A 72,089-nucleotide genomic window follows, 5' to 3' on the forward strand; every position below is an offset into this window, starting at 1 on the left:
GTGACTTTTGGAGATTTATTTCCCTGGATGATTGAGAATGCATCAAGATGAAACACAAAAGGAAGTGCACAGCTTTTAGCAGCTCCCCCACGCCCTCAATCACACACCCCCACTCCCCTCCCTCCAGAATTCCCAGATAACGACCTAATATACATATGAATGACTAGCCAATTTAGCTTCCACTTGGCTGAAGCTAAAGCTTAGCTAAAAGCCATTTGGCTGCTCTCCCGGGTTTTAAAGGTAGAAAAAGCCAAATGGCAGTCCGTGGGGGTTTAAGTAAGTTAATGGTAGAGCAGTCTTTGGCACCAGTTTCTTCGTAGCTGGGCTCACAAAAGGGCAACCCAGTACACTCCACTATATCAGGCTCATGGGATGAAAAAGCACAGTCACTCACCTCCGTTATAAGAGGAGTCTGGGACAAAACTAGGACGGGTGCTGACTGGACAGCTGCTGCCCCCACCTGGGAATCAGATGCGGGTATAAGGTCGAGCAGTGCCACAGCCGCCTTGGAAGTGCACCCAGAGTCCTGAACATGCAATTCAAGGGGTGCTAGCAGAGGGGCAACAACAAAATTAGATCTTAACTCTTCAGAGACTTCAGCACAGTTCAAACAGTCTTTAGTTGCTCCTTGAGGAAAGCTAGACAGTCTCTCTTCAGACTTAGAAAATGGTTTAAGCAAAGTTTCAAACCTGGCATGAGGTGGCTTGGTAATTGTTAAATTGTCTGAGGTAACAGGATTTAATTCTTGATCACACATACAACTAGGACTGCTCGCTGATGATTTCAACACATTAAATCAAAAGTCATATGATACAGAATACTTTGAGTCTGAACCTTTACTCCCAGCATCTTTCATTATTTCAGAAAAACCCACCGACTGCAGGTTCACTGTGTGAGACTTAACGTCCTCATCACTAGTTAACTCAGAAAAACCCTTTGATTTGGTAGGAAGACACAGTACAGAAGTACAACGGTTGGTGGCTGCAAATAATGGTGGGTTAGTTATCACAGTGTTGCACGTTACAGACAATCCGTCCTGTACTGCGCTAAAAACCCCTGTAGAGCTGGGTGCTAGGTTAGTGTTGGCGGATACAGACACATTTTCATCAACGGCAACATTGGGACTGTTGATCGTAGTACCAGATTCAGACATTGTCTGCTCAAAGCTTGCTGTACCAGGGATAAACAACTCTAGAACAAGACAGTTATTGTTTGCATCAGTACAACATTCAGGTTCAGAAGTCATAGAATAGAATAGAATAGAATAGAATAGAATAGAATAGAATAGCCTTTATTGTCATTGTACAGAGTACAACGAAATTGGAGTGCCACTCCCTTGGTGCAAGTTTCAATAATAAATATAAATGTAAAATATAAAAAGTACAAAAAAAACAATCGTAAGTACTCAAACAATAGTATGTACAATATATACAGGATAGCAGCATTAATATAATGACAGTATGAATAGCAGCATAATATAATGACAGTGACGGTATGGAATAGGTTCAATTGTTTTTGTGCTTATTTACTACGGTGGTAGCTCTGGGAAAGAAGCTATCCCTGAATCTGTTTGTCCTGGTTTTATGTGACCTGTACCGTCGGCCTGACGGTAATAGTTCAAACAGTTGGTTGCTGGGGTGAGAGTGGTCCTTGATGATATTGCCAGCTCTGCTGAGGTACCGAGAGTTTGCAGTGACCTCCAGGCTGGGCAGAGAGCAGCCAGTGATCTTCTGGGCTGTGTTGATGACCCTCTGCAGTACTTTCCTGTCCGCAGCTGAGCACCCTGCATACCATGTTGTTATGCCGTACGTTAGGATGCTCTCTATGGTGGCTCTGTAAAATGTCACCAGCAGCCTCTCCTCCAGGTTGTTCCTCCTGAGCACTCTCAGAAAGTGGAGACGCTGCTGGGCCTTTTTAACCACCGCCGTGGTATTTGCAGTCCAGGAGAGGTCATCAGAGATGTGCACGCCCAGAAACCTCATGGAGTGTACCCTCTCCACACAATTCCCGTGGATGTAGAGTGGGGCCGGGTCTGCTCTGCCCTTCCTGAAGTCCAAGATAAGTTCTTTCGTTTCGTGGTGTTCAGTTGGAGGTTGTTAACTGAACACCACTCAGTCAGTCTGTTGACCTCATCTCTGTAGTCCGACTCATCCCCCTTGCGATGAATCCAACCACTGTGGTGTCATCCGCGAACTTTATGATGGTGTTTGAGAGATGGGTAGGGGAGCAGTCGGATGTGTAGAGCGTAAACAGGAGGGGACTCAAAACACATCCTTGTGGAGACCTGGTGCTGAGTGTGATGGTGCTGGACCGGTGGGGGCCGAGTCTGACAGACTGTGGTCTATTTGTCAGGAAGTCCTTGATCCAGAGGCAGATGGGGGTGGAGAGTCCCAGGTGAGACAGTTTCTGGACCAGGATCTCCAGGATGATATGATTGAATGCTGAGCTAAAGTCCAGGAAGAGCACATAGCTTCCTCGGTGCTCCAGGTGACTCAGCGCAGTGTGGAGCGCTATGGTGATAGCGTCCTCGGTGGATCGATTTGTCCTGTAGGCAAATTGGTGGGGGTCCAGAGTGGGAGACAGACCGGCCCTGATGTGCTGACAGACCAGTCTCTCAAAGCACTTCATCACCACAGGCGTAAGTGCAACAGGCCTGTAGTCATTTGAGCTGGCCACAGCTGTCTTCTTGGCGATGGGGATGATGGTGGAGGTTTTGAGGCAGTGCGGGATGGTGTTTGATGACAAGGAAAGGTTGAAGATTTGAAGTCATGACGCCGAGGGCACAGTCATCTTTATTGCTGTTATGATTGTTAACCGGTTCATGGATGCTGTAACCTGCCGAATCAGCCAGGTCACAGTCAGACAAGAAAATTTTATTCACAGCAGCCCCTGAAACACTCTCCTTTGACTTGAGATCTTTGGCTATGGGGCTAGATACAACGTCAGAAACTGAGTCAGTGGTACTCACGACTGGATGGCTGATGGAAGTTAAAGCCTCAGATGGCATTAACTGAGGGACCTCCTTAGGCTGAGGCTCAGAGCGCCGGCGGCGAGAGTGCCGCTTCTTTCTATCCGTGGAAGCGGGCGGGGTGAGGGGTGGAAGTCCCTGGCAGCTCCGGGGACCCCCGAGAGCCAGTCGAGTTCCCCGGAAAGAGCGCTCATCATAATCAGGAGCGAGCCACGGCTCCCTCCCGAACTCTTCCTCTAGCTGCGCACAGGCGGCGCGCTGCCGCTCCTCGAGATCGACATCCAGGAACCCCACAGCGTCCTCGTGATGCTCCGTGGAGGGCAAGACAGGACGTAGCGGTGCGCGACGGCGGCGTGAACGCCGCCTCTTCTTTGAAGCGGCTGTGGACAAAACTTGACTTTCCATGGCGACCGGCTCCTCGTCCTCCAACCACATCTGTGCTAGAAAGGCAGCAGGAGGCGAGTAGTCCGATCGAGGCGGCGAGGGTGGGCGGCAGGTGCGAGGCGGGGCGGTTGGCGAGAGCTCCTCCTTGGGGATGAGCCAGGGCTTCCAACGGAGCTCGTCCTCGCGATACGCCCATAATACCTGCTGCCGCTCCTCCTCACCGAAGTCAATAGCAGCTGGCATCTACTTGAGCCGCGTAGTGCAGTCAGGCGGTGGTGAGGATGCGGAAGCCGATGGAGCGTGAGCCGAGGGTGTGTCGGCGGTGAGCCTCACCGTACCGACTCTGACTGCTTCTGCCTCACGAGGCAGCGGGGAAACGGAGCTACAGCCTGGCTCTGGCAACGGCTCACGCACACAGGACAGCTGCTGTTGCGGGCGGAGTTGGAGAGTGGAGACGAGAAAGTCAATGATGAGGGGATGCAGCGCCTCCCATAACCAGGGGAATACGGACACGCATACCCCTACTTGGTGGACTAACTCTTCCCGTTCCTCCTCTCTGGAACACTGCAGCCACTTGCCGCATAGCGACTACACTGTCCCAATGATCTCCTGCTCTTGTGTCGCTGGGACCGGCATGGTCGCGTCGTACTGTCACGATCTGAGGGGACAGACCGTGCAGTGGGGTGTGTGGTGGACCCAGGTGCGAAGACAAGAGAGTAGACCGGAGTAAACTTAAACTGAAAGCGAGCCTTTATTGTGGCTGATGACAGGTCTCAACACAAAGCAGAAACACCGTGACTAAACCGAACCTAAACTAAACTGGGAAACAGATACTGATAAACTAAGGAGACTCAGAAAACCATGACGATGATTGTACAGACTGGCTGTGAGGACATGGAGGGTGGGAACACAGACGACGCGACACAGACTGTATGAAACACAGAGACTAAATACACATGAGGGATGATCAGGGGAAGTGGCCACACATGGGAGCACAGCTGACACACATGAATCTAACGACAGGACAGGAGAGGTGAAACTGAATACACTGACATTGAATACAGACTTTCAAAGTAAAACAGGAAACATGGAGATTAGACATGACATGAACTAAACATAACCACGCAGACATGACGCATGAACCAGGGAGACTTAGTACAGGGGGAGATGACATAAACAACTAAGGAACAAGGACTAAACAGCAATCTCAAAATAAACTAGATGAGCTAAACTAGGGCACAAATGAATACAAAAGATACATAAAACTCAAACACTGGGTCGCTTGACCCAGGACCATGATACCGGATGCCGCTATCTCAAATGGGCCTCTCCAGTCCTGTTCAGGAAACTCAAAAAGAGTCTTAACTGCCTCCTCAATGCGTTCATTAGGTTCAAGGTTCTTTATTTGTCACATGCATAGTTATACAAGTATAACACACAGTGAAATGTAGCCTGACACGCTGGGGGGGGGGAGGTGTAGAGGAAGAACATTATATATATATACATATAGTATATACACTGGGTGAATGTGCAGTAGTAGCAGCAAGCAGGTGAATTCTGTACATTAATATGAATAGACATCTGACTATTTTACAGGATAGACAATATAAACATATTTAAAATTAAAGGAATTGAAATGTACATTGTTCCTTGGTTTAGTGTCTGGAAGAGTCCTGTCTCAGTCAATTATAGATGATGTGAGAGGGCGGGTGTGTGTGTTTAGGGCACGGATGGCTTGGGGATAGAAGCTCCTCTTGAGTCTCTCTGTCCTTGCCCGGAAGATGCGGAACCTTCTACCAGATTGCAGAAGTTGGAACAGTTTGTTGCCAGGATGGGACGGGTCCTTCAGTATCTGCGCTGCTCTAGTCCGGCATCTCCTGGTGTAGGTGTCCTGAAGCGGGGGGAGAGCAATCCTGCAGCAGCGTTCTGCTGTACGGATCACTCTCTGGAGAGCTTTTTGGTCCTTCACACAGCTGTTCCCGAACCACGATGTCATGTTCTGTGTGAGGATGCTCTCCACAGCACCTGTATAGAAAATCCTGAGGATCTTTGGAGAGACCCTGAACTTCCTCAGTTGTCGTAGGTGATACAGGCGCTGCCTAGCCTTTTTGGTCTGGACCTGAATGTGGGCAGCCCATGTCAGGTCTGAGGAGATGTGGACACCAAGATACTTGAAGGACTGCACCCTCTCCACTGGAGCTCCATTGATGATAATGGGCTTGTAGTCTCTGTGCTGACCCCTTCTGAAGTCCACCACCAGCTCCTTGGTCTTGCTGACGTTCAGCTGGAGGTGGTTGTCCTGGCACCACGATGCCAGATTCTTCACTTCATCCATGTAGGCCGCCTCATCTTTGTTGGAGATGGCACCCAACACCACTGTGTCGTCAGCAAACTTCACAATGGTGTTGGAGCCATGGGTGGCCACACAGTCTGAAGTGTAGAGGGAGTAGAGCAGTGGCGAGAGGACACATCCCTGAGGTGCTCCTGTGTTGATGGTGATGCTGTTGGAGAAGCACCTGCCCACCCTCACCACCTGAGTTCTGCCAGTGAGGAAGTCCAACACCCATGCACACAGACGCCTGTTAAGTCCCAGATGCCTCAGCTTTGTGAACAGTCTGCAGGGCACTATTGTGTTAAACGCTGAACTGTAATCAACAAACAGCATTCGCACATAGTTACCCTGTTTCTTGTCCACGTGGCTGAGAGTGGTGTGTAGGACGTGGGCGATGGCATCCTCTGTGGATCTGTTGGATCTGTAGGCGAACTGCAGCGGATCTGTGGTGTCTGGGATGGAGGAGGAGATGATGTTCTTCAGCAGCCTCTCAAACACCTTCATTACTACCGAGGTCAGTGCAACTGGCCGGTAATCGTTCAGGGATGAGGGTTTGCTGTTCTTGGGCACAGGGATGATGGTGGATCTTTTGAAGCATGTGGGGACCACAGACTTCGCCAGGGACTCGTTGAAGATGTAAGTGAACATACCTGCTAGCTGGTCAGCACAGCAGCGCAGCAGACGGCCGGTGATGCCGTCTGGCCCCGCCGCTTTCCTTGTGTTCACTCTCCTCAGTGCCGCTCGGACGTCATGCTCCGCGATGCTGGTCACCGGTCTTTCGCTGATGACGTCACTGTCCTCGGTAGTCAGGCGGTAGATAGCATTAGCCGCCTGACTCACCGCACGCCGCACGCCGTATGAGGCCGCTTTGTAGGCGCTCATATCGCCAGTGGCGAGACCCGCGTTGTAGGAGGCGGTCCTGGCGTTTACTGCAGTGCGGATCGATCTGTCCATCCACGGTTTCTGGTTTGGGAATGTGGTGACTCTCGCAGTGGGGATAATCTCCTCCGCTAGCATATTGACGAAGCATACTGCTACTTCCGTAAACTCGTTGATGTTGACTGCGCATGCTCTGAACATGTCCCAGTCTACGTCGTTGAGTGCGTCCTGTAGCGTAGCTTCTGATTGGGCAGTCCACCGTTTTACTTCCCTCGTGGTCACGTCTTCCCTCCGTATGCTTTGTTTATACTGGGGAATGAGGAAGATGGCGTTGTGGTCAGACTTCCCAAAAGCCGGGTGTGAGACAGCTTTGTAGCCCTGCTTGTATGGCGTGTAGCAGTGATCCAAAATCCGATCCCCTCTCGTTGGACACGAGACATGCTGGTAAAAGTTTGGCATGACTTGTCTGAGGTTCGCTTTGTTAAAGTCTCCTGCTACAATGAGGGCTGCGCCCGGGTCCTTGTTTTGAAGCGAGCTCAGCACATCATGTAATTCGGACAAAGCCATACCTGTGTCCGCTTGGGGTGGGATGTAGACCGCCGTGGCGATGACTGAGGTGAACTCACGGGGCAGATAGAAAGGGCGGCACTTAATGCTCAGGAACTCCAGATGTGGCGAGCAGCTGCTGGAGAGAGTAGAAATGCTCCTGGCATCACACCACTTTCTGTTTACCATGAAACACACTCCTCCACCTTTGGTTTTGTTTGACTCTGCCGTTCTGTCCGCGCGGAGCACAAAGAATGAATCCGACGGAGTTACGGCCTGGTCCGGCACGGTGGGGGTCAGCCATGTCTCCGTGAAGCACAGAATGTTGCAGTCCCTCATGTCACGTTGGAAGGTGACCCTTGCTCTTAGGTCATCGAGCTTGTTCTCCATGGATTGTACATTGGCCAGTAGGATACTGGGCAGTGGTGCGCGATGCGCCTGCTGTCTCAGTCTGTTCCTAATACCAGCGCGTTTTCCCCGGCGCTTCTTTGTTCTGCGCCTCGGATGAGCAGCCCGTCCTTTGTTGTTCTCCGCGCCGCGTAGAATCTCTGGCGGCCAGGAAGGGTCAGGTTTAAAAGTGTCCAAGATTAGATGTTGCAACCTTGGCACCGATGTTTACAAGTGATCCGCTGTCGTATACTATAAGACTAGAGGATTTTGGGATGTAAACCAGAGCAAAAAATAAGTAAAAAACAAGAAAAGTGGATAGTTATAATTATAATGATCCCGAAGGATTATGATGGTTGTATGAGCCCAGTTCTTAGCATTGCCCTCTATTAGAGTCTGCCCTGGTTCCTGTAGATGCACAGGAGGAGTGGCAGGTCTCAGATCGCCGTCTCTTCCCTCCACCGTCTTACTGGAGAGTGACAGTTCACCTCCAATCGGGTCAGACGTCGTAGCAGTCGTAGTTTTGGGTGCGGCGTTAGCTGTGGGTGGAGCATGAACTTGTGCTGTGACAGAAACAATCCGGCCAGTAGTGGCCTGCAGTGCTGCGGGTTGTGTGTGCAGAGAAGCTGATTGTGATGCTTCAATCAGGGGTGCAATCATGTCCAAATGTCTCACCTCTCCATTTACTTGTGGCTGATGATCTGGTTCATTGATGGTGTTGCTCCACTCCGTCGATCCAATAGTTGCCTGCAAGTCTGCCAGCTTCGCCACAATGACAGCCTCAGTTTGCTCCAAAGATTCAGGCTGAAGACGGCGGCCCAGATTCCTTTTGGCCCAGGATGCCACTATCTCAAACGGGCCTCTCCAGTCCTGTTCAGGAAACTCAAAAAGAGTCTTAACTGCCTCTTCCATGCATTCATTATAATGATCCCGAAGGATTATGATGGTTGTATGAGCCCAGTTCTTAGCATTGCCCTCAATTAGAGTCTGCACTTCTCTATTGGGGATAGCTGGCTTAATCACAGTCATTAGATTTTGAGCTATCTTGTTCAGAGAGGGAGGAGGAACGTCCCCCGAAACATTTTTTAAATGGTGCACTGTCTTAATGAGTTTATGAATGATGCGAACCTTTGCTGAGAAGTCAGGATCATCTGACTGTATTTTCTTCTGTGGAGGTTCGGCCTGGTCCGTTCGCAGTGGCGTGTCCAGTGGGGTGGCCTGGGGGGGCACAGGCCACCCCCCCAACCAGACTGGCCACCCCAGGTGCCACCCCAAAGGCAAAACAATAAAATTCAATCAAATATCAAATGTACGATTATGTTTTCACGGTGAAGCTCAGATATCCGAGTGTAAGTGAATGCAGCATCGGCTTCTGCACTATGTGCATCACGTTAGCAAAGGTAGGAGAGCCAAGCACGAAAGACAGCACCGCAGGAAACAATTTTTCGGTGAAAGAAAATGAGGAGAGAATAAATGTCCCGGTAAGTAATATTAAGTTTGAGTTTAGTAAACTTCGGTGAAATTAGAATACCAAGAAAAAATAACACTTAAAGAATTATTGCAGCCGTCGAATATTTCAGACAGTAGGCTACTGAGGGGAGCTAACATAAGAGTTATGAGTTATAAGATATAATCTAAGTCGTAACATTGCTGTATGGAGCTGCAGATTTGGTTGCAGGTTAACATAGCTGGACTGGCCATCGGGCATACCAGGCATATGCCCGGTGACTTTTTTTTATTTTTTTTTTGTAACGGCATGAACAATGAGAGGTGGTGGATTGGCCAGATGCAGGTCGATGTGTAAAAATAACTCAGTTGTTTGGTGGTGGCTATAGCGGGGCTTCCACAGAGGCCAGCAGGTGGATGAGGGAAGGGGAGGCAGGAGGAGAGCCCCGAGGCAGCCGCCACGCTTGTGGTGATGAAGTGCTTTGAGAGACTGGTCTGTCAGCACATCAGGGCCGGTCTGCCTCCCACTCTGGACCCCCACCAATTTGCCTACAGGACAAATCGATCCACCGAGGACGCTATCACCATAGCGCTCCACACTGCGCTGAGTCACCTGGAGCACCGAGGAAGCTATGTGAGAATGCTCTTTCTGGACTTCAGCTCAGCATTCAATCATATCATCCCGGAGATCCTGGTCCAGAAACTGTCTCACCTGGGACTCTCCACCCCCATCTGCCTCTGGATCAAGGACTTCCTGACAAATAGACCACAGTCTGTCAGACTCGGCCCCCACCGGTCCAGCACCATCACACTCAGCACCAGGTCTCCACAAGGATGTGTTTTGAGTCCTCTCCTGTTTACGCTCTACACATCCGACTGCTCCCCTACCCATCTCTCAAACACCATCATAAAGTTCGCGGATGACACCACAGTGGTTGGATTCATCGCAAGGGGGATGAGTCGGACTACAGAGATGAGGTCAACAGACTGACTGAGTGGTGTTCAGTTAACAACCTCCAACTGAACACCACGAAAACGAAAGAACTTATCTTGGACTTCAGGAAGGGCAGAGCAGACCCGGCCCCACTCTACATCCACGGGAACTGTGTGGAGAGGGTACACTCCATGAGGTTTCTGGGCGTGCACATCTCTGATGACCTCTCCTGGACTGCAAATACCACGGCGGTGGTTAAAAAGGCCCAGCAGCGTCTCCACTTTCTGAGAGTGCTCAGGAGGAACAACCTGGAGGAGAGGCTGCTGGTGACATTTTACAGAGCCACCATAGAGAGCATCCTAACGTACGGCATAACAACATGGTATGCAGGGTGCTCAGCTGCGGACAGGAAAGTACTGCAGAGGGTCATCAACACAGCCCAGAAGATCACTGGCTGCTCTCTGCCCAGCCTGGAGGTCACTGCAAACTCTTGGTACCTCAGCAGAGCTGGCAATATCATCAAGGACCACTCTCACCCCTGCAACCAACTGTTTGAACTATTACCGTCAGGCCGACGGTACAGGTCACATAAAACCAGGACAAACAGATTCAGGGATAGCTTCTTTCCCAGAGCTACCACCGTAGTAAATAAGCACAAAACAATTGAACCTATTCCATACCGTCACTGTCATTATATTATGCTGCTATTCATACTGTCATTATATTAATGCTGCTATCCTGCATATATTGTACATACTATTGTTTGAGTAATACGATTGTTTTTTTTTTGTACTTTTATATTTTACATTTATATTTATTATTGAAACTTGCACCAAGGGAGTGGCACTCCAATTTCGTTGTACTCTGTACAATGACAATAAAGGCTATTCTATTCTATTCTATTCTATTCTATTCTAGTTTATTTTCATTGTGCTGACTTTTTACAGTCAGTTACAATAACTCGTACTGCTACTAGCTAGCATGACGGAGTTTCTATACAGCTGGGTGGGTGCTATGATGTTACTGATAGTAAGCTTTATTTTATTCATAAGGTTAGTTAGTAGAGTTGCCAACAGCTCCTTAAAAAAATGGAATGGTCCCTCATTCAGAGAAAATATTACGCGTTTCGTATTGAGCTGAGAAGAGACGCAGTTTGTCCTGGTCTTTCGCTATAATGAAAAAAAGACACAAAGCTGGAGTTATTCTGTCGTTACGCTGCACAGCTGCCTCTTCTTTTCTCATTCTCTCCCCTCTCTCTCCTGTTGCTACTTCAATCATGAAACTGATCAATGATCAGCTGATCGGCTTTTCTCTCTTGTTTACTTTTCGCCAGAAAGAGGAAACCAGGAGATGTCCTTACTGAATCATCAGAGCTGAACAGGTGATAGAGAAACAGGTTTACCTTTTAGGTGACATGAATGAGTTGAAGGGAAGTTATGAACTGTTTCTGAGAGACAAATAACACCAGGATCCTTTTCTAAGCAACTGACAGCTGGTAACTGTGCAGGGGCGGGTCTAGGAAAGTTTTGCCAGGGGGCCAGGTAGGCATTAACAGGGAGAGGGGGGCACAAAGAAATACTTTTCTTTCTTATTCTCATTTAAAATGTCTAGCTTTTATTAAATAATTATCTGAATCTTACAACCAAAGTTTTTATCTGACGTAAAATGTATAGAAATCATACATATACCAACAAGACTGTACATCACTGTCACAACAGCGTTTGTTTTCATTCAAAGTTTTTATGGCTTTAATACCTGGTGGGCCGGTCTGTAGTCAAAATACTACAATACCGTCTACATATGTCTGTGCTTTCCATCTGACATGTTCATTGTTTTTTTCAGAGGCGAGCGGGACAAAGTATCTGCTGTCCAGAGTGATTTTCCTGGGGCGTACGGCACACTGTACGAGTCTCATGAGTCTCGTACAGTGTCTCGTACAGCATGAGTCTCATTCTGAATTGCTTGATCCTGGGTGGCAAGAGATCCAGAGCTTGTCCTCCCAGTAAGGAAACGTGAGGTTTGTGGTCAGTTTTGAGACAGAAATGTTTTCCAATCAGAAAATCACGAAATTGCTCACACGCCCATGTAGACGCCAGTGCCTCTTTTTCCACTTGTGCTTTTTGTTGTTCAGTAGGAGAAAGTGACCTTGGGTCGCCATCTTTCTTCTCACAGTTACAAAAGAACACCAACGAGACCATAGGATGAAGCATCTGCTGATACTTTAATGTCTCCGTTGGGGTCATACATTGCAAGTAGGGCTGGGTTTTGATTATCGATTTATCGATTAAAATCGATTCTAGCTTGGATAACGTGATATCGATTCATTAAAATCCTGAATCGATTTTAAAAATTTTAAATTTATTTTGTCCTCAGGTTAAACCTCACAAAATTTCAACAACCACCAAACAGCTAAAACAGTAAATGAGAGCAGGAACACGGATTCTGCACTAAGACGAAAACACAAAGCGCGGCCCGCCGATGCATCAGAATCAGTGAGCTGAGCTTTCTCACCCGACGGCACGGACAGCTCGCTGATTCTGATCCGTCGGCGGCTCCGCGCTTTGTGTTTACGTCCTCTTTGCGCTGATTCTGAAACTGCAGGTTTTATCTCTCTCCAATATTGACTGAACCAGCAGCAAAAGAAGATCCAAACTACGCTTCACATTTCGCTTCAGATAAACATCGTCATGAATTCGCTCTGACTTTTCCTGTTTTGCTTCCACCAGGATAAAATCACACTTCATACAGAGCTCTCTCTCTCTCTCTCTCTCTCTCTCTCTCTCTCTCTCTCTCTCTGTACTTCAAGAACAGTTTCCCGTCTAAAAATCTGTTTTCTGCATTATTCGCTTGCTTGTTACGCACAAGTCTACCGTTGTTTACAGCGCTGTGGGCCGCTGTGTTTTCCTTTTACTTACTTCCAACAAGAAAGCCTCATTTCTGCTGCTCAATAGGCTTCTGAACAAATTTAAACTTTTTAAAATTATGCAAAATTGCAAAACGCTTGGTTGTGTCTCTAATAAAACCTCTGTAACTTTGCTCTGCTTCACTTCAGCAGCATCAGGAAATGTTCATATGGTGATTCTTCATTTTTGATCTACTGCAGAATATTTTTAAGGTTATCTGCTATAAAATCCCAGGCCAGGAAAATCTCCTTCATGTTTTTCTGTGTTTTATCTTCAGTTACTTTGACACAAAGGCCTCTGCTGTGATGCTTACACCTTGGATAAAGTCTCGCAGGTGTCAGCTTTCTTTTTATAGACAAAAAAATATAGAAATGTACTGATGCGTGATCAGAATTATAATTTCCCCGATTCAAATTTCCCCGATTCAATTCGAATCGGAATAGAATCGAATAGAATCGAATCAAATCGTGGATCGACTCGATTCGGGACCTTGTGAATCGGAATCAAATCGATTCTAGAGATCAGTGACGATACCCAGCCCTAAGCACTGGAGGTGAGGTCAGGGCATCTGTTAATGTTTTGAAAGCTCTCGCTTGGTCCGTTCCCCAGTACCATGGATCATATTTGGAAAGAATATCTTGCAGGGCTTTGTCTTTTTCAGCTAAATGGGGGAAGAACTTGCCCACTTGATTCACCATGCCCAGAAAAATGCGCAACGTCCCCACACCAACACATCATCAATGTGACACACCACTCTTTTGAGACCCTCAATGACCCTCAAAAGTGTTCGGGCGCTGAGTTGATCCCGAATGGTAGGCGAGTAAAATGGAACCGCCCAAAGGGTGTGATGAAGGTGGTGAGTTTGGCAGACTCATCGGACAGGGGAATCTGCCAGGAGCCCATGTCAGCGTCCAGTTTGCTAAACACTTTGGCTCCTGCGAGCATTCCAAGATTTGTTCAACCGATGGCAGCACATATTTCTCCCTGCACACATACTCATTTAGTCCAGTAAAGTCTACACAAAGTCTCAGCCTAGGGCTGTTTTTCTTTGGAACAACAACCATGCTGGCACACCAATCCGTTGGTTCCTCAACTCGGTTAATGACACCAAGTTCTTCCATTCGTTGGAGTTCCTCCTTTACCCTTCACATTAGAGGCAGAGGAAGCCTTCTCGGAGTTTTGAGCGAGTACGGCACAGCGTTTGGTTTGAGTTTAATATGACAGACCCGCTGCACTTTCCCTAGACCATTGCAAAGTTTAGGGTAAGTAGTCTTCAGAGTATCCACTGATACCACATCAACTCGCACCAGCAGGCCAAGAGCTGTAACACAGGCAGGCCTAGCAGTGGAGTGCTCAGGTTTCTTACAACATAGACCTTCTCTGTTGTTTGTTTTGCTCCGTAGTTGAGCTGTAGCTTTGTAAAACCTGCAACGTCCAGTGGTGTTTTTCCAGGGCCTAACAAAGGTCTTTCTGGCTGCTGGAGAACTGGTCTTTGTTCGTTAGCAAAGATCTTTGACAGAGAAAGTCAGAGTCAGCTATTACGGTCACATCTGCTCCAGTATGTTGGCTGTCCACGCCTGGCTGTCACTGGAAACTGAGCCTAGGAAGAAACCTTGCTCCTCTTCCTCCTCAATACTTTGTACTGTCTTGCTTTGTCTGCAGACGTGCTGGTAGTGACCTTTTTTTATAAACGACATTTTACATCATTTGCTGGGCACTCAAGTTTCAGATGTGGAGAGTCTCCGCACTTGTAGCATTTGTTACTTTGTCTCTCGCTATATTGCTGTTGTGTTTTGACAGTTTTATTTTTGAACATGTTGAACTTTGTTTTGTCGTGCTTTTTTATCACTCTGTCAATTGCATTCACATTTACTTGCATCACGTTTGTTTCAAAGCTGACTGTTGCTTTTAGATGTCTTCTGACGGCCTGGCCATATTTATAGCTTTATCCAAGTTCAAGTCTTTTTCCATCTGCATGCGCTCAGACAGCCTTGTGTCAACCAAGCCCACCACTATTCTGTCTTTTATCAGCTCATCGTGGAGCGGTCCGTAGTTACAGTGCTCTGCTAATGCATGAAAGGCAGTCATGAATGCATGAATGACGAAATCTCTCGAAGCGACGGACCCATCTTGTCCATTCATGTGGTTTGGAAAAATCAAAGGGCTCCGGTGTTCTGGCAAACCATCCTACCCGTTGTTTCTGCGCATGTGCACAACACAAAATTAAGTGGCGAACCATCCTACCTTTGTGAATATTAGCTAGAAAAATATTGTGATGGCTAAAATTAAGTGGCAAATCATCCTACCATTGTGAATGTTACCTATAAGCATATTTTAACGGGTAAAATGAAGTGGCAAACCATCCTGTCTTTAAGAATATGAGCTATAAGCATACTCTGATGGGCAACGTTAAGTTGCAAACCATCATACCTAGTTAAATTTGTGCTGGAATTATTCTGTGACAGCAGAAATGTGCATAAACTACTTACGGTAGGATGTTTTGCCAAAGTAGGATGGTTTGCCAAAGTAGGATGGTTCGTCAGAACACCAGTGGTTGGATGCTAAACATAGTGCTGGGAGTGCTAGCCGCAATGCTAACTCCTGCCCTCGGACGATCGTCTGCATCATCATTTGGCATTTCCTTTTTACCTTCCATTTCTCCTCACACTTGGCAGATGTATGTCTTAGTCACACAGCACTTCTGACACCATGTGTGATTCTTTCTCTGAATTGGAATAAGTACGCGGGACAACTGTGTGCGATAAGGCCAACTCTTTACTCACTTTATTGCCAGTGCGTAACACGTAATTACACAATTACACAATTATTACACAATTGAACAATAAACACATACAACAAACAAATGTACAACATATGTACCAGGGACAATTATTCAATTTTGAATACATAACAGTTGCTTGGATTCTGATAAAAGGTGGTCTTTGGAACATTTTGTCCTGAAAGTTAATTTAAGCTAAAAATAAATAAATAAATAAATCTCAAAATCAAAGTCAAATTAATCAGACACACTGACATTTAATATTTCATGTGGGACATTAATCCTATGTTTCACCCATCAAATTCTTCACCACCTGCTCACTACACGGACTGTTTTACTCACTTGGAGTATTACATGTAAATAAACACAAAGTTTAAAAACTGAGATAACTGTATGCAAATGTACTGTTCTCTTCCCTATAAAGCAGCCATGTGAGCTGTATGATTTAACACACTGTGTGGACCTCTTACTGCGTTCTGTCTATAGAAATTAAAAAGAAACAAAAAAAAACTTTAAAGCCTAAATGCATAGTTTCATATTAGCTTTTACATTTATGCAAATAAATTTCTGGTTGTTTGTCTTGCCAAGATGGGAGCCTATGCATGGCTTAAACTGTCAGTTTTAAAATGTATGGAGATTATATGTCCTGTAAATGTCTTGTTCTCTGATTTTATAAGCTGTTGGCTCTCTTAGCTTCCTGGAGGTTGGAAAAGTAATAAAGGGCTTCCACGGTGTTGCGGCTCTCCTTTGATTTCACAATACAATGATGTTTTGTACCACTAGAGGGCAGTAGACACACACAATGACCTAATGGATTTCATCTGATCCTCCGATCATATATGAATATAGTTTGAATGAAATGACGCTGAATATTTACAATGAAAACATTTATCTGCTAAAAATAAAATCAAGAATGGATTCATTTCGTAGGAACCACTAGTGTTAGTACTGGTACCTAAATTTTGTGCTTTTACTTTATATAAATAAATATTCTTTCGTCATGAATTATGCACTTCTGCATTGTGTGCTACAGCTATATATAAATTCAGCACCTTGTACATTCAACACATGCACAAACAACCTATCAGCATAATGCTAAAGACTGTTACAGGTTATTGAATAAATTGGTTTTTAAATGTTATCTGATCATAGATTCTTTTTCTTTTTTTTCTCTCATGGACTAGATAAGATAAGAGCCAGTCCATTACAGTTTTCCAACATTCGGAAGAATTGCGGCCATTTCAAACAGAAGGAGCAGGTGAAGAGTCACAACATGGACATGAAAGGAACGAACTTCAGTGTAAACGATCAGTTCCCAAAAGAGATCCTGGAACGACGCAAGGTCCTGTTCCCCGTCTGACGCACCTTAATACAGATTGGCTCCCGTGCATCGCCATGCAGGTCCGGCTCTACCCTGTTAGTTTGTACTAACGCCATTCCAGATAAGAATCCGCGACGTTTTTCTCTCCTCCTCTTGCATTAACATAAATCTAACTTATCAACTTTTTAATACAATGTGACGTCATAATAGAGAAAACCCATCAGTCTCCATAGCGCTAATGCATTAGTTACAGTGTTCTTCAACGTTCTTCAACGTTCTTGAGAAAACTTGAACGAAGAAAACTTCGTTTAGGTTTTCTCTTTCATCCCTCCCGCTTGCCCTTTTCCATGGTTTTCCTCCTTCTAATTTCTTTCATGCACCGATCACCTGTTTTTCTACGCAGTCACAAACGTCACCTGCTATTTTTACACAACTGCACAGCATGATCACGCACATTCACATCACCACATCACCACAGCCTCACAGCGTACACAGACATAGAGTACACACATGTGTCATATATATGAATATGCACGCACATAATAAGACTTATGGAGCCTCTCGCCACACATGTTTTTCTCTGTTTCTTTCTTACACTCGATTGATGTATTTCCTTGTTCCTCACTCATTTGAGCTGCAACGTTAGCTGCACACACACAACTGTGGGACGCTAAGGTTTGTCACATGGAATGTGCATGGAGCTGGCTCCACAGGGAAGAGGTTAAAAACTAGGGCTGGGTATCGTCACTGATTTCTAGAATTGATTAGATTCCAATTCACAAGGTCCCGAATCGATTTGAATCGGGAAAATTTTGCCTCAGAAATATTATAATTCCGATCACGCATCAGTACATTTCCATATTTCTTTGTCTATAAAAAGAAAGCTGAAACTTGCAAGACTTAAACCAAGGTGTAAGTGTCACGGTTTGCAATGGCAAACCGTGGGGAAGGAGGACCCAAGATGCAGGACTCTGCCATGCAAACTGCATTTATTTACAGTGTGGTTAACAATAGATGCACAGTTTATCCCCGTTGCTCCCCAAGACTCCCGTGTGTGTTTCCCACTCAGACGTCCGTGTTCGTGCTCCCCGCTGTTGTGTTTGCTGTCCTTCCTGCAGGAAAACAATAGAAGCAGCCGTTAAACACTGACCCCCGCGGGGACACACACACACACACACACACACACACACACACACACACACACACACACACACACACACACACACACACACACACACAGACTTGGAGTCTAACTCAATGATCCTGCGCCGGTGGGAGCTCCAACACTCTCCTAAATAGCTCCCCTGACGAGCCCTGATCAGCAGCAGGCGTGTGGCAGGGGCTTCAGGTGTGGCCAGTCCCCTAGCAGGGCCATACCCACCAGGCCTGAAGGCGCCTGTGAACAGGTGTTCGCAGAAACACCTGCATCCACACACAGACACACATCTGCAAACAGGAAGAAGAGGGAAAGCACTACCAAAAATACATATAATGAAAGATAAGTCCATAACTGCTCAGGACAGTAAGCATCACAGCAGAGGCCTTTGTGTCAAAGTAACTGAGGATAAAACACAGAAAAACATGAAGGAGATTTTCCTGGCCTGGGACTTTATAGCAGATAACCTTAAAAATATTCTGCAGTAGATCAAAAACGAAAGAAAACCATGAATCAGCATATGAACTGTAAGTCCGCTGCTGCTCTGCTGGTTAATAAAACCACGTCAGTTGAAACTACTGCTTCATCATTATCATACTGGTGAACATACAACATGGTGTCAGAAGCGACGGAACACGTACTCCGTAGTTAACGGTATTTTTTTTTCGTTTATGCACCCACAAAAAGTCTATTTTGTGGGTGCATTTTTTTTTTTTGTCTCTGGACTGTAGCCGACATGGCGGAAGGATTCAGGAGGCCCGACCTGCTTGTTTTCAATGGTAATGTTGCTGAAAATTGGCGCATTTTTGAGCAAGAATATGACATCTTTATAGCGGCGACACACTCTGACAAGCCAGCGTGCACACAAGCCTACATATTGCTCAACTTAGCCCCAAAGCTATAGAACGAGAGCGGCCTTTTGTTTACGCGCCAGAAGTGAGAGAGCCCGGCGATGGAGGACGAGTCCTTATTCCTGCAGAATCGAAGGAGGATCCTGAGTGCCTCAAAAGGAAGTTCAGAGAAATGTGCAGCCCACAAACCAACGTCACGATGGAAAGACACAAGTTCAACATGCGGAATCAGAGGACGAGACTGTTGAATCCTATGTAAGTGGTTTACGGATTAAAGCAAAAAGCTGCAGATTTGGTGATCTGAGTGATGCACTAATAAGAGACAGACATCAACAATGACAATTTAAGGAAAGTGCTACTGCAGTGATTTAACGTTAGCGAAAGCCATATCTGTCTGCCAGATTCATGAAATGACTGAAGAGCACAATAAAACACTTGCTTTTCCTCAACAATCTGCGACAAATGTTGATGTGCTCCAGCCCAAATTTACAAGAAAGCACAGAGGAGATAAAATAAAAATGCAAGGAGACAGGTCTGAAACACAGCATATCACTAACTGTACTAACTGTGGGGGCGATCATTTGGTTTGCAAATTTAAATGTTCCTAAGGACCAGCATATGTGACCTTTAATGCTGTGATTATTATTATTTAGCATGCATTAAACTTTATATCTGGTTAGGGATGTACTAAAGAAGGGGGGTGTAGATAACCTCCTGTCAGTTTCGTATTTTGTCCTAATCCGCTTGCCGTACCTCCGTGTAGGTCTGTATATGTTTGAGTGGTGTATGCGGCATTCGGCTCTTGAATCCGAGCGCTGCTGCTCTGCCGGTTAATAAAACCACGTCAGCTGAATCTACTGCTTGATCATTATCATACTGGTGAACATACAACATGAACATTACCTGATGTTGCTGAAGTGAAGCAGAGCAAAGTTACAGAGGTTTTATTAGAGACACTGTTACGGCCCTGGGCCTTGGAGGGACTGAGACTGCCTTTTTTTTGTTCATGCAAATCCAAGTGTGCTATGACTCGCGGATGATTGGTTGCTGGGAGACCCGTGCCAGCCCTCTTCTATGCAGATTGCAGTGTGCCAGACCACGCGGACGATTGGCTGCCTGGAGATCCCATGACACTCCAAAAGGAAATGACTGGCTGATTGTGTGCACCTGTGGGTATAAAAGGCAATTGTTTGCCCAGTGGTCTGTTGAACAGTCCTGTTGGTTTTCTGTTTAAAGTTTGCAATAAACCCTTTTATTTTACTCAGTTTTCATGTGGGGGCTTGTGTATGTTACTCCCCTCCTGTCGCCCAGCAGAGGGGGTCGTAACAGACACAGCCAAGCGTTTTGCAAATTTTAAAAAGTTTTTTAAAATTTGTTCAGTAGCCTGTTGAACGGCAGAAATGAGGCTTTCTTGTTGGAAGTAAGTAAAAGGAAAACACAGCGGCCCACAGGCTGTAAACAACGGTAAACTTGTGCGTAATAAGCAAGCGAATAATGAAGAAAACAGATTTTTAGACGGGAAACTGTTCTTGAAGTACAGAGAGAGAGAGAGAGCTGTGCATGAAGTGTGATTTTATCCTGGTGGAAGCAAAACAGGAAAAGTCAGAGGGAATTCATGTTTGCGTGAAGCGAAATGTGAAGCGTAGTTTGGATCTTCTTTTGCTGCTGGTTCAGTCAATATTGGAGAGAGATAAAACCTGCAGCTTCAGAATCAGCGCAAAGAGGACGTAAACACAAAGCGTGGACCCGCCGACGGATCAGAATCAGCGAGCTGTCGGCTTTCAGCCCCGGCCGTGTCCGTGCCGTCGGGTGAGAAAGCTCAGCTCACTGATTCTGATCCGTCGGCGGGTCCACGCTTTTTTTGTTCACGTCTTAGTGCAGAATCCGTGCTCCTGCTCTCATTTACTGTTTTAGCTGTTTGGTGGTTGTTGAAATTTTGTGAGGTTTAACCTGAGGACAAAATAAATTTATATTTAAAAATCGATTCAGGATTTTAATGAATCGATATCACGTTATCCAAGCTAGAATCGATAAATCGATAATCAAAACCCACCCCTAACCACGACTTCTGAGGGACAAGCTGGAGCTATCAGGAGTGGACGACCACATGTCCCAGTGGATACTGGACTACCTCACAGGACGCCCACAGTATGTGAGGACACAGGGCTGTGTCTCTGACACGCTGGTCTGCAGTACGGGGGCCCCACAGGGAACTGTGCTGGCACCGTTCCTCTTCACCCTCTACACTGCAGACTTCTCCATCAACTCCCCACGCTGCCACCTACAGAAGTTCTCTGACGACTCTGCCATAGTCGCCTCATCACAGGTGAGGACGACTCAGAGTACAGACAGTGGACTCTGGACTTTGTGGACTGGTGTCAGCAGAACCACCTGCTGATCAACGCCGGGAAAACCAAGGAGTTGGTGGTGGACTTCCAGAGACGCAGACCCACCACACTGACAGCGGTGAACATCCAGGGAGTGGACATTGAGATAGTGGACTCTCATAGGTACCTGGGTGTTCACCTGAATAATAAACTGGACTGCAGCCACAACACTGATGCTCACCAAACTCAAAATGCTGGGACAAAAAACCCAGAGCCAACCATGACATAGAGCAGGATACAGGACTCTAAGACCAGGCAGACCAACCTAAGAACCACCTGGATTGGGTACCAGAGAGCCTGTAATTCAATAGATGAAACAATCCTGTCACCACTTGTGGACACAAGCAGTTAAAAACATTCACTACTCTGAGATCCACTAAACATATCATTTACATTGTATTCGTTTGTCTGTTTTCTTCTTATATGGCTTTGTTTTTTTGGTCATGTAATTTTATTTTTCTGCCCTATTGCTGAAAAACCTACATTTGATCAAATGTGCTAGTTTCTCAGTACTATTTGAGCCTGCAAAGCTGTTGCTTAAAATACTAGCATTCATCACCACCTCCAATTATATCTAGCAGCCCCTGAGCAGGGCACTGAGGCTGCTGCACAGTGAACATGGAAACCTGACTGTAAAACCAACCTTTTCCTGTTCTCGTCTTCGTCTGTGAGTAAAACAATGCATTCCCCTCCAAGCATAATTTTCTCCAAAAGTAGAATGAGATGGCCCAGCCCATGTAATTGGTTACATTATTAGTCATTAGTTCCATCGTATGCTAATTAGCTCATATGTTAATTTGCAGGGCCCGATGAATCCCAACGCCCGTCTCTGTGTAATTAGTCTGTAATTCCTTTGCATCCTGTGGAACAGGCAAACCAAAGTGTGTCTGAGCCAACAGAGGGAGGAACTGGGGACTAATTAGAAATATCTCACATGAAGCATTTCTGTATTAATTACAACAGTTTCTGTGTCCTTCCTTCTCCCCATAACTGGGCTGTGTCAGAGGAGGACATCGCAAACCAACAAGGAGCCCAACTGCTGCTTAATCAAAGATGTGGCTTTTTTTTTTGCATCTTTAATTGGAATTAATTAGGATTGCCCAAATACTGTGTGTGTGTGTCTGTGTGTATTCGCTGTACTCTGAGATGTTCTTACTTCTTTTGGATTTCTTCATTTATCTGATGATGTCATTCTCAACAACACACAGGCAGCAGGATTGAACCAACATATCAGAGGGAGTCGGCTGTTTTTAAGGCGGACACATTGTTGTGTCCAAAACTGCCGATGCCCACTGTAATGTACTGCAGTTTAACAGATATCACTATACTCTGTGTCCCGTAGATCAGCTTTCAATCACATTCTTGGCGTATGGTTTCTCTTTTTTCACACCTCATTTTGTCCAATTAGCAGTCTTTGGTTGCTTCATCATCTTCATGCTTTCCATCAGCCCGATGTCATCTCCCGCTGCAGCTGTACAGGGCTTTCTGACCCTAACGTTTCAACAGTAAATATTACAGGTCGATGCTTTCATTTTTTAGAGCCTTCTTAGAAGACAACATTAAGTTAAGGGAAGAACAACCACTGAACCTGTGAAAGAATCATGGGCACATAAGGCTCAATAATTGGCATCGAGAGCAAAAGCTGGCTGCGTAGCTTCAGAATGGACAAAGTGCCAACGCCAAAAGATCCTACATTGAACACAAGCATCACAATTGAACCATGAAGAGGTGGTTACGCTGTGTTTTCGTTAAAAGTGCTGAGTGAGAAACCTCTGGCAGAACTTTTAACAGTATTTGCTCTGATTGCTTGTTTTCTCTCCAATACTGTGGGATCTTTACAATACAAAGCACCATTGCTGTGGTTAAATCTGAATTCATCTCAAACACTTCCAGTACCTAATGTATCTGCTGCTGTGTCTGCGCTCAGTCTCAGGAATGCCTGCACCCACAGCTTTAGTCAGGCTTATTGGTGTATTCAGTGACACGCCAAGTGTGTATGATGGCTCTTTTTCAATACAGCAACATGAATCTCTGTGCAGTTCAGCCATGATTCTGCACGGTCAGCCATGAAACATCAAATCTCACGTTCATGTAAATACACATCGAGCAGTGCTACTGGCACCCGCACGTGGAATATGTAGTACATGACCTTGGCTCAGGCTGTGTCTAATTCAGTCTGTCGTTTTTGAGGACAGCACCGCAGGCGACGCCGCACGTCTCACTTCCACCCACATGATCTCAGGCTGTCTGTCTGACAGCCAGCAATTAGAACTTCACCAGTAACTACCCCAGACCCTCATTAGCAGTTAATTAAATTAATTCTATCAGGAATTATCCGTTTAAACCTGGGAGGAATAACATCGAGAAAGCGTTGAAACCCTCAAAAACATGAGAAGTCAACAGACCTTTTGTTCTCAACATGTCCATCTTTTACTGCGTGACTGCTTGAATTGTGAATTTAGCATACTCTGCTATGAGGCTTTATTGCACATGCACAGACATTAACTTTATCTAAAAAGCTAATGTTTTACTTTAGTTATTAACAGTTTTCTTGATCAGGTATGAAGCTGAAAGCATTTTTCACAATCAAAGTGTAGTTTTTATTCCAAAAAGCAGCATTTGTGAGCTGAAGCTTTACACATCCTATTCTCAACAACAGAAAACAAAGTTTCATCCTCCATAATTTAAACAATTATTTCACAAAAATAACATCCATTTAATTCGTCTCAAACAGGTAACAAAAGGCTACAAAAAGACTGGAGACATCTGCACAGAAATAAAAACATAGAAAAGTCAGTGTGGCTGGACTGTACACACGGTCGTCCTCATTCTGTCCCGCGTCCTCTTCTTTATGCTTCACTGCTGCGTCATCAAGTGAACTTATATGTGTGACTGTCAAGGAAACTGACTGAACACAGTAACACCACCATCCGGTCACTCTACATCACACAGCAAAACATTTCTCCATGGGCTCAAACGCAGCTGCAGTTCTGGCCTCTATCTGGTAATAACATCCACATTAGTATTACAGGGGAGGGGCTCCAGGCCGCTTTGGAAAATACCCCTATTGCGTACTTTTGTTGATGCCAAACGATTGGCATGTGTGCATTAGTTCATAGATAACATGACAGTAAGTGAAGACCTGTGCAATCTCAGGCAGACTTATTAGATTCATCACTGTGGATTCATCATGAGTGATGAATCCACAAATCTCCCAATAGTGTGTTTAGTCCACACTGCAGTGAAGAGGACATGTGACTAATGCGTTTGTTTCCCACTGACTGCATGATCCCTGCCTGGAAGAACAACTCTACAGCTTTAATTTGGGATCATTTTGGGTTTAAAGACTGAAAGTATCATTCAGCCATACAACATGTCAGCAAACTAAACTAGTTGCTGTGAGACTGTAAAGGATATGATTCATAGTCAAGTTTCTGGGTGAGAACTCCAGTCAGAATGAACTCAGCATTGTGGACATCTGGAAAACAGAGACCACAAGAGTGCAAATGAAACACAATGTCAACTTTATGAAGACACTCTGTAAAAAAAATAAAATGAGGATAAATACAAGTGGGCCCTGGGAGAGCATCTTACCAATGTTTTTCAAGAAGTATTCCCTACAGAGGTGAAGGTCATTGTCGCAGGAAATTAATATGATCTCCGGAAGGTTCTGCAACCAAATGCCAACATGTGGTTACTGATTTATAGAGAAAAACTGTAATAAAAGACTTCTGTCAAACACATGTCTGTTTTATTTTGTGCTGAAATGAAAATACATGAAATAAAAGCTACACTCCTCCCAGGTTTCTGCCATATTGTCACAAGAACCCACCACCTCTGTGGACATTTACGAGTGCCTAGAGACATGAAAGAGTTGCAGCAACTTTCAGCACCTTATTCTGATTGTGCTCCATGATCTTTCTGTATGAGGGCTGCTTGGTCAGCAGCTTTCCTCCGGCGCTCTCCAGAATGGACTTCATTGTGCTGAGGCTTGGACAGATCCCTGGTGTGAGGTAGAAGTACTTCCCCTGCATCACCGTGTCACAGGAAACGCAAAAAGAGACTCAACCGTTAATCATCAGAACAATTAGTACACTGGTTTCCAGTTAGTCCAGCTCAGTTTAAATATACTAGTTCAGTCAACTGACCCACTATATATAAAGGCCTAATATATTTAAATGTTGTTGTGTGATCATCAGCACGAGTGACTTTTTAATAGTTGAACAAAAAGGTAAAATGAGTTTAGCACTTCTGAATAGGGCTGTGCAATATGACGAAATACATCAGATATGAAAACATCTGTCGTTTCAAATTATACGCTATCGTTTGTTTCATGGTGTTGCAAAGCACACTGTTTACAGCAATATTTGTTCATCGGGGCACAGAGAATCCCAGCATGGCCAGTGAAGAGGAGGCAGGAACAACTGGCTCCAAACAGACCAGTCAAAACAAATCAAGGACCTTATTCCTAAACGAGGGGCTGTAGCATGGACATGGTTTGGTTATACAAACTCTGACACGGACCAGAAAACTGTACTATGCAAATTATGCTGCAAACCGGTCCACCTCAGACTCAAACACAACAAACCTCTTCTAATGCAAGAATCACGTGAAAGAGGATGGAGAGAGCTGAGAAGCAATAAAAAAAGAGCCGTCAGGTGCTCAAAATAAACCTTAGACTCAAACGCTTTTCCCCGCAGCGCCGCATGTAAGAAATACAAAGAAAACAGCGGCCGTTACAACTTATATCTAAAAATATAGTTTCATGCATCGGTCAAAACACTTGACTCCAGGTACAGGACGCCCAGCTGAAAACACTTCACACAAGTCGGGTTCCCAGAACATATATTGTTATCAGGATATGATTTTGGTCACATGGCACAGCCCTACTTCTGAATTCTTTAACTGGCATCAAGAAAAAGACGGTTTTTGGTTGAACACAGCAGTTATGTTGTCAGAGGACCTTAAAGAGAGGTGCACTTTGGGCTCTCTTTAGCGACTCCTCCAGGCTGAAGCCAAACAACACCTCCGCTTCTGCGTCCCTCAGAGTGCAACTCTGCTCGTCTGTAACACACACAACAGGTTTGCTCCCGTTAACGAAACATATACAGGTAAAACCGCAGCACAAGACCAATTTCAGTTCCACTTTGATCTCTACAAAACACAGTTAGATAAGAAAAAGGAGGGGTGGGACGCAAACATACCCACAAACTTCTGACTCCTCCAGCTTTCCTCCAGCCACTCTGGGGTGACTATGTGTTTGACCACCGACATGGCAGTGAGGAACTTGACGGTGCGAGTCACCTTACTGGCCACAAGGTGAGTGACTTTCTGACTGCTGTCTGCAAGCTCACCACCTAAAGCATGTAACCTCTGCAGGAGGAAAGGGGACACATTCAAATAGCAGCTGAGGCTGCAGATGTGCTTTGAGAGTAACTTCAGCGTTCTCACTAATCTGAGCTTCAGTCTAACAACACACTAAATGTTTGAGCGTGGGAAGGCTGCTTTCACCTTGGTGTACTGCTGTACTTGCATAGGCTCAAAGCCTGTGAACATGACCCGAGGAGTGGACTCTGGAGGAAGCTTCTTACTCGGGGACTGGATCTCTTCCAGTCTTCAGAGACAGAAATGCAAAGTATCATTAGAACATGGCAGTCTGGAGGGTGTGTGGTCCAACTCTGTTCTCGTGCAGAGGAGTGACAGGCTAGTCCCTAACCTGCTATACCGACCTGGCCTTCTTGTTTGCAGGTGGGTTTGCTGAGTCGCTGATCTTCTGCTTCTGCAGCAGCTGGAGGCTCTAAACACCAAACAGACGCCACAAAAGCACAATCAGACGAGCCGGTACACTGTTCCTCTGTTGCTTCTCTCTCTTCTATGACTGATTCAACTTTTTAAGGACAAACGCACTAAAAAACAAATCACTCTCACACAGATATTTTCCTGTGAATAACTGCCCCCAACAACTGAAGAGGTGTGTGAGGTGTTGTGGTTAAAGCTAGAAATGTGTGACGTTATGTCAATCCAAGAGTCGGAAAACTGTCTGGAGCAGAGGATTCAGAGCAGGCTGAGAGAGGGGTTACGGAGCTTCTCGACATTCCAAACAAAAGAATGTGAAGAACACTGTGACACAAAAACTCACCGCCAAAGCTTCAGAAGAGACTTTGATTGGTGTTCTCCAAGCGGCTACAGAGAAATGCACAAGGTAATCACGACAGTATCTTAAAGTGTGGCCATTCCAAGTGATAAAACATCAAAAGCTCTTCACTCTCCTGACGAACCAAAATCAAGCCACACAAAACCAGAGCTGTGTGGCTCCAGTCAGGTTAGACTAACTAAGCATACCCCACAGGAGAGAGTGTGTGGCAAGTAAGAGATATTGGGTAATATCTTCATGTAATTGCTCACTACGTAACAACTCCAGTGACGGCGTACATACCAAGCAGGTTCTGGACCAGCTGTGGGTTAGGCACCAGTGGTTCAGGATGTGTGTAGATGGAGTATCGGCTGTGCTGGATTTGTCTCAGTGCTTCAAAGTTGCCCAGCAGTATATCACACAGCCACTGGGCATTCACACAAGGGATCTTCCACTCCTTGGCCTTCTCATATTTAAGCCCACTGGGTCTAAAGTGATATTAGCAAGACAACCATAAAACTGACAGTGTGCTTGAGAAGTGAAGGTTCTCAAGCAAACTGAACGTTCAACCTTCACACAAGAAGGTTCAACTGAAAAATGTTTAAAAGAAAATGAGACATTTCAAACAAGTTGCAACAAAGTTGGGAAATAAAAGAGTGAAAATGCTGGATTAACAAAACAAAGCATCTGATCTGACTAAAAAAGGTTAACACTTAGGATAAAGAGAAGCTTGAAGATAGGCTGAGTCCTTCACACATACAAATGAGGAGGAGTACACTCCAAGAACGACATAAAACCAAAAGTAAGATAGTTCTTGTATAGTTTGAGTTCTATGGATATACTGCGTGCAGTACAAAAGAATACCCAAAGAGGAACTCATCTACCCGACCCCAACTCTTACTCTTTGCAAATGAGGACAGTGTTACTGCGACAAAGATATCCGGTGTATCTGGCACCAGCCAGGTAGGCCATCAGTTTTAGATCATCTCTGTCAGCATCCATAAAACCCGTCACTGATATGATCTGAGGAAAGACGGCAACAGAGAGCTGGAGTAAAGATCTGACAAGCAGAAATGCTTCCTGCCAATTGGAGTGCAGTATTTTGAAGTTCATTAAGTTCACCAAGTACAAAGACTGTAGAAAAACTACTGTTAAAAGAAACGGCAGACGTACATGCTGAGAACAGGGTTTGGCTCCAGGAGGGAAGGCAAATGGCACATGTAACGTCCGGTGAGGAGGAACCATCCTCTTCTTCTTCAGCACAGTGTTGAGCCAGTGGGCAGTTACACAGCGTTTCCCCTCTCTGAGTGCCTGGAAGAGGAAACGTGCTTTTGGTTCAATTTCAACCAGCAGAAGTTCAGTATTTATCCTCTATACTCTGAGGAGACAGCGGGTAATATCGGTCCCATTCAAGGGTTTGTCTCATTCCATCGCAATAAAGTATCAATTAGGTGATACTAAATGTTGCACTCCAGTTAAAGGCCAATAATGATTAGGGATGGGTACCGGTATCGCACCGGTTCTGACATAAACGGTAGTAACCAGACCGAAAAGCAGCGCACATTTCAGTGCTTTATTTTGGTGCTTTTTTTCCCCCCTGAGACGTGATACACTTTGGATTCTAGCCAATCATTTTACCTTTGTAAGCGTAGTAGGCGGGCCCAGGTACGTACGTTCTTTTAGAGCAGAGCTACAGATTAAAAATGCCCAAGGCGAAGCGGTCAAAGTCTGGCTGTACTTCACAGCAAAAGATGCAAACTCAGCAGCAACAAGTGCTTTAAGCTGATACTGTGCAAAGGAGGTAACACCTCGAATGTGATGAAACACCTGGCGACGCATAGCGTTTTTTTTTAAAAGCCGAGAAATCCACCCTATTTGATAGCTTGCTGCGAGACCTCACACCGAGCACATCTACTGCGGGTGTAGCCGTAGCCCTGCCAGTGTAGCAGAAATGATGAGGATGATGATGCAGCAGCAGCCGTTCTTCTCTGCGTGAGTAGCTTAATGTTGTTCGTGTGTAATTTACGCTGAGTAGGCTAACCACGCTATTACATGAATGCATGTAAGGTGAACTAGCAAACACCGTCGTAGTTACATGCAGCTATCTTCTTGTTTGATGGCAGATACTCCCTTCACCCTGGCCAAAAAGGCTAAAATGACCAAAGAAAAGTGGAAAACAGTTAAACATGAGAGGTTTTTGGACAAAGTTTGTGTTTTTTCCATTGTTTAAGCACTGCTTCCAGCCAAGAGTGATACCATATATGCCCCATAGCTGCAGAAAAGGCTAACATTGTTATCTTTTCACAAAAAAACCAGCTGAACATGAGAGGTTTTTGGACAAAGTTTGTGTTCTCCATTCTTTAAGCACCGGCACCATTTCAAAAGTACCAGTTTGGTACTGGTATCGGATAAAACCTAAACGATACCCATCCCTAATAATGAATGAGTACGAAAACATTTATGATAGTCATACTGGGATTCCACACTCCATAAACTGTGTCTGTTCTCATGGGAGACATCCTTACCTGTACGTACATGCTGCTGACCTGACTTTCACACAGCAGATGTGTGCAGCGGCTGGTTAGGGTTGGATCAACTGAGCCTCCACACGCCTGAATGACCTGACGAAGGAGATCGGTAAACAAACACTGATCTGTCTGATGCTCAGCATTGTTTCCTGTCTTTCACCCTACTTGGGTACTCATACTCTCTCTCAGTGACTTACCCTCTTCCATGTAGCAAGGAGCTGTTTGTCAGCCATCTGTTCTGGATAGTCGGCAATACCAAACACACAGCCCAGGAGGAAGCCATCCTGTGGGACTGCGGAAAGAAAGAAATTACTGTCACTGAATCACAGACTGAAGAGAGTGCAGGACTGACAGCAGTTTCAATCCTGCAGTTACCAGAGACCCAGCCTTCTATAGAAATTCATCATCTCAATCAGCAGGTGTGCTTATTTTCTTAATTAGACTTAAAAGACTTGGACAGGTTCAGTTTGTGGTCACACAGACTTTGTGTGACTGTGTTTCAGTGCATTCTGTGATCTAAACTCACCCATTAAAGCACAAGTCACGCAATAACACAAAACAATATCAAGCCAGCAACAGATAATCAGTCACCCTGTATTACTTGGAGTCTCCTATGTTGGAAAGATAGGTGGTGAAAACAGCTGCTGTCCTCTCAGCCATCAGAGCTGACTCTTTCTCCCGTCTTCGACCTGTGCTGCTGCTGACTGTGAGCACAGCAGCACATCAGTTTCTGTGTGGCCATTACACCACCTATTAGTGTTTAACCCAATGACTATACATGACCTTTCACCTCTGTTGGATAAAATGAAAATCACGACTTGTCCAAATGACATACTACCTGCTGGGCTGTTTAAAAAAAGCTCTCTCTGCTATTGGCTCCTCACTGTAGAGATATGCCTCTGTTTTAACAGGTGTGGTCCCTCGGCCCTTTAAGCATGCTGTTGTTTTTCCCGATATTAAAAAAGAGCAGTTTGGACCCAACAGAATTTAAGAATTATAGGTCCATCTCCAAGCTCCCGTTATTGTCTACAATTCTGAAAAAAGGAGTTTCACATTAACTTGGGGCTTTTTTAGAAAAACATGAGATGTATGACAAATTTCAGTCTGGATGCCACTCAAAGGAAACCACATTACTTAAAGCGACATAGTCACAGTTATGGTTTTGCTGGACTTTGAAACCGTCGACCCTACCAGCCTGATGAACAGGCTCCGGGATGTAGTCGATGTGTCCGGTCTGGCTTTGCAGTGGTTTCAGTCATAACTTTCCAACAGATCTTGTAGCATTTTTGCAAATCAGTTTATGTCACACTGTAAGAACCTGACTAGTGGGGTACCAAAGGGTTCAGTTCTTGGACCTATTCTTTTTCTCCTGTACACCTCTAGGACTTATAATTAGTCAGTTCCCTGATTTGTTTATCACTTCTATGCTGATAATATTCAGCTTCAAAAGTTGTTCTTTTTAAATGCTTTGTTTAGCTTCCACTGAACAGTGGCTTGCAGGTAGGGCCGCCACAAACTATTATTTTGATAGTCACTAGTCACCAATTATTTTTAGTCGACTAATCAGATCATCATCCACTGGATGTAAAATGTACAGCTTATTGCACCAGCAGCATCTGCTCTTATTTAACTATCATTAGCTTGCAGCTTGAAGTGTTTAAGGTCTGTGCTAACTAAAAATAAAGACAAGATGATAGTTTATTAAATTTTAATGAAATTTGCAGATTGTCTCAGGTTTAAAAATATTTAAAAAAAAATTTAAAAAACATTTTAAAATATAACAGCACACTGGAGTAAACTCTCGACCATCTCACACTTCTGTTTTATCAGTTCTCTCTTTGACGTTTATTCAGCTGTGTGAAAACTATAACTTTAATCTCAGTCAAACCAATTTACTGAGGAACAAATAAAACACTGAAAAAAGCCAAACAATAACATTTTTAAATTATCTGAGTGACTTATATATCATGTTTAACCTGAGTAGCGAAAGACCGCGGGGGGTTTGAAAACGATGTGCCGGGAGTCCGGTGTTCTCGCCGGCTCTAGTGAGCCTCGAACCCCAGCTAGCTATCGAGCTGGTGGGTAAGAATAGAATAGAATAATCCTTTAATTGTCCCACAAGGGGAAATTTGGTTGTAACAGCAGCCAAAAAGACACATATACAAACAAACAGTACGCAGGACACAGAGCAGAAACATACACAATTTTTCTTACATATTTACATTGAGGACAATGGTTACTATATACAGAGTACTGTACAGTTATTAAATTAAATAAAAATAACTACAGATAAGAGGCAAACCAGGTTGTAGTGCGAATCGGTTAACTTTTTGCAGTTACAGCGCTGATGTGAACATCTATGTTTGTTGGGAGCAGGTCTGATTGTACAGTCTGACAGCTGCAGGGAGGAAGGACCTGCAGAAACGCTCCTTCATGCATCGAGGATGCATCAGTCTGACACTGAAGCAGCTCTGCAGTTCAGCAACATTTACATGCATGGGCTGGGAGACTGTCCATCAGAGATGTTATTTTGGCCAAAGTCCTTCTGTCTCCCACCACCTGCACTGGGTCCAGGTGCATCCCAGAACAGAGCTGGCCTTCCTGATGTGGTTATCCAGCCTCTTCCTCTCAGCTACTGATAAACTGCTGCTCCAACATACAACACTGTAAAAAATGACAGATGCCACCACAGAGTCATAGAAGGTCTTTAAAAGCGCTCCCTGGACTCCAAATGACCTCAGCCACCTCAGCAGGTAGAGTCTGCTCTGACCCTTCCTGTAAAGAGCATCAGTGTTGTGGCTGCAGTCCAGTTTATTATTCAGGTGAACACCCAGGTACCTATGAGAGTCCACTATCTCAATGTCCACTCCCTGGATGTTCACCGCTGTCAGTGTGGTGGGTCTGCGTCTCTGGAAGTCCACCACCAACTCCTTGGTTTTCCCGGCGTTGATCAGCAGGTGGTTCTGCTGACACCAGTCCACAAAGTCCAGAGTCCACTGTCTGTACTCTGAGTCGTCCTCACCTGTGATGAGGCGACTATGGCAGAGTCGTCAGAGAACTTCTGTAGGTGGCAGCGTGGGGAGTTGATGGAGAAGTCTGCAGTGTAGAGGGTGAAGAGGAACGGTGCCAGCACAGTTCCCTGTGGGGCCCCCGTACTGCAGACCAGCGTGTCAGAGACACAGCCCTGTGTCCTCACATACTGTGGGCGTCCTGTGAGGTAGTCCAGTATCCACTGGGACATGTGGTCGTCCACTCCTGATAGCTCCAGCTTGTCCCTCAGAAGTCGTGACTGGATTGTGTTGAAAGCACTGGAGAAATCAAAGAACATGATCCTCACAGTGCTTCCAGGCTTCTCCAGGTGAGTCAGAGCTCGGTGCAGGAGGTAGATGATGGCGTCCTCCACCCCAATGCCAGGCTGGTAAGCAAACTGTAGCAGATCCAATGAAGACCTCACCAGGGGGCGCAGATGGTTTAGAACCAACCTCTCGAGGGTCTTCATCAGATGCGATGTCAGGGCTACCGGCCTGTAGCAGCTGGGGTCCTTGGGATGGGAGGTCTTTGGTACCGGTACCACACAGGAGGTCTTCCACAGCTGTGATACTTTCCCCAGTGACAGGCTCAGGTTGAACAGATATCCTAGGATGCCACACAGTTCATCTGCGCAGCATCTCAGGAGCCTGGAGCTGAGGCCATCTGGACCTGCAGCCTTCCGCACCTTGATCTTGCGAAGCTCATTCCTCACTTGAAGTGCTGAGATAGAAAGAGAGGATTTTGGGGGAGGGGTGTGTATGTTGGAGTCCACAGAAGCTGGGGGTGGGTGTAATGACTGGGAGCTGGGAGGTGTGAAGTCCTGAGATGAAGGACAGGCAGGCCCTGAAGATGAAGGAGATTGCAGCAGGGGGGACGATGCTGTGGGAGGGGTGGGTGTTTGATCAAACCTATTAAAATATTTATTTAGGTCATTCACCCACCCCAAGTCTCCTGCAGCCTGGGGGGTTGGTTTTTGTCCTGAGATTGTCTTCAGGCTGTTCCAAACCCCTCTGTTGTCCTGTTGCAGCTGCTCTTCCATCTTCCTGCTGTAGTTTTCCTTCCCTTGCCTTATCTTTCATTTCAGCTTCTTCTGAACAACTCTCAGCTCCTGTTTGTCTGCAGATCTAAAGACTCTTCTTCTCCTTGAGGAGAGCCTTAATTTCAGGATTTATCCATGGCTTGTTGTTAGAAAAACAACGTACCTTTTTGATGGGTACGGTGTTGTCCACACAGAAGTTCATGTAATCCGTAATGCAGTCTGTGATGCTGTTGAGGTCATCCTACAGGGGGCTGCAGAGGTTGTCCCACACAGTAGAACGGAAACAGTCCCTCAGGGCCTCTTCAGTCTCTGCCGACCATTTCCTTACTGTGCGTTTCACTACTGGTTCTCTGTGTACCAGAGGTTTATACACAGGATGGACATGAACCAGGTTGTGATCTGAGCCCCCCAGGGGAGGAAGAGGTGATGAGCTGTATGCCTCCTTGGTGTTGGCATACAATAAGTCCAATGTTTTATTGTCTCTGGTGTAGCAGGTGACATACTGGGTGAAGGTGGGGAAAGTGGAGGACAGGGAGATGTGATTAAAGTCCCCAGAGATCAGGAAAAGGGCCTGAGGGTGCTGTGTTTGGAGTCTGCTGGTTACAGTGTGCAGGACCTCACAGGCTGCTGCAGCGCTAGCAGAGGGCGGGACATACACAGCTATCATAATCACGTGTGTAAACTCTCGAGGTAGATAGTACGGTCTCATGCTAACTGCTAGCAGCTCAATGTCCTTACAGCATAGCGTCTCTTTGATAGATAAACTCTGTGAAGCACATCAGGCTGCACTCCCTGTAGCTCCTCTGATGTCGGGTAAGGGCTGCTAGTTCGTCTACTTTATTGGGGAGAGATCTCACATTCCTCATAATAATAGATGGAATCGCTGGCCGGTACCTGCTAACTTTACTGCGACGCCCGGTCCCGGCCCAAGAACTACGTCTCTTCCTCCTCACCTCGCGGGGGATGTTAGCTTGCTCGGCGGTAGGCAGGGCAACGGAGGCTCCAAGGGCTAACAGCTGATCCCTGCTGTAAACAATGGGAGGTCGGACCTCCGAGCGCTCTCCGGACAAAGACGCCGTAAAAATGTAATAAAGAACACGATAGAATTCTGAGCTCCATTGTGGGGGGAAACAAAAACAAACACAAAACAACAGAGAAACATATATTAAAGAGAAAAAAGGACTGTCAGCTCGGAGCGGCGCCAGAAGTACTGTAACAGACGTCTCCAAAAACATCGGAGAACTTTTTGCAAATATGTGGTGTCTTGATAAACCGAGCAGATATTTGAAGTTTACACAGCTACATTCTCACCTGAAAATATGTCAAAAGTTTATTTTGTGACCCAGAAACAGTCATAAGAGTAATATTCAAACTAAGTAGCCGCCGCCATTGTTGGAAACTGGAATTGGCTGGACCGCGCTATGAATTCTGGGATAGGTTGGGCCACGAAGGATACGCCCGACCCATTCTTCAAACCTGGGGAAATGAAGGACGCATTATTCCGCCGCATTTAGGGGAGTCTTCGAATTTGGACAGGCTTTGCCGCGTCGCTGTAACGTAATCGGCCTACAAATGCAGCCTCCGAAGGATGCAGCCACTAAATTTGGACACAGCTATGAAAGCGGACACTAGCGCTGGGCCATTTCATACCGTTCACGGTAATAGTATAATGTTGGGCAACGATAAGAAAATGAAATATTGCGATAGAATATGGGTAAAACGTGCATGCACAGTGCCTTTGTTTTCATACGCACATGGTGAAAAAAGCATGGCGGTGACACAGAATGAGAAGAGCGAAAGCGGATCGTTGAATGAAACAGATGAACCAGAACTGGTTTGTAAAAATGCTGCAGCTTCAGTGGTGTGGAATTGGTTTAGCTTTCGTCCGTCAGATACAACCGAACACTATTTTTGGTAGAGCATGCTAGCGGGCCGTCGTTATTACCGTGTTGTTTGGAAAATACGGCGCACTTAAAATCAATCCTTTGATTTTTCTGAAAGTCGACAGAGCCCCTTATAACCCCGTGTGCCTTATGTATGAACTCTGGTTGTGTTTACTGACCTCGAAACGATTTTATGTACACGGCGCTCAAAAATCTGTCAAATGTTTCAGTACGACTTTGCTAAGCTACGAAGCCGCACCGCTTGATGGATTGTCGGAGCATTACGGCTATCGTAGGCGGAGCCTCGCGGAGTGATACGTACTGTGCTTCAACATAATATTACCGTACTGTGTGTGTATAACCTCTTTAAGTTTTGTGGATATTATACATGGTTATGCTGAGGATACGTCGGCCAGTTTCCACTGGAAATGCCTTTTGGTTAAACTGTCAGCAAGGAATTTGCACTGTTAAAGTTTATATAACTTTAATGCATACAGTGGGGCAAAAAAGTATTTAGTCAGCCACCGATTGTGCAAGTTCCCCCACTTAAAATGATGACAGAGGTCAGTAATTTGCACCAGAGGTACACTTCAACTGTGAGAGACAGAATGTGGAAAAAAAAAAAATCCATGAATCCACATGGTAGGATTTGTAAAGAATTTATTCGTAAATTAGGGTGGAAAATAAGTATTTGGTCACCTCAAACAAGGAAAATCTCTGGCTCTCACAGACCTGTAACGTCTCTGTAAGAAGCTTTTCTGTCCCCCACTCATTACCTGTATGAATGGCACCTGTTTGAACTCATCATCTGTATAAAAGACACCTGTCCACAGCCTCAAACAGTCAGACTCCAAACTCCGCCATGGCCAAGACCAAAGAGCTTTCGAAGGACACCAGGAAAAGTATTGTAGACCTGCACCAGACTGGGAAGAGTGAATCTACAATAGGCAAGCAGCTTGGTGTGAAAAAATCAACTGTGGGAGCAATCATCAGAAAATGGAAGACATACAAGACCACTGATAATCTCCCTCGATCTGGGGCTCCACGCAAGATCTCATCCCGTGGGGTCAAAATGATCATGAGAACGGTGAGCAAAGATCCCAGAACCACACGGGGGGACCTGGTGAATGACCTGCAGAGAGCTGGGACCAAAGTAACAAAGGTCACCATCAGTAACACACTACAACGGCAGGGAATCAAATCCCGCAGTGCCAGACGTGTTCCGCTGCTGAAGCCAGTGCATGTCCAGGCCCGTCTGAAGTTTGCCAGAGAGCACATGGATGATACAGCAGAGGATTGGGAGAATGTCATGTGGTCAGATGAAACCAAAGTAGAACTTTTTGGTATAATCTCAACTCGTCGTGTTTGGAGGAAGAAGAATACTGAGTTGCATCCCAAGAACACCATACCTACTGTGAAGCATGGGGGTGGAAACATCATGCTATGGGGCTGTTTTTCTGCCAAGGGGACAGGACGACTGATCCGTGTTAAGGACAGAATGAATGGGGCCATGTATCGTGAGATTTTGAGCCAAAACCTCCTTCCATCAGTGAGAACTTTGAAGATGAAACGAGGCTGGGTCTTCCAACATGACAATGATCCAAAACACACCGCCCGGGCAACAAAGGAGTGGCTCCGTAAGAAGCATTTGAAAGTCCTGGAGTGGCCTAGCCAGTCTCCAGACCTCAACCCCATAGAAAATCTGTGGCGGGAGTTGAAAGTCCGTGTTGCTCGGCGACAGCCCCAAAACATCACTGCTCTCGAGAAGATCTGCATGGAGGAATGGGCCAAAATACCAGCTACTGTGTGTGCAAACCTGGTAAAGACCTATAGTAAACGTTTGACCTCTGTTATTGCCAACAAAGGTTATGTTACAAAGTATTGAGTTGTATTTTTGTTATTGACCAAATACTTATTTTCCACCCTGATTTACGAATAAATTCTTTACAAATCCTACCATGTGGATTCATGGATTTTTTTTTTCACATTCTGTCTCTCACAGTTGAAGTGTACCTCTGGTGCAAATTACTGACCTCTGTCATCATTTTAGGTGGGGGAACTTGCACAATCGGTGGCTGACTAAATACTTTTTTGCCCCACTGTAAATAAAAAGCAGCTGCTTGTTTAAGAGAAAATACATTGATGGTTTTTTTTGCACTAATAAAGTTGTGGAGTTGTAAAGTATTTTGTCTCGTGTCAATTATATCGTCAGTTATATCGTTATCGTAAATTTTCAAATGTATATCGTGATAAATATTTTTGGTCATATCGCCCTGCTCTACCGCACACAGCTTCTTCTTCAGGGTTCGGGGTCCAGCTTGCATCTCTGGACATGCAGTGCTGCCATCTTCTGTTTTAGTCCGCTATTACACTCTTAAATCCTGCTACTTATTCCTGCACCTTTTGGGATCTTACAAAGCTTCAAACGACGCGTCGACTATTAAATTAGTCGTCGCCGATTCGTAATCGTGACTAGTCGACTAATCGTGGCAGTCTTACTTGCAGGTGAACTCAGAGAAGTCCGAAACAGTAATTATTGCTCCCGACAGCGAAATATCTGTAATCAAACAGCATCTTGGTTCTCTTGGCTCCTCTGTTCAGCCGAGCCTCAGGTACCTCAGTGTTATTTTTTGAGTCTACCATATCCCTAGAGCAACACTCTCGACAGATAATTAGGAACTGCCTCTTTCAGCTAAAAAAAATATATATATTTATGAACCCTGTTGTCTAAATCTGAATTGGAAATAGTTAATCATGCTTTTATTTCATCTCGCTTATTGCAACAGCCTTTTTCTTTGTTTGAGAATGCTGCTGCAAAGCTCTTAACAAAGACACGAAAAAGAGAGCTGGTTTTATTCTCATTACACTGGTTTCCAGTACGTTTTAGAATTCGTTAAAAAAAAAAAATCTTAGTACTGACTTTCAAAGCTCTGAGTCGTGACGCTCCTGCCTACATCTCTGACATCATCATCTCAAAGGCTAATCAAAATCAGTCTTTTAGAGCGGCGGCCCCGAAGACGTGGAATGCTTTGCCTCCATCTTTACATCGCCTTGATTATATTCATTCTTTTAACTCATTCACTGCCAGCCATTGGCAGTGAATGAGTTAAACCCATTGACTCATTCACTGCCATTGACGGCTATAGACGTCAATGGCAGTGAATGAGTTAAACAAAAGCTAAAGACTCATTTATTTAGACTGGCTTTAATTAGATTTGTGCTAAATGATCGATTGGGTTGTTTTTGCACATCTGTTTTATATTATTGTGAAGCATTTTGTGGTTCTTATCCTGTGAAGAATGCTATATAAATTATTACTATTATTAATTATTATCATTATTATACGTGACACTCATTCTGTCAGGCCCTTAAACAAGCCCACCACAAAGAACCTGAAGCATCTCTAGCTGAGTCTAAGCAATTTAGATGTTGTTATAGCAGAGAGCAGAGCAAGTATGGAAAATCATTGTACTAAATTTCCTGAAGACTGCAGCAGCTTCTGGTAGAGCATGCAGCTACTTTATTGAGGGCCTAATAAAATTATATTTGGCTCATTTCAAGCCATCACATCGAAATAAAAACTTTATGGGCCAAAGTTTGGGTATAGACAATGATTGTACCAAAGCAGTTGTTCCCTCACAGCAAGAAGGTTCCGAGTTTGAATCCACCACTGAATCTGTGTGGGTTCTTTCCAGGTACTCCAGCTCCTCCCACAGTCCTGAGATGTGCACCTTAAGGCCCTTCACATGCACTGTGCTCACCGCTAACTAGAGCGAAGGACCCAAAATCATCATTTATTGGATGAAGGTGTACAATTTCTCAGTTTAAACATTTGTCATGTTATTTGTTTTGTTGTGAATAAAAAAAAAATGGCTCATGTGATTTCAAAGTGTTTCAAATTAAAAGAAAGTCCCAACTTTTCTGGAATTTGTATTCATTTTTAGTAAACTCTGGCTCTCTTTTGTTTTCGGTTTCTCCCCTCACCCCCAGCCGTGGCAGATACCTCCCTGAGCCTAGTTCTGCCAGAATTTCTTCCTGTTCAAACGGTGTTCTTCCTTCCCACTGTTGCCAAGTGCTTGCTTAAAAGGTGTTCTTTAACTGTTGGGTCTTTTCTCTGTATTATTGTGGGGTCTTTACAATATAAAGTGCCTTGAGCAACTGCACAATATAAATTAAATTCCACTGAATTGAATTAAACTGAAAAAAGATAAATTTAATAAAATAGCCCATTCACCCCTCTTAAGAACCTGAAATTTTCTCTTACCATAGAAATGAATCAGGATCTATAATTTGTGAAAGATGCATCAAAAATCAAAAGTCTGAGTAAAAATTATTTAAAAAAAAACAAACAAAACTAAAACCAAACTGTCCTGTACAAACTTAATATGATTAAAAGTCCAAAAAACAATTAGTGAATATCTGAATGGTATATAGTTGTGGTAAATGGACGGATTCTTATATAGTGATTTTCTATTCTCCCGGAGCGCTTTATACTACATGCCACATTCACACAAGCATTCCCTTCTATGCTTTTAATTGTTTACTAACTAAAATTCAAACAACATTGTTCAAACCCTGGGGAGCCAGGGATCAAACCACTAACCTTCCGATCAGTAGATGACCTGCTCTACCTCCCGAGCTACAGTCACCCCAGTTGTGTTACACAATGATGCAACAATAGACACTTAGAATTTCACATCAAAGTTTTCTAAGTCACAAAAATGAACAAAATGCTATTTTAACTCTTATAACTTGGAAAACATGTGTATACTTTTCATATTCAAGGCCCACGTTTTGGACGTGCACATTGCCCTGCAGCAGTCTTACAACTGTACTGATATTAAAAACGTAACAATCTAGCATATTCATAAATTATTCAAATTCTTGCACTATTACTACTAATCCCTTTTTCATTGCTCTTAATTGTTTGACATTTCTTTTTACGACAATAAATTATTCCCGTACCTTTAAATGTTTTGATCTTTTAAACTGTAACTTCAGATTCAGACACACTCCTACAGGGCAGTAGGTCTAAACAAAATTATTTTTTCTCTGTTGTAATTTCTCAGTCATTTAATTTTCACACTTTTCCATGTGTGGAAAAAAGGTCTGAACGTGGATGGTTGGGTTGAAAATGATTTTTTTTTTTAATGTGATGATTTAAATACAATGAGGGAAGCTTCACTCTGGCCTTCTTTAGTTCTAGCAGTATAAATGTGACCCTAGCCCACAGTAATCAAGACTTCACTCACTTTCTTGGCCCGGCTCGTGTCCAAACAGCTGGGAGACGTGAGGAGGCTGCTGGAGCGGTGGCTGCAGCATAGCTGTCTGCTGCTGCTGCACGGCCTGCTGGTTCTGATGCTGGTTCTGCAAATGCTGCTTTTGTTGCATCTGATGGTGCTGTTGCATGAAGTGCTGCTGCTGCTGTTGTAGATGCTGTTGGTGCATCTGCTGTTGATTCTGCTGTAACATCTGCATTCTTTGCTGCTGCTGCAACTGCTGCAGCTGTTGTTGCAGCAGCTGTTGCTGCTGCAACTGCTGTAGTCCAGGCCGTAAGGGCTGCTGAGGTCGCAGCTGCTGCTGGGAGAACACATGCTGCTGCTGTTGCTGGGAAAACATCTGCTGTTGGTGCATTTGTTGCTGCTGCTGCTGTTGTAGGAACTGCTGCTGCTGTAGAGGCAACTGTGGGAACCCTTGTTGCTGAGCAGCCTGTGGCTGTTGTTGTGGGTGGTGTTGTAGCTGCATCATCTGTTGTTGCTGCTGAAGGTGCATCATGGGGTGCTGTGGTTGCTGTGATAACTGCTGATGTTGCTGAGCGGCCTGGTTTGACTGCTGCTGTTGTAGTAATTGCTGCTGCTCGGCTGTCAGGGGCTGACTGGTCAGTTTGGCCTGATTGAAGAGAAGAACATTGGTGCTGTTCAGGGTCTGAGCATGACTCTGATTCGTCTGCTGCTCCAGTGGCTTTGTTTGATTAGCAGGCTGGATAATCTACAAAAGAGATGATCAAATGAAATGAGAAAATGAGAATTTGCTGGGGGAACAGCAAATTGAGGATGTTTTCAAAAGGAAAAGGCATGAGGAGCACATCTGGAAACATGCCCGCTGTAAGAAACAACCCAAGGAGCATGAGCCCCTAGTGTCAGGTTGTCTAGAGTCAGACTTTCCACACAACTTTGTGTTCTCCAGAAGCCTGTCATTCACTGACAGTCTCTTGGACAAACTGGCGACTGTGTTTGTCTGACGCAGATCAAAACATTTATTTCAATTTTATTTAAACAACGCCAAATCACAACAGCAGTCACCTCCAGAAAAATGAGGTGAAGTACCTTCATCTTGGCTGACCTGCTTGCTGCTTATCTGAGACAGCTCAGAGCTCCTATTGTTCCTGTGTCTTTATAGTTTGTTTAGTCCCAAAACTTATTTCCAAAAATCTTGTTTATTTTTATTCTCCGATTTAAAGACAGTTGTATGAGATTAAGTCTCTTCTTTTTACTTTGTCTTGATGATAACATAACCAGTGTTGGGCAAGTTACTTTGAAAAAAGTAATTATTTATAGTTACTAGTTACTTCTTCAAAAAAGTAACTAAGTTAGTAACTAATCCCGTGTGCCTTATGTATGAACTCTGGTTGTGTTTACTGACCTCGAAACGATTTTATGTGCACGGCGCTCGAAAATCTGTCAAATGTTTCAGTACGACTTTGCTGAGCTACGAAGCCGCACCGCTTGATGGATTGTTGGAGCTTTACGGCTATCGTAGGCGGAGCCTCGCGAAGTGATACGTACTCTGCTTCAACATAATATTACCGTACTGTGTGTGTATAAGCTCTTTTTAGGTTTTGTGGATATTCTACATGGTTATGCTGAGGATATGTCGGCCAGTTTCCACTGGAAATGCCTTTTGGGTAAACTGTCAGCGAGGAATTTGCACTGTTACGTTTTTATATAACTTTAATGCACATAAAATAAAAAACAGCTGCTTGTTTAAGAGAAAATACATTGATGGTTTTTTGCACTAATAAAGTTGTGGAGTTGTAAAGTATTTTGTCTAGTGTCAATTATATCGTCAGTTATATCGTTATCGCAAATTTTCAAATGTATATAGAGTGATAAATATTTTTGGTCATATCGCCCTGCTCTAGCTGCAGGTCTGACAGCAGCAGGTGTGTCACTCCTCCTGTTTTTACCTGGAGACAGCAGTCACCTCATTGTTCTGACACACAACACAAAACTATAAAAGTTAGTATTTATCCTCCAGCTAACATAGCTGTGTCACTAGCGACCACGTAGCACATCATTATATACCAGCTAGCCAAACTTCAGTAACCCTACAAATGTCCCTGCTGTTTACTTTCCTGTCTTCACTTATGTCGGAAATGATAGCAGAGCTGTACGTCTTAACTTGTTTCATAAATCCCTCAGTCAGAACATGGTATATTATATTTAGATGCAAACTAGCGAGCCAACTTCCTGCTAACTTCTAACTCCGTTAAATTTCATAAATTCCGTTTTCATGGATGTTAAACCTAATTGTTACACCTGGTAGAGCAGAACGCTGATCATTTTATTACAGATGAAAGGATTTAGACAGTTTTTAACTGTCAGTGATGCCGCAGTGATCGTTGAACTTACGGACCTGCAGCAGAGTTTGGGCCCAGGCACGGCTAATGACGTCAGATTTAAAGACCGGATTGTTTATTATGACCCTGGTTTTACGTGGCCTATCAACACAATTTAAAAACTGGTACATATCACCTTGTTGCTTTGTGATCTTGAAGTGGTCATGTGATTGGCTTACCACGACTACTTTATTCTTCCTCAGTCAAACAGCAGCACTCCTGCCATTGTTTTGCCCCCTGAGCTCCAGGTGTTGTGCCGAAAAGTTATTGTTTCCCGCGGGAGCGCGCAGCTGCTTTAAAGCTGTAGCGCCCAGATTACTTACAGCTACTTCCGTGCAACTGATATAAGGTGCGGTAAGCTGAACACAGCTTCAACTGTCCGTTGAAAAACAGTAACGCGACCGCATTTTCTTGTTAGTAACGGTAACGGCGTTGTAACGATAGAAATAGTAATTAGTTAGATTACTTGTTACTGAAAAAAGTAATGGGGTTATTCCCATCACTGAACATAACTATTTATACATGTACATGACATGATTACAGCCTCTACATAAAAAGACTTGGTCACCATCCCCCAATGGTATGTAAGCCTTATGTCACCGTAACATATTTCAAACCAAATATTACAAGTGCAGCTGAAGATCTGAATGAAAAACTAATAAAGCGGGATTTATAGTCCAGCAGAGGTTGAGTTTATAGTCTGCTCTGCTGCAGTCAGACCATCTGTCTGCAGAGAGCTCTGCTGTCGTTGGAGGCAGTGTACAATACATGCATTCCAGTCTGTGGACAACTCTTGCTTGCGCTGTAGTTAGTCTGTCAGCCAGCCACAAAGAACAGTGAAAATCCAAAGAGTAGAAGTGAAACTGAATGTGCGCTTCATGCTTGATTTTTTTTAATGTTTTTTAACACTGCATGCTCCTAACTGTTCTGCCCATTCAAGACCTGAAGTCTTTATTGGATCATAAGGTGATTGCGGGGCACATAGAAGAAGCTGCCTTTCCACTGATTTCTACACCAGTGATTCTCAACGGGTGGGTTGCAACCCAAAAGTGTGTTTTTTTGTATTGTCATACTGTGATATTATGATCTACCATCTCAGATTCAAACCGCACAATATTTTCATTCACCAAATTTCAGAATCTGAAAATCTGGGTCACGGCTTATCGTTAAGAGGTGATGGTGGTGCGTCCTGAAGCCAGACAAGTTGAGAACAATTGGATTTGGAAGCCAAGTTCAACTTATACATACAGAATTTGGTCAGAAGTGTGTTACCCGTATTGGCCACTAGTAAAAATGCCTACAGCCAGCTTAGAACCCCCGTTAACCTAATGTGCATGTAGATTAGAAGACACACAGGCTCTTCTTCTGATTTTTGTTTCCGTCTGTATTTTAATGTAGTGCTACTCATTCGGACTACATCCAGCAAACTTCGAGCTACGCGGGCAGGAACAGCTGTGACTGGATATGCTATATGCAGCTGTGTTGTTGGGATTTAGGGAGTGCTAGATTTGCTTCTCATTCTATTTGATAGAACATTCATTTTTTTGTATCGGTTGATCAGATTAACCGTGGGAAGTCACATCACGATTGAGATTCAAATGTGAGTTGACGTGTGCAGTCTCATGGAGCATCCATCGACTCAGCATAACTCACCACCCAAGACACAGTGAATATCTCAATGAAATCTTCTACGCACCCTGTGCTCCCACTTTGCAGTACTATCCAAATATTCCATCTATGCTGTTCTAACAACTGTACAACTCTTAAGGTTCACGGCCCTGTCTGTAATAGCTACTGCCCGCGCTCTTACTTTCTTCAACAGCATGTGTGTCACTGTCGCAGTGCAAAAGTAATGATTGAAAATGTGAAACAGAACCAATAAACACAGAAAACAAATAACCACTCAAAGCACACTCCTTTAGCATCGTTTCCTTTCTAGCCAATGTGAGAAGTGCTGGTGCTCAGTGGAAGCAGGCTGTGTTTCTTACATGAACGCTGGCTGCTCGATTGGCAGGCTGCATGTCGGAGTTGTTGGTGATGTTGCGGAGCGTTCTAACAGCCGGGCTCCACCCTGACATGCTCTCTGGAACAGATACACCTGAAGAGGCGAGAGAAGTAGCATCTTCATCATATTGCATCAGGAGTAACAAAACAGAAATCATACAATTTAATACATTGTGCTCAAAGAAAAACATCATTAGAATGTCCTGGGCATTTTTCACTTTTATTGGACAGTGCAGAACTGAAGAGTGCAGAACTGAAGAGGGACTCATGACGGGGGACATGGACCCGTACAAAGCCGCGTCATATAACGTGCGGAGGGCGGTGAAAGAGGCGAAGCAGCGCTACGGGAGGAAACTAGAGTCACAACTCCAACAGAGTGACTCTAGGAGCCTGTGGCGGGGACTAAGGACAATAACGGACTATAAAGCACCAACAACCGGTATGACGAACGCGGCCGTGACTCTGGCAGACGAGCTGAACACTTTCTATGCTCGCTTCGAGGCTGCAGCTAAGGTCTCCAACGATGCTAGTGTTAGCGGCGCTAACGGATGCAGACAGGAAGATACTGCCAGCACCGGAAACGTGCTCGTCATCTCCGAGCATGAAGTAAGGAGAGCCTTCAAGAGAGTGAACACCAGGAAAGCAGCAGGACCAGACGGCATCCCAGGTCGTATCCTAAGAGACTGCGCATACCAGCTAGCTCCTGTGTTCACTGAGATATTCAACATCTCTTTATCTCAGTCGGTGATCCCCACATGCTTCAAAGAGTCCATCATTGTTCCTGTCCCGAAGAAACCCCACCCTGCTTCTCTCAATGACTATCGCCCTGTAGCCCTCACCTCAGTAGTGATGAAGTGCTTTGAACGCCTGGTCAGAGACTTCATCATTTCTTCACTACCAGACACACTGGACCCACTACAGTTTGCTTACCGTCCAAATCGTTCCACAGACGATGCCATCTCTCATCTCCTCCACACATCACTCACTCACTTGGACACTAGAAGGGGGAATTATGTTAAAATGCTCTTCATAGACTACAGCTCTGCATTTAACACCATAATTCCCTCCACACTCACCACCAAGCTGGAGCATCTGGGACTCAGCTCATCTATGTGTCTGTGGATCTCCAACTTCCTAACTGGCAGACCACAGGCAGTAAGGATGGGCGGACATGTCTCAGCCTCCACCACTCTCAGCACTGGAGCCCCCCAGGGGTGTGTTCTGAGCCCCCTGCTGTACTCTTTGTACACATATGACTGTGTGGCCACTACCAGCTCCACCACCATCATCAAGTTTGCTGACGACACCGTCGTGGTGGGCCTGATCTCTGATAACAACGAGACGGCCTACCTGAAGGAGATTAGGAATCTGGAGAACTGGTGCCAGAGGAACAACCTCCTTCTAAACGTCAGTAAGACAAAGGAGCTGATAGTGGACTTCAGCACTAAGCAGGAGAGGAACTACCAGACCCCCGTCATCAACGAGTGCCCAGTGGAGAGAGTGGACAGCTTCAAATACCTCGGAGTTCACATCACGCAGGACCTGTCATGGTCCTGTCACATCAACACCGTGGTGAAAAAGGCCCGACAGCGTCTCTACCACCTCAGACGCTTGAGAGACTTCCAACTGCCCTCCAAGGTGCTCAGGAACTTTTACTCCTGCACCATAGAGAGCATCCTGACGGGAAACATCTTAACCTGGTTCGGGAACAGCACCATGCAGGACAGACGAGCTCTACAGAGGGTTGTGCGGTCAGCTGAGCGCACCATCCGCTCCAAGCTCCCTGACCTGCACTCAATCTACAGCAGGCGGTGCCGGACCAAGGCCAGGAAGATCGTGAAGGACCTCAGCCATCCCAACAACAGACTGTTCTCTCTGTTGAGGTCAGGAAAGCGATTCCGCTCCCTGAAGGCCAACACAGAGAGACTGAGGAGGAGCTTCTTCCCGCAGGCGATACGGTCTCTCAATCACACCACCACACAGTACTGACCCACACATACAGTTCTTACACACACACTGGACTTTCTGGACATTGTTTCACTTCATTACTTAAATCACGCTGCTGTTATTGTGTATATGCTGCTGTTATTGTGTATATATTTATTTATATTTCTTCATACATTCTTATATAGTTCTATATTGTGTATTTTGTTGTACAGTTATTTTATTTTCAACTTTAATTTATATATTTTATCTTATTCTTCCCAGTTAAATTTACCCTTCATTCTAATTTGTGTTGTACAGTTATTTCATTTTTAACCTTAATTTATATTTTATTCCTTCCTAGTTAAATTTACCCTTTTTAATTTTTCATATTTATTTCCTATCTTATTCATAGCCTTTTCCTTTTTTGTTTTCTTTAGGTCACGAGCAGTTGTCCAAGCATTTCACTACATATCGTACTGTGTATGACTGTGTACGTGACAAATAAAATTTGAATTTGAATTTGAGTAGACTGGAAAGAGAGAGAGAGTGTGTGTTTGTGTGTGTGTGAGAGAGAACGTACATGTAAACAAAATCTAAACAACACTGAGTTTGGCTCTGCTGGCTGCTCTCCCAGCGCACTAAGTCCTGTGAGCTCACTGTACTCACCTCAGCATCAGCGAATTTTCTATGTTTTCAGACATATATGTCTAAGTTTTATTTAGAGAAATGCTCAGTGACCGACTGCAGTTTTCTTGGCTAATTCCGACTTGCAATTTCTTTCCAAGGGTGACCTGCTGAATCTCCTAGTACCGTATTTTCACGACCATAAGACGCACTGTACTAAAAGGCGCAGTCTCAGTTATGTGTGCCATTACTGTATTTAACACACACATAAGGCGCACTGGATCATAGGGCGCATACAAGTACCGTATGCGTATTTAAAAATAAAGCGGGAGCAAACCTGAGTTCGGTACCTTACTCACATTTTTATTACCAGTAATCGTCATCATCAACAACACACAAGCATACAAGTGTGCGTATTTAAAAATAAAGCAGGAGCAAAACGAAGTTTGGTACTCACATTTTTATCATCAATCAAACCCATCGAAGTCCTCATCCTCTGTGTCTGAATTGAACAGCTGCGCTAAATCTCCATCAAACATGCCAGGTTCACTTTCTTCACTGTCAGAGTCACTTTCCGTGCCGTGCGGCTCCTCGGAAATGATGCCGGCTTTTGCGAAAGCTCGAACAACAGTGCCAGCAGACATGTTAGCCCAAGCATCTACAATCCATTCGCAAATTGTGGCGTAACTCGCCCGGCGCTGCCTTCCACTCTTGGTGAAACTGGTCTCCATCGGTCATCCATCGCTCCCAGGCCGCTCGGAGCCTTACTTTGAACGGCCGGTTCACACCGATGTCCAGCGGTTGGAGCTCCTTTGTCAGGCCTCCCGGAATGACAGCAAGCTCACAGTTCATTTGTTTCACTAGTTTTTTTCACATCGGCTGTGAGATGGGCACGCATAGAGTCACAGATCAACAGCGATGGTGATGCGTGGAAAAAACCACCTGGTCTCCTTACATACACCTCCCTCAGCCACTCTTTCATCATTTCCTCATCCATCCAGCCCTTTTCATTTGCCTTAATGATGATTTCTGCTGGAAACTTCTCTTTAGGCAAAGTCTTTCGCTTAAAAATCACCATAGGCGGCAGTTTCTGTCCATTAGCATGGCAGCCAAGCACAACAGTGACAGAAGACTTTTCATACCCCGTTGTGCGTATCGCTACCGTGCTGGTCCCCTGCTTCTCCACAGTGTGACTCACCGGGATGTCAAAAGTGAGCGGCACCTCGTCCATGTTAGTGATGTGGCTGGGCTGGATGTTTTTGTCGCCGATGTGTTTGCTGCAGTAGGAGCGGAAGATGGCCAGCTTTTCCTTATAATCCGTTGGAAGTTGCTGCACTACCGTAGTCCTGGTCCGGATGGAAAAATGGCACCGTTTCATAAAAAGTGAAAGTGAAACTGCTTTTAGCCGAATGGTGACCATCGAAATGCTTCTCCCGCTCGTTCTTTGCTCGATGATCCACCGCTTGAGTCTTTCCTCCAACTCGGGCCACCTCGCCTTATGTCCGCGGAAACTCAGCTGCGTTTTGACCTGCCGGAGCTCGTTTTCTAGCTTCCTCCATTTGCGAACCATCGATTCGTTAATCTTAAATTCTCTCGCCGCTGCTCGATTTCCATGTTCCTCCGCGTAGCTGATGGCCTTCAGTTTAAACTGTGCTTCATAAGCGTGTCTCTTTGCCATTTTCAGGGTTGCGCCCACACTTCACCCTTTAGCGTTCTCATGGTGTTCTCTACTACGTCCTCCTTACAACACACAGGGCGCACTGCGCTATAGGGCGCGCCGTACTTTTTGAAGAAAATCTAAGACTTTTAAGTGCGCCTTATGGTCGTGAAAATACGGTACTTGGATGGGAGACTGCCTGGGAATACCAGGTGCAGTAAGCTTGGGCTTTTTGTAGCTCAGGAGGTAAGATAGATGATAGAAAGCGCTGAGATGGTAAAATCATAGAAAAGGTTCTTGTGTGAATGGGTGAATGAGGCAAGTGCGTGAGTATTTTGAGTGTTCAAGTAAAGTAGAAAAGTGATACATAAGAACCAGTCCATTTACAAACAAATAAAAAACGCAACTTTTCTTCAATGCAAAACATTATTTTCATAATAAAAGAAATTCTTATACTTTAAACTGCACTCATTTATAGGACCTATTCTCAGTGAAACAACTGAATATGCAGTGCTTTGGGCAGCACCGTATACACCTCTCTGCAAACAATTTCCTGCTAATGATTGGCAACACCCATTCACAGAATACGCACTTTTCCCCATCAACATGTGGTTGCCAGGAATCCCTGACGGGTCCAGCACGAATGGAGTTTTAGGAATCGATTCCATAGCGGCTGCCACCAGCTTCTAACCACCACTAACTGACTTGTCAGGGAGGACTGGTTTTCCCTGTGACTGGTGGTTACCAGGTCGCCACAAAGCAAATCTTTAGGCCCAAATCATTAATTGCTGCCTTGAGGAGACTGTTGTTGTGATTTGGTGTTACAAGTGAAACTGAATTAACCTGATTTATATGAGCCAGAGGTCTCTCACTTTACAGCTGTTTATGTTGGCACAAATCCAATGCTCTCTCTGTTGCGCACATGATTCATTATAGTGGCTTAACAGTGTTGCATTCATTTTTGTTTCCACAAATACTTCCCATACTATCTGACATTTCTCAACACACAGTGTGCAAGAGAATCTAATGCAGGCCTGAGCAGCAAACGAAGCTTTTAAAAACCTACCTTGCTGTGCGGAGTGAGCGATGGCGGCAGCAGCGGAGCGAGCCTCTGCAGGCACGGCACCGCCACTACCGGGCACAGGAGGCACATTCGCACATAGGTTGATCAGCCCACTGCCTGTGGACGACACTGGGTCTTTGATGCCGGGTGGCCCACTCCGACGCCTGGCTGTACCGGTTGTAATAGGGGGAGCTGGGGTGACCACCTCAGCCGGCGTCCAGTTGAGGTTGGTGCCCTCCTTCTCTGTGGAAGAGTCGTCGTCAGAATCATCAAACATCCGTTCGCTGCGGCGCTCGGGTTTGCGTGGAGAGGTCGGGGAGACAGAATTCAGTCTTTTGGGTCCCGGTCGTCTGCGGGGGCTGGACTCCTCATCTGATGAGCCACCACTGGACAGCCGGGATCGCTGGGGGCTGTAGCTTCCATCAGAATGACGGTTGTATGACTCTGCTTCACTCTCCTCCTCTTCCTCTGGCTCCACATATGTGAGTCTGGGGTGATAGAGTGCCTCCTCCTTCCTGGCTTTATCTTTAAATGGTGAAGAGAGGGACAGGTTATTACAGATCTTCTGTCTGACAATGATTACTAGCAGCTCCATTATTGGTCAGAATTTATACATTATTAAAGTTGAATAAGGAAAATGAACTGATACAGGCATACACTTTCTTTTTGCAACAAAAATAGTGAAAATGCCCGTTTCTCAGTAATTTAGTCCAAAACCAAAGATATTCAGTTGAACATACAATGTTAAACAGAAAAATACAGTTTGAAGAACTGATAATTAACAACTTGCCTTTAAGAGAACAACAACTTGATAAAACGCATCATTAGACTGCCTGCACTGATGTTACCTTTAACAGAATCTGTGATCCAGTCAGGGGTGACAATCTTGATGCCGGAGTGCTTCAGGGCACACTCAAATTTAGCCTGGAGACAAATATATATATGTATATGCAATCAAACACCATCTGTAGTGAAAACAAATAAGTGAACCTATGAAAAAGTCAGATATGACTTTGTGCCAAGAAGAAAGTAGCCGCTAACACCGTATCAGCACCGATGGCAAAGAATGAACTGTGGCAAAAAGCTAGTTTAGACTCAGCTCCATGGAGCGCACACTCACCCCTTTAGGTTCCTTCAATACTAAATGAGTGACCTTCTTGTTTAGGTTAAGCTGGCATTCTCCTCCATAAAAGGTTATGTAAGCCCACAGAGCATTGAGATCATCAGGAAGCTGCGTACAAACACAACAAACAAGCTTCACATTTTTCAGAGTGCAATAACACCAAACACACACACCTGATAGTAAGCCCTCTCTCACTCACACTCACTCACACACACACACACACACACACACACACACACACACACACACACACACACACACACACACACACACACACACACACACACACACACACACACTTACTCTGGGAAGACAAGCTGTGACACCAAAGAATATCTGCCCCGATTCTGGCGAGAAGCCAGTAACTCTGTGGCGTTCTTGGTTATGGAAAAAGTAAGAAAGGGAGAAGCCACTGTTATTTGACAATTTGTTATTACCAACGTGGTTACATCAGTCTGTAGGAACAGACTGAGGTTTAAAAAAAGGATTTGACCATTAGCTGATGCTCACATTGATGTGAACTGTTTTTGTTTTTCATAGGTCTAGTTATTACCCTTCAGTACCAATCAATGAATTAATATAGATTTATGTATTGGCAAACAGCAGTCTGAGCTGCGCTGGTCTGGACAGTGGAAGGATACGGTAACAGGTCTCCACATCGGACCGACAGAATGACCCAGGATGGCTGAAAAACATGAGCAGAACTGTAAGTCAAAGGCTGACAGCGTGTCTGTAAGCTGCTGGTACAGATTCAACCAGAATGCATAAATGATCAGGCAGAAAAAATACTGCTGTATGACAACTTTATGGCAGAGGAGCTAGAGCTGTCTCAAAAGTTATGCTGTTACAGAATCAAGTGAGAAACAGAAAAACTTGGAGTAGTGAGTATGTTGTAACACAACCCTTACCTTGACAACAGGAAGGTCAAAAACCTCTCTTGACTCGCCCACCTCAGGGTTGTCCCCATCCTCTGCAATGATGTGAGTGGCCAGAGCATTGTAGGACACCTCCTTTGCTTTTCCTGCTTTTAGCAGCTGCACCACCTGGAGTACGAGCACAGAATTCCAGTTACATCAATTTAACTAACTAACACAGACGCTGTGGGAGCCACAAGTTCACAAAGTTATTTTGAACTAAATAGGTCAGAAGGATAAATACAAATACTGACATTCTTAATAAACTGTAGATGCTCTGAGCACAGTGTTTCCAACTAAAGTCTTGTGCAAGTATATTTTGTGATTTCTTTATCATCCATGTGAGAGTATCAGTGATTATGAAAGCTCAGTTGCTGCTAACCAGAGAGCTTTGATCTAGTGTTTCTCTGAAGGCAGGCTGCTGTTGTTGGCTTCCTCAGTGTCAGTCAGCAGTCTCAGCTCACTCTCAGTCAGACAGGTGGAAACTCCTACATCTCTGACTGCAAAGAGACTAAGTGGACACTTGGTTTTATTGTAGCTCACCTTTGTTGCTTAGCAGAACAAGTACTGCCAGCTAAGTCCAAGACCTTAAAGTCTATCCACACCAGCTTTGGACAATGTCCACGTTATGAAAACTGAAGACTAATAGTCATCATTCTTTGGAGGAGGAGCACAGAGTCTGAGAGACAACTTCAAACTACCTTCACCCAGGCACTGATTCAGGGCAACCTCCAACATTTTAATGAGGAAGTCTTATTGGCAAAGGAGCATTGTTTAAGCTGACGCTTGTGGCAACTATCTGGCAGCGTGAGCACTTATCTGAGAAGGCCCATCCCTGACAAACAAAATTATGACTAGTGGATTTCAAAGGCTGTAATGCTTCAATTAAACTTTGCATCAAAGATTTGAGACATTTCATTTATATCTTGATGCCTATTTTTATCACTGGAACCATTTCCACACATTCTGATAAGGACATGATCCCTTAAGAGACAGCAGTGTCAGATCTGTTGCTGGCAGACCAAAAACCTTGCTGGTTTATGGTGTAAATGTCAGCATATTATCGTGACTGTAAATGTGTACAAAAATATAATCGTTCAATGCAATGTTCAAGACTAAACCGCCGTTAAAGCCCCTTCTCACTGGCTGAAAATTGGCCTGTCACATCCCTTAACCTGGACTGCATGAAGCACTAACAACTGATCATTTAAGAGATGAAAAAGATGAGAAGCCCTGTGCTCCACCCAAATCTAGTGTTAATAACAGCATGTTTGATAATAATATTACAATTATTACCTGTGTGCCTTAACAGACAAAGACGGAGCTGGTTACTGTCATTTTTTCAGTGACTGATATAACAAAAACTGAAATACTTTTTTTTTGGATTTATTTTTCATCTCTCCCACCGTGCACGACTGCATTCTAAAGGAAGACACGGCACTGTCCACCACACCTCTCTGCTCCGAATAAGTGTAACTCAGCCTTTAACCGCAGCCAGACTTCAACACGACCCACCAGCTTTTAGAATGTGAGGTTTAGCTTGGAGCAATCCCAATAAGACATCAATCCACGAGAAGACTGTAAATGATAATTGTATTGTTTGTTCTCGGTGCAGACTCAAAGCGTCTGGATAATGCCATTTGACAAGAAGGACAGCTCTTTACCACAGGTGTTCAGTACCAACGAGTGGAATTGTGGACACATGCGCAGTAATGGGCGAATAACTGAGCAAGATGCTGACAGTCATAGGTTGATGAAAAGTAACACAATACACCGGCAGTGCAGCGTTTCACTGCTTATCAGAAGTTCCAAGCAATATTACTGAGGCTAATCGTTTAGAAAAATAATGCTAACAAGCGGCAGCAGCAAGCCTTAGCCTCACAAACCGCAAGCTAGGAGCTAGCAGCTAACATGCAAAACTCGCAGCTAGTGCTAAAGGGCTGCGTGAAAGTGCAGTTTGAAGGAGCTTCTGCACAAATTATTCAGTGAGCGAGCGTCACTTGAAAGTCTCAAGCACCGTTACGTGGCCTGACAGAGGTTAGCTAAAGACAGCTCGAATACTTAGCTACTACTTAGCTTCTCTTGCATCACCTGCTTTAGAGTCAATGACTTTAGCTAGTTAGCACAGGCTACCAACTTGGCTAAAGCTGCTAACGTCCAGAATCTCACCTTTTGATCAATATCCCCAACCACGTAGAATTTGACATCTTTGAAAAGCTCATCGGAAACCTTGATCTCTTCTTCAGACATGACTGGCCATGAAGGTCACGGCACTGTATGATTCAAAAACAGCCAGAAGCTCAAAGTGGAAAGTGTCTGCGCTGCAGCAGCTGATTACAGAACACCGGACACACACTAGCGCCAAATCGCTTAGCGCGCCTTGGACTGCAGCATTATGTGCTTGCTGAGGGGGGTCTGTCGCAAATCAACACTAATGTATTCAGTCGCTTTGTTTTTCATAACTCTCTAAACATTGCATCGCTAAATGTAGTTTATCGTAAATATTACTGGGGTAAAAGAACCCATATAACAGAATAACGGCGACGGGAATTTACAAATATGTTTTCAAATAGACACATAACCCCCTGTGACGTAAAGGTTATTGTTTTGATCTAAACGTGTAACCAGATTATCTCAAACAGACTGAGCTGGGTTCATTTGACTTTAGGACAAATGCGATAGAATGCTTCGAAAAACGACAAACACACACACAAAAAAAGCCTGACCGTGGAAACCAGCGGTGGTGTATTCATCTAAGAGAACCAAATAAAAGCATTCATTTCATCCTATATTTAACACTGCCAACAGAATAATCTGTCATATCAAAAATATTGATACAAATATTATTAAATTAAACACTGTTAGTGGAATCTGGGGGGATTAGCACATGGAAGACCAAGAACCAGTTGGGCGATGGCACTGTCAAATCCGAGAAATCTTTTAGGAAAGAACAACTCAACCTAAAAACAGAAAATTCTGCAAGCTTCAATGCAGACGTCCTGTTTCAGTAAGCAACATTAGTAAAATCAGAATATGTGACAGCTCCTTAAATATATGGCAGCCACATAAAAGTTTAATTTTTGTATTGGATATTTATTTATTTATGTTTTTGTTTTTTGCAGACTGTATCAAACATATCCATGATCCTATCTGTTATGGTGTTAGGCACTGTAAGATGTTGTAGTCCAGTATACCCACCTCCACACACCCCAAGTCTTGCTCTTTGTGTCTTTTGAATTGTAGTTCAGCTAGACTGGTGGTATGGGCATGTGTGCGGAATCAGTCTACACGCACATATAATGATATACCATTGCAGAGATGCTGTGTTTGGAAAAGATGACATGTTCTGCAGGAAACTTTGACAAAAAAAATCTTTATGTTGGTTTGTCGAGTGTTTTGGCTCCTTGTTGGTATTGCAGTGCTGACAGCGTTTTTTTCCGAGTGGTGACACAGTTTAGAGCATCCACAGTCCAAGTATTAAATGGTCTGTCTTGACAAACAGTCCATATGTTTGAGCTTCATGCCAGAAAGGCTGAGTCAATTGCTGGCACAAAGCTCGCCACCTTGGAGGAGGTGGTCGGTGACAGAATGCTGGTAAGACTACTAGCAATCAAGGCTGACTCCCACCCCTCCGTAACACACTGGACAACTGGAATCCTTGAACCTTGCTGTCAGAGGGAATGTTACAGAAGGTCGTTTCTTCCTGCTGCAGACTCTTTCATTTATCCACGTACAATCCACCTTCACTCCCACACCTCACTGTACTCTGTCACTTTTGTACACCATGGCATGTATTTGCGTCCTTTTATATTTATATTTTAATTTTCTTGCCTTTTTTCAGTTTTTATTAGATAAGTACAGCGAAGACTTGACAGGAAAGTGGAGGAGAGGAAGACATGCGGCAAAGGGCCGTGGCCGGCTGCTCTCAGTCATACGGCATATGGTCACCTGCTCATCCCACTGAGCTAAACCGGTGTGTTAATATTATATATTACAATATCTCATTACCCAGTTGATCCATGTCCCCATTAAAAAAGCGGAGTAATGAATGGTTAGTCAGGCACAGCTATGGGTATATGGTCAGCAATAGTACTGATGAGCATTAATGGATCAGACATTAAGTTTGCCCATTACTCTTCAAAATCGGTCGCGGGTACACGATATAAAAGAACAACGAAGCATAACACATAACCATCACTTCCTGTTTGCACGCGCTGTTCTTTGTATGTAGTTTTGACTGTTTACATTGTTTCGCGTACTGATTTTGGAATATGGCTAATGGACGATGACTATGGCTGATGTTACAACAGTTGGGTTAACACATCCACTTTGTATTGTCTCTGTCCTGTCTTTGTTTATCGTACTGTTAGCATTGTATAGTTATCATTATAGTATTGTATAGTTAGTAATTAGTACCTTTTTATCCCTTAATTTTACTGAAATTTAGCATGTTATTTATTTGTAATTCCTAGTATATCTTTTATATACTTATAAATGCACCGCGGGGGGGTTTGGGGTGAAACAGCATTTCAGTACACTCTATACTGTGTATACTGCTGTATTGACAATAAAGCTCTTGAATCTTGAATCTTTCTTGTAATAATTGGGAACAACAAAGCCAGCTAGCAGTGGTTCTCTAAGGTAACACTACAAGAGTTTGATTCATTAAGGGACCAAGGGATGTGATGACCGCTGGAGTTAATGACTGCTTGACTGATTTCTGCTGCTAAACTGCAGCATGAAGAGTGCATCCATTTCCTAACACCAGAATGTATGGCCCTGTTTTGATGTAGAAGTGTCAGGCTTTTTTCTTTTTAAAAAATATAATTGTTATTGACATTTAGGAATCACTGTACAGTATCATGTGCATCAGCTTCAATAATTAGATATCCATCTACATGTGTTTTTTTTTCAACAACAAAAACATCCACACAAAAGCAGAAAAAAAGAAGAAAATAATAAGAAAAAAACATAAACACTTAGGGAGTGAGATTTAATTACCAGTAATATAAATAATATATTATCTAATGTTAACAAAGTCAGAATCTGGCCTCCATGTTATTCCATCTATTTCTTCCAGTGTGATACACACAGGTCCGTCTCGTAGTTCACATCCGCTGTCATTTTCTCCATCCTGTCCAGTGTGACATCCATCCACATGTTCATAGTTGGGCTCTCACATGAACGCCAGTTTTTGTGAGGGCTTTTTTGCCTGCCACCAATAAAATATTAAACAAATATTTATCGTTCTTTGTCCATCTTTCTGGCATGAGTCCAAAAAATAAAGTTTTACTTTCTAAATGTAAATAACGTCCAAATATCTCTTGTTGCATGTATTCCCTTCCAATACGTTTTAATAACATGACAGTCCCAGAAATATGATAATGATTTGCATTTGTGTTTCCACATTTTCTCCAGCAAACGGGAGGGTTACCTTCATAGTGAGATTTTTGGTGAGGTGTAATAAAATATTTTATCAGGCTTTTCCAACCAAATTCCCTCCAGCTCTGTGAGCGGCTACATTTCCATTGATATGTGCATATTGTTGTCCACTCTTCCTCCATTATATCTATTCCTCCCTCCATTTCCCATTTTGTTTTGATACATAGGGTCAAGTGTGATTTCATGTTTTATAACCCATTATACAAATAAAGATAGAGATCCTTTCAAATAAGTCCAACAGCTGTTTGCTTAATTCAGCCTTAGATTTTATCCTTTTGCTGACAAAATGCCTCATCTGTAGGTATCTATGAAAATCCTGTTCCTAATGAATATTTTTCTTTAATCTTTTCAAAACTAAGTAATCTACCTTCCTCCATTACCATACATAAAGTAATCCTTTATTTGTCCAATCTTTGAAGCTAGTATCCAGCGATCTAGAATCTAGTGTCAGCCTTAAAGTTTTGTAGCTTCTTCCAAAAGCGGCGGACCGACCATGACCAGTGATTCTCTGCCTTCACAGGTTTCAGACGAAAGAGCTCATCATCAGGGAGGCGTGCTGAAGGGGAGTTCTCAACTGCCGGCATGTAGATCATTTCTACTTAGTTAATTTATTCATTTATTAATTTTTATTACTATTGCTTATGTTATTTTATTTGTTTTTAGTCTTTTTTGTAATTAATAAATTAATTAATTCATTAATTTATTTATTTTTCATGCATTCTTCTTTACTGAGCTGCTTATGCCAATAGAGTGCGCTGTTGGTCACTTTTCTTTGCAAGGTTTCTCCACATCTTTGAGTAATGCTTCAGTGCATACTTCAGATCGGGGTGAGAGCCGAGTTAGTAGTTTTGACCTGGAAGTTGTTTTTTTCTTGGAGGAACAAATGTTGTATGGGTGAGCTGCTGCTGCGTTCTTCAGTAGGTGTCCAGTGATTGGGGTGAAGCAGGAGGGATCAGGGGGTTTGTGTTGTTGGAAAGCCTTTTTTCCACCACAGAACTCATATCCACATAGGGTGTTATCCTATGTTCTGTACTGGGCTTCTTTCATTCCTCTTTTCACTTGTATGACAAACTGTTTTTGCATTCCTTCTTTATTTTAATCTTTATACAAGATTACCATCGTGTATGATCAGTGCCTTAGATTTGCCCAGAATGTTAAGGGATTAAATCATTCAAATCAATCATTATTTTGCACAAATAAAGCAAGACGATGCTTCTGTTGCCTTTTAACATGAAACTCATGTCAGAGGTTCAGGTAATTTACAGCTTGGTAGTTCCATTCATGTTTTGAGGCCAAGGCTAGAAGAGTATCCATTCTCATCAGCAACAAGGTTTCAGATCGGTAGGTTGTTTTGTTATTGTTTCAGTGAGATTATATAACATACAGATAGTTTTAGTTAATGTATACGCTCCTAACATTGATGATCACAAGTTTTTCGAACACCTCTTTGATACTCAGGGACCTCAGTTGCTGGTTAGACCCTGTTTTGGACTGAGCCTCGTTAAAACTGACCTGTCTGAGTAAATCAGTCTTGCACATTCACTATTTCTTCTCTACATACGTTGTTAAAGATATATGGCAAAATCTTGATGTGACTGATGGACTGATAGTGAGTATTCCTTGTTCTCTAATGTGCATCACACCTTTTCTAATTTTAGGATGATATTTTTTCTTGGATAATTATTTAACTAGTTTTATGAGTGCCTGCGAATACTTTGCCATAGTAATATCAGATCACGCCCCCTTAATGTTGACCCTGTCTATACCTGCCTTACTCAACTTATCAGAATGGAGTTGGCATTTTAATTCAACATTGCTGTCAGATGATACCTTTCTGGAATTTATGAACAACCAATTAACTTGTTCTTTTTTTTTTTTTTTTTTTTAGAAACAAACATCTCCCCAAATGTTTACAGCTCTTTAGTTTGGGACTTTATGAAAGCCTACCTCTGAGGACAGATCATTTCATATACAGCTAACATGAAGAGGGAAAAGTTAAAATAAATTTTGGCTGATAAAATAAAAGATTTGGATCATCAGTATGCACACATTAAGGATCTTGAGGTTTACAGGAAATGTACTGAACTTGAAACTAAATTTGAACTTCTTTCAACTCATATCGCTGAGAGGCAACTTTTAAAAAGTAGGAGCACATTTTTTGTACATGGGGAAAAATCCAGCAAACTTTTAGCTAACCAAATAAGGCATCTAAAGCCGTGCCAATGTATAACTGCTATTAACTCGGATGATGGGCTTGTTACTGACCATAAAAAAAATTAATGACATGTTCAGGGAATACTATCTGAAGATTTATACCTCTGAACCTCCTACTCGTACCTTTACTCCATTCAGATTTATCAGAGTCGTTCATACAGGGCACTTTGCCAACTTCCTGGTACCATGCATCTATAACTTGAATTTCTAAAAAGGGGAAGGATCCAGGAGAGTGTGCATCATACAGGCCAAATTACTCCTGATCGCTGACTTCAAAATTTTAGCTAACATGCCGGCCTATAGGCTGGAAAGGGTCTTCCCAACAGCTTACTACAGTGGTCAATCTTGAACACAACTCTGGTCAGTCGAATTAATTCCATTAAAATGAACATTCTTTCTAAGTTTATATATATTGGTTTAGAGCAGGTATTATCTACTTTAAAGATCTCATTATACACAACAAACAAGCAACATTTGAGCTGATGTCTGCAGAATACGCTCTTCCCAAAACTAACATTTTTAGATACTTGCAACTCAGACATTTCTTGCAATCCCACCTCTCCAGCTTTCCAGAGCTCCAGATGCTAATTTACTGTTTGCAACTATCAGGCAAAGGTATCTTCTGCATTTACAATAAAATATGCAGTGCAACTTCAGCTCTCTCCGAGGGCCTCAAATCCACATGGAGAAAAGAGTTGGATCTCTCTATGTCAGATGATGTTTGGGATTGCGTCCTCACTTTGGCAAATTCCACTAGTCTCTGCTGCAGCTGCCTTGCTGACTGTCTGCGGATGCTGCTTCATTTCCCTACCTGAGAAAATTGTTCTAGAGCACGTGTCAAAGTCAAGGCCCGCGGGCCACATCCGGCCCGGCGTACATTTATATCCGGCCCGCGAGATCATTTTATACAGATGTACTATTATTGTTATGCATGGCCCGGCGATATGAGGCGCTAATAATATACAAACTACAGATCCCATAATGCAGCGCTGCAGCCTCCTTGCTGAACCTAGGCTAACGGAGAACATTCCCGTGTAATCAAGTCAAACATCTGTTATTGCGAAGCTAGCCGCTCACAATGGTGGAGAGAAAAGTTGATTCTGAAAGCAGAGCCTTTCAGCACCAGTGGGAGGCTGAATATATGTTTACAGACATGCTGGTAAACCGTGCGTCTTATTAGTGGAGCTAATGTGGCTGTAAGGAATTTAGTTTAAGACGGCACTACGAGACAAAACGTCAGGATAAGCTGAAAAACCTAAACGCAGAAACTACAGGAAGTAGAATCTAACATTTCAGCAGACGTTTGTCATCAGAGCAAAACCACAAAGTGAAGCTGTTGTGAAAGCAAGTTTTATTGTAGCAGAGGAGCCAAATGAGCCCGGTACCACTCTGAAGAGCTGCAGGATGAAGCTGTGGACGTCTTCCGTCCAGACAAAACGCAGATTTAGGCAAATGTGAGCCTGAGCAGAAATACGATTGCTGATCGGGTTTGTGAGACGGTCACTGATTTAAGAACACAGTTGTGTGAAAGAAGCAAAAACTTCACTGCATACTCTCTTGCTGTGGATGAAAGTAGACATGATGGACACTGCACAGCTGGCCATCTTCATCCGTGGAGAGGAAATATTGAACATTAAATCGATGCACGGGACAACGACAGGAAAATACATTTTTTAAAACGTATGTCAAAGTGTAACGACGTGAAACTGTCCTGGGACAAACTTGTTGGACTTACAACAGATGGAGCGCCGGTGCTGTGCGGTGAAAAAAGTAGTCAGCAGGATGCGAGTAAAGATGCAGGAGAAATGTACCGGTGAGTTATCAGCATATCACCGCATCACACACCAGGAAAGGCTGTGTGGTCCTAAAAATGGAGCATGTAATGATCACCGTGACGCAGACCGTACATTTTATCTGAGCTAAAAGTTTAAATCACCGTCAGTTTCAGTCTTTTATGTGGGAAATAGATTCAGAGTTTGCCCACATTCCTTCATGCAGAGCTCCGCTGGCTGAGTTGGGATAAAAGTTCTCAACAGAGTTTTTGAGCTCAGCAAGGAAACCTGTCAGTTCATGGACATGTATGATGCGGTGAAGGCGTTTCAAGCTGTCACTAATGCACCAGTGCAGCCTGCCTCACTTCCCCTGTTGCCAAGTAATGTTGAACCAAGTCAGCGCACTTTGCTGAGCTGCACCTGTGCAGATTCAGATGCAGCTGCAGTGTAATGATGCACTCAGGGAAAGTACGACACTGAATGACCGCACAGTTTATTAGCTCCACTCCTGCAGCAACGCCCAGCTCCGTCTACATGCGGCTCCAACCTTGTGTTTGCTTTCATTTACTTTTTCTGGGGTTTTGGCAGCATGTTCATATTTCTAACTTGCATAATTTTGGCAGGATATTTAAAGTTGTTTTTTTTAAGTTTATTTAATCTGGAATTATATTCCTGTCTGTTTTTATTCATATTTATGTTTAAAAAAAAAACAGTTTTAGTGTCTTCAATAAATGTTTATCTTGTTTGGCCCCCGACCTAAAGTGTGCCTTGAGTTTGACGCCCCTGGCATAGATCATCGTGATGTTGTTTATTTTGTTGCTCTTTGTTTCCTTCTGCTTGTTTTCTCTTTTTTCTTTCTCAACAGGTGTTTTTTCTAAAATAAATAAATAAATAAAATAAAATAAAAAGAAGTGTTTAATAGAGTTTGGGAGGGAGGGAAGTTGCCACAAAGCTGGAAGGAGGCAGTGATAATATCGATACGTAAACCAGGGAAGGACAAAGCCTGGAAACTACAGACCAGCAGCTTTAACATCCAACGTCTGCAAAATAATGGAGAGAATGATGGTGAGAGCTCATTCCACCAGGGGGATGGCAACCTCATGGGCTCTTTTTAAAGGGGTGCCTGTGGCTAGTTGGGCATCATCGCACACTTTTGTGTGGTTTTATCGGTTGGACGTTACAGTCCCTTCGGTGGCTCATGCTGTCCTTTCTGCTGGGTCTACCACTCACTAAGGATGTGGTGGTCCGATTCCGGTTCGGTGGCTGCTCTGCGGGGCGTGTATATATGTCCCATACCTATGTGTTGTACCGAGTGAATCGACTGAAAGGGAACGAATAGTTATGTCTATAACTTCTGTTCCCCGAAGGAGAGGAACGAGGTACAACACAAGGTGGGCCCACTGAGCAGTTTGGCTCGGTGAAGAGCAGCTATCGAACTGATGACTGTGATGACAGCGGCTATATGTGCAGGCGGGGCCGTGCGCGTGTCATCACACGTCATCTGCCTTAAAGGCGTGAATAAAGGTTTCTTCAGCCAGGACACGCGAGGGCGTGATATCCCGTACTTATGTATGCACCTCGTTCCTCTCCTTCAGGGAACAGAAGTTATAGACATAACTATTCGTTCTAACAATATACTTTTCATGTTAGTACAAAATACATAATTATCACGTTCTTACAATATTAATATTATATTGTACAAACGTGATATTATATTTTTCAAACGTGAAAGGTATATTGCACGAACACTTTTCACGTTCTGTGTTTGTGCGTGTGCAGTGTGAGAGGCTGCGTTGAGGGGCGACAGGATTTCAAACAGGTTTGATTATCATGTGACCATACGATTGATGATTGGGAGCTGGTCGTGAGGTGGTAACTGCTTTTCGTTACCCCATGTATACTACATGATGCACACACGATTAAGGCAAAGCTCGGGCCGATCCCCAAAACGGTTGCGCGACTGAAAAATCGTCTCAAAATGGGCCAAAAATCACACAGTGTATGGCCAGTTTTTGGAGGCTAGCTCCAAACAAACATCTGCAGCTTAGTAGTGTATACAGCACTAGTTCAATCAATAGATCAAGTTTTGTAGTGACTATGAAATATATTGTAATTATCTGTTTCCTGTTTATCCTAGACAGGGCAAAAAAGGACTCCAAATTAAAAAAAAGATAAAAATGAAAGACTGGTGCATTGTGCAGTTTAGCACTGGTGGTACAGAAATAGTCCCTAGATCATGGATAAATGGGGAGAAATTGTCATGGCCTCCATATCCTCCGTGAGACACATTCAGGATCCACGACGCAGTAAAGAGGAGAGTTCATCCTGGTGCAACATGGCTCACCTATGCACCAGTCCGACTTCTAATAAGCCATGGTGGGTATCATCTGGATTGGTGTTGTATAACTGCAACAATAACAAGTTTTTCGTGTCCTAATTTATGTCTGGCCATACATTGTGTTTGTACTTCCAGACACATTTCACGAAGCAGAACGCAGTCTTCAGAAATATCTAAGTGAACACTGTGATACGTCTGACCTTCAGTCCGAAGCTGAAACTCAGACCAGTCATAAGAGAAAGCACAAGTAAAACTTTTTTTATTTCACAAACATATCTTTGATTGCTAAGAATTTATGATCTTGTCTTTTATACATATCTGTGGTGCTTGCATACTGCAATATCACCACATAATATAGTCCAAAAAGTGGAAGCTTGTAAACTTTTTATAAATGCAAAGCCGTATACACTTGTGCACTTCAAAAAATTCCGTGTATACTGTAACTTCTTGCACATCTCCGTTTCCTGTGTGTGTTGTTATAAATCAAACTGTAACTTTAGGAAAAAATATTCCAAAAGCACATTTGTAATTACTTATGACCGTTTTCAACTTTTTTTCTTTAGACCAAATCCCCTGTACACATATAGTGACTCAGAGGATGAGCAGCCCACAAAAAAATGGTTTCCCCAGGCCCCTCGAGTGAAAATACCAGGTAATAAAATACTGTCTAGTGTCTTTGTACATATCTGTGTGTGACACAAGGAAACGTTTGACAAGTTGTCTGTATTCTTAAATACTTAAAAAAAATTATCTTTTTCTGTCAGACCTGACGAGAGCTGTTAACGAACTCCGTGAGGAGGTCAGAGCCATCCGCAATACCGGCTGCAATGAATCGGTAGATGCTGGGGTACTGCCTCTGGATTTGCCCTTGCACAACATTGAGGAGCTAAACAATGCAGAGCCAGCTCTTCAATCACAAGAGGCAAATAAGGCAATGGTAAGTATATAAAGGTTATGTACACTTTGTAACTATAAAGTGTAATAGCTGTCAGATGTGATTTAAATACATAACAACGGCCTGTTGATTAAACACACAAGCACTTGCATACACATTTAAGACATGAGACACGCTAATTCCATCTCTGTATGTGTCTATAGGTGAGACGCTTTGCCTTGATTGGAGCCTGACGCAGCAGTTAGGGGCAAACTCTATGTCCGAATTTGTCTTTGCACAAGCAGTGCAGAAATGGCTCCGATACGCCCCAGATCGTTTGGGTGGTGCAGGACGCACATCATGCAAAAAATTACAAACTTCTGTGAATCATATAAACGTAAATAGGAAACTGTCTTTTAATAAAGTATTTAGCAAACGAAACATGCCTATTGACCTTTTTTTGTTTATGTTTTTTCTCTGTTACATCACATGCAATGCTTTCTTATTTTAGGATATTAATATTGACATGATACATTGTGAGACATTTGGTTTTTTTTTATAAAGGGTGTCCAATTTAAGGAATAAGTACAATTATGTGTTTAGGTGGTTGAAGTATTGATGGAAACATGCAGTAGTTTAGTATTGGTTAAAATACCTATAAAGAAAGGTAGATTTCCAGTCATGATTTAACTGTTGTTTTAATAAAAAGCAACTGTGCGAAAGAGGTGGAAAATCAACACCATAGCTCAACAGTGTTTCAATATCAGAATCTGACATTGTTTCAATGTCAGCAGTATTAGAAAATATAACGTTGAATCAACGTCAGGTTTCAACATTGATTCCACATCAAAACCTGACGTTGTTTCAACGTTAAAAAAGGGTGCAAGAGTGACGTTAGGTCAACGTCACACTTCAACGTTGATTCAATGACACAGCCTGATATTGACTCAACATTGTTTCAATGTTTCCTTGCTATCTGGGTATTGACCAGACCTAATTCTTTTGAAAACCTTACATCTTTCCACAGGTCTCCACTTCATCAGACATCACCTAGACTCAGAGCTGGATGAGGCCAGCACAGACAGCGGCCTAACCGACGAAGATGATGGATCCATGGTGTCAGGAAAGCCAGAAGCAGGGGAGCTGGAGAGGTACCTTTCATGTCCATTCACTGGAGGTGTGGATCTATTGCATGGCGTTCCTCACATCAAGAAGCTGTTGATCAAAGTCAATACAGCTCTTCATGCATCTGGAGCTTGTGAAGGACTTCTCAGTCATGCTGGACTCCTGTTCACTGCTGCTGAAGCTTAACCATCACCTCACTGAGTGAAGAAAGGGCACATTTTTGCTAAATATGCAGAAATAGATGCACACTTATACAATTTATGGTAAACTGAGCTGCCTTGTATGTACATATGATGAAGATGCCTCGTTCTGTTTTCTCTGAGGCTGCTGTGCCATTTGGAGCAAAGATGAATATAAAGTTTACAGCATATCTTGTCACTGGAAATTGTTTGCACTGTTTATATATTTATATTATTTACTGCAGGTATTGGTGAAAAAAGCTTTATGTTGTGAAAAACTGAAATCTGGAAATTAGAATTGTTGTGCCTTATTTTGTTGATGTTTTTACATATATTCCTGTTGAAAATAGTAAAATTTGTATATTTATTTATTTTTGTTTGTCTGGTAACATTTATTGAAAAAATAAATCGGACATTTCAAACAGTTACTCGCTACTTGAGTAGTCTTTTCACCAAGTACTTTTTTACTCTTACTTGAGTAACTTTGTTGACGACTACTTTTCACTTTTACTTGAGTAATAATATTTTAAAGTAATGCTACTCTTACTTGAGTACAATTTTTGGATACTCGACCCACCTCTGACACTAGTGTGTAAGGTAATGCCATCCAGGCTAAGTACAAATAACCTGTTTTATCTGAATTGAGAAGCAGGAAAGTAGAGGTCATATCTAGGTCTTTAAGACATTCTTCCGATTTAACAACTTGGTGTGTGTTATCTGGGTTCATGGATAGAAAAAGCCAGGGATCATCTGCATAGCAGTGAAAATATATGCTATGCTTTCAAATGATACTGACTAGAGCAGAAGTTCCCAAAGTGTGGGGCCCGCCACCTAGGGGGGCGCAGAGCCATTGCAGGGGGGGCGCGGTATGAAAAGAAAAGACAAAAAGAATGCTTGGACACTGCTAGCATAACGGACAGGTTTTTGGGGCGCCCACACAAACGCAAAGCAGGAGATGAAGCGTCGCTGAATATGTTTCCAAACCAACTTCATTCTAAGCCAAAGACTAGAAAATATAATGAAGCAAATCTGCCCTTTGGCTTCACCTGCACAGGTGCCGAGGTAGGTCTCCCTGCAGGGTTGGTTTTCCCTTCGTCGGGAGCAGCGCTGGGCTCTCCAAATCACGGACAAACAGGATCCCACATTCGTGATTTTTATTTCACAAACACTTGTTGTAATGACTAACTACTCCTGACATTTTGGAGATGTTTGCTCTTTATACAGTAAAGTTACAGCGGGATACAAATAACATCAGGCTGATCCTGCCACGATTTGTTCCCCCGGTTCAAATCACGGACTAACAGGATCTCACAGCTGTTTATGTTTTTGAACCTATTTTGCAGAGGGAGTGAAAAATGTATTGACAGCAATGTTGAATATTATTACACAGGAAAAAACAACTACAGTAAAATAATCCCACCGTGACGCCTCTGCCTTTGTAAATGGAGGGACAGTAACTGCGTGTAAAACCTGCAGACAGTCAGATTAACAGTATTTTGTCTCTATCTGCCATGCTGCAATTCATCTCATGTAAACAATAATGTGGCCACAGCGTGACGTGATAAAAGGCGCATACCTTTGATGTTGTGTTACAAACTCCACACGTAAAGGCAAAAAATAAGTTTTAAAAAATCTCAGTTTTCTGTGATTTGAAACACGTTTACGTGGACGAAAGGTCCAAACACACAGAAACAGCTGCGTTTTTAAAAAAACCTGTGTGGGTGTTAACGCAGTGTAAAAGAGTTAGTAGTTTATTTTATTAATTTATTGCTGTTTACTTGCATTTGCTTAATTGTTTACTAAATGTTTGAGGTGTGAAATAAACCGCAGTGGAGCAAAATATGGGCGTGTGCGGTTGGAGGATGTGTTGTTTTCGTCAAACAAAGGGGGCCCTAGCAAAAAACGTTTGGGAACCACTGGACTACAGGAAGAGTGTATAATGTAAACAGAATTGGTCCTTACGTGGAATTCTGTGGAACTCCATAATTAACCTTAGTGTGTGTATAGGACTCATTTACATGGACAATTTGGAGTCAATTACACGTTTTCCTCCAGCGAAAACATGAAAACCACTGCTGTCAAAAAAAAACAAAAAAAACAAGGCTCGTCTCGCATCTGTGATGATTCCTGAGACTTTTAGGAAAATATTCTGTGGACTTGTGAACTGTGGATAAAAGTTTAACTTTTTAGAAGGTTTAACTCAATTCAGTTCAATTCTAACATAGTGCCAAATCCCAACAACAGTTGCCTCAAGGCGCTTTACATTCCAAGGTAAAGACTATAAAATAATACAAAGAAGATCCAGCCATGACATGACCTCCTATAAACAAGTGTTTTAGTGACAGTGGGATGGAAAAACTCTCTTTTAACAGGAAGAAACATCCAGCTAGGACAATGTTCCGAAACACACCAGCAAGTCCACCTCTGAATGACTCCAAAATCCAAAATGAAGGTTCTGAAATGGCCTAGTCAAAGACTGACATGCTCTTGCATAACCTTTAACAGGCAGTCATGCTTGAGAACAATTACTTTTTCAAATAGGGCCAGTTAGCTTATTTGCTTTTGTGTAATATAATATGAAAGAAAAATTTAAAAAAGAAATCAGCGAGGGGGCAAATAAATGATCATCATACTGTAATACCTTTAGTCCAACAGCTGCAGCTCTGGCTAGATTTTAACCAGACCCTGGCTGTTTTCCTAAATGTGCTTTAAACCCAGAAGTTTGTGTCATTTGTGTCTAAGAGTGCAGTTTAGGCAGAGAAGGTTTTGTAGCATCTAATTCTGTAGTATCGAATTTAATCTGATATGTTCCCAGTTTAAATCTAGGTGTAAAATTATTTAAAGAGTGTAGAGGTTGTTGATGACGATATGGGAACCTAAGCGCCAGATTTATTTATTTTCTAATTTTAATAATAAAATCACAAATTCTTGGCCAAATCTTAGAAAGAAGTGTGATTTGTAAGTCCTTCATCATGAGGACAATATTTCAGGCTCTTTATCATAATAAAAAGCCATAACGATTGCTGTGAAGTTAATGACCTAAAACTGAATATGAGATATATATGTTTCATTCCTCTTTGCAAATGTTCTCACTCAAGCATTCGTAACAACGTATGCATGTTTTGTTGTATGCCATTCTGGTGATCATATGATTTAAAAGTGGGTACACAGAGGACCATGTCAGTCAGCAGCTGACATGTTGAGAAGTGGGCCTGTACTCTGTCACAACCACCATTCGAAACCTTGTGCTTTCCTACTGAAGGATGTGTAATTCTGATTTTCCACGATGTCATTCCGTCTTCAGTTTGCTCCTCTGGTGATCAGTTACTTCATTCATTAGTAGGTGCCTGAGCAGCTGTCAAGTACAAACGCTCAAGTAGTTCAATTGGTTTGCAGACACACATGCTGCATGGTGGATCATGGATGCATCAGTGCTAAGAGACCTTGACAAACTGAGTCGCAACCAATTCAGGGCAATAATTAGAGGCAGCTACATTAATGATGTAGAATGTTGCCTTTTGACCTTGCTGCTACAAAATGTAGACATTACTTCAGACACACCGCCTGTCATTACACGATGCTGGTTTCAGGTTTTACTCCCACATGTCACCTTCAGTTCTGATCAAATTGAAACACAGCAGCAGGAACAGTGACCGGATGAGCCATTTGACAGCTGCATTATTGCTTATCACCTGATGATCATATACAGTCAAGCTCAGAGTTACTCTGGCAAATTTTATCTTGAAGTTACTTTTATTCAACCAGCAAGTTTTGTTTGTTTTTTTATACAGGAAATGACACAGGCATCTTCCAAAAGATAATAAGACAAGAAGCAACATTGTGTGAATTTCTTTTAGCTTTTATTTACATTTGAGCAAAAAGTGTCATGTCCAAAATTATTCATATTCTCAGTAATCGATAGAAATGCAAAAGTTCTCTGGAACATATTCAGGTTCTTCAGGATGTTGCAGCAAGGCTTTGGACTAAATCTTCTCAGTGCTCTCATGTCACACTGCTGCTGGTCCAGTTGTACTGTCTCCCCATTGAATTCATGAATAGTACAGCGCAATTCACTGTCATTTTAAAACAATACATAGAAGAGTATGGCCATTGTGATGGCTGGAGGTTGCATCAGATGATCAAGAACACTTCTCTCAACTCCATCATTCCTCACTGAGAATTTCTTTTCCTAACCAACAACTGTCTTCATCTAGAATAAATCAGAAACACAAATCCACTCAAGAGCGGTTAATGACCACGCTCCTGTCTCTTTTACGCTTAATGACAAACTTAAACAAAAATAATCCACCAGATGGCGTTTTAACACATCTCTGCGAAAGGACTTCAATCATTTTCAAGAGGGAGTAGACATAGATATAAGCTGTTTTCCAAATGCCTCCCCAATCTTATTCTGGGAAAGCTGTTTTAATGGGCAGGATCATTTTATGCTCATCCTACCAAAGAAGAAAGACACAGAATTTAAAAATATTTTGCAAGAGAAAATAAAATCACTAGAAATAATCTATGCAACCTGAACTTATTCTAAGTGATTTAGGAAAATGAGCTAATGGCACAATTTCTTCTACAGCACCTGAGACATGACAAATGTGAATACAATAGTACATCTTGTAAATATCTGGCAAACATGCAAAACGAAGAAAAAACTACATCCCAATAATCAAGGACTCAGCAGGGAAGCCTTGGCCTAATTCTACATGTATATACATATATATAGTATTGTATTTTGTATATGTAGAAGTGATATGTAGTTTTATATGAACTTAAACACCTCTTAAAAGATAAGAGGTATTCAAAGATATTGATCAGTACTACATTTCTTCCTACAATAACACAAGCTAGGATGTTAGATAAACCAATCTTTCTAGAACAACTATTTTGCACTCTTAATCAAACGTCAAATAACCGTGTAATTTTACGTCAAATATCATGGTTAAATAAATTGGCCTATCTCCCCCCACCACTCCCCTGCCAGTGGCGGACTCCCTCAGACATCGGTGCGTTGGTGGTTCTTTGTGTCCGGGGGTGGGCGTCCAGGTACACACCGGCTCACTCCTTGGTGGTTGCTTATCAGGGCCTGGAGCCTGGGGCTTGCTCGGGCCACTTCGGAGGTGGGGTGCCCCCGGCCTCTCGGCCTGGGGCTCGGTCACTCAGGCACGGCTGGCTGAGCTCACAGGCGCGTCACTGCAACTCCCCCTGGCTTCTGCTCCGCGGCTGCTGAGTGAGCCCTCATCTGGGACTCTCCTCAGCTCTTACTGGGACAGTGGCGCGGCTGCCCCTCTGTGGGTCTTCCTTGGTCTCTTGTGTTCTGG

At 43.6% G+C, this 72,089-nt stretch overlaps 1 protein-coding gene and 1 long non-coding RNA gene across 3 annotated transcripts; one reads left to right on the top strand and one right to left on the bottom strand.

Annotated features, from left to right (window-relative positions):
* Nucleotides 1–23,837: 23,837 nt before the first annotated feature.
* Nucleotides 23,838–55,175, bottom strand: paxip1 (PAX interacting (with transcription-activation domain) protein 1). 2 transcript variants are annotated; one of them, XM_080906933.1, is made up of 23 exons: nucleotides 54,985–55,175; nucleotides 52,810–52,944; nucleotides 52,543–52,586; nucleotides 52,205–52,268; nucleotides 51,899–52,009; nucleotides 51,627–51,702; nucleotides 50,782–51,303; nucleotides 45,493–45,602; nucleotides 41,139–41,775; nucleotides 30,132–30,226; nucleotides 29,932–30,027; nucleotides 28,580–28,717; nucleotides 28,308–28,429; nucleotides 27,710–27,894; nucleotides 27,413–27,456; nucleotides 27,003–27,070; nucleotides 26,785–26,887; nucleotides 26,478–26,646; nucleotides 26,237–26,337; nucleotides 25,167–25,301; nucleotides 24,868–24,943; nucleotides 24,687–24,751; nucleotides 23,838–24,155 (listed from the first exon to the last, which is right to left on the bottom strand). In XM_080906933.1, the coding sequence occupies exons 1-23, from the start codon at nucleotides 55,063–55,065 to the stop codon at nucleotides 24,144–24,146; spliced, it is 3,189 nt and encodes a 1,062-aa protein (XP_080763059.1). In that variant the 5' UTR covers nucleotides 55,066–55,175; the 3' UTR covers nucleotides 23,838–24,143. The 2 variants fall into 2 exon arrangements, with proteins under 2 accessions (XP_080763059.1, XP_080763058.1); XM_080906932.1 differs by having other exon boundaries at nucleotides 23,839–24,155; nucleotides 41,139–41,874.
* A 9,137-nt stretch (nucleotides 55,176–64,312) lies between these two features.
* On the top strand, nucleotides 64,313–66,358 carry LOC308383836. Its single transcript, XR_013969228.1, has 5 exons — nucleotides 64,313–64,619; nucleotides 64,717–64,828; nucleotides 65,145–65,233; nucleotides 65,346–65,518; nucleotides 65,680–66,358. It is a non-coding gene; the product is annotated as an uncharacterized lncRNA (long non-coding RNA).
* The last annotated feature ends 5,731 nt before the right edge of the window (nucleotides 66,359–72,089 follow it).

The sequence above is a fragment of the Rhamphochromis sp. 'chilingali' genome (assembly GCF_963969265.1).
Source record: "Rhamphochromis sp. 'chilingali' genome assembly, chromosome: 16".
NCBI classification, from domain to species: domain Eukaryota; kingdom Metazoa; phylum Chordata; class Actinopteri; order Cichliformes; family Cichlidae; genus Rhamphochromis; species Rhamphochromis sp. 'chilingali'.

What these genes read in the sequence shown, in the direction of transcription:
- paxip1 (XM_080906932.1), bottom strand. Translation starts at nt 55,065, where the DNA reads ATGTCTGAAGAAGAGATCAAGGTTTCCGATGAGCTTTTCAAAGATGTC. An exon ending in TTGGGGATATTGATCAAAAG is followed by an intron (nt 52,945 to 54,984) that starts GTGAGATTCTGG and finishes CTCGTACTCCAG; the next exon opens with GTGGTGCAGCTGCTAAAAGC. An exon ending in ACACGAGCCGGGCCAAGAAA is followed by an intron (nt 30,227 to 41,138) that starts GTGAGTGAAGTC and finishes TTCTTTCCGCAG; the next exon opens with TCCCACAGGATGGCTTCCTC.